Source organism: Camelus bactrianus, chromosome 7, assembly GCF_048773025.1.
Source record: "Camelus bactrianus isolate YW-2024 breed Bactrian camel chromosome 7, ASM4877302v1, whole genome shotgun sequence".
In the NCBI taxonomy this organism is placed as follows: Eukaryota; Metazoa; Chordata; class Mammalia; order Artiodactyla; family Camelidae; genus Camelus; species Camelus bactrianus.
This window is the reverse complement of record NC_133545.1, coordinates 27,223,934-27,296,022: the sequence shown is the minus strand read 5'-3', so window position 1 is coordinate 27,296,022 and position 72,089 is coordinate 27,223,934.

The window sequence follows — 72,089 nt, the reverse complement described above, 5'->3', positions numbered from 1 at the left end:
GGCAGCCCAGCCAAGAAGAGGCTCTTACCAGAACCCAGCTGTGTTTTTTGTTATGGCAGCCCAAGGAGACTAATACAGTTTCTTCTTTTAAGTAGTAGTTCTGTGGTTTTATCAATTTTACTAATCTGTTCACATAACCAATTTCAGCTTTGCCTTTCCCTAATGGTTGTCACTTTTATTTTGGATTTCGCTCTTACCGTATTTTCTACAACTTTCTTTAGGGTTAGTTTTCATTTACTAGCTTAATAGGGTGGACATTTAAACCAGTAGTTTTAAGACTTTCACCCTTGGCAATATTGATGTTTAATTTTATGCATTTTCCTCTAGTCACTGCTTTACTGGGCTCAAATTTTCTTTAGAAATAATGTATTTAAAATCATTTCAAAATTTCTTGTGATTCCTTCTTGCCTCACGTTTCTTTAGATAAGCATTATTTCCCGTGTGTATGGGAGTTTCCGTATGTGTAGGGATTATTTTTTTACATGACTTACTGTTACTGGTTTTTAATTTGTATGATTGTGTTCTGGCCAAAAACCCTTTTGAAATCTACTGAGATTTATTTTATACCCCCTGAAAATAGTCAGTTTTTGTGAACGTTCCAAGTATACTTAAAAATAACATGTATTCAACAGGCATTGAATATAGTATTTGACAGGTATTGAATATAACAATCAGTAGAAGTCAGTTCAAGGGATTGATAATGGGTTTTTAGAATTTTTGTATAGTTAATCTTTATGGACCAATTAGTGATTAAAAAAGGACTGTGAAATCTTCCATATTATTGTGAATTTGTCTTTTTTCCCTTAGTTCTATCAATTTATGCTTCATGAATTTTTATATTTTAAGAAATACTTAGTCTTCCTAGAAATCGCTCCTATTGTATAATGTTCCTCTTAAGTCTTATAATACATTTTGCTCTGAGGTCTCATATATCTGATATTAAAATAGTCTTTTATGCTTGCTTGCTTGTTTGCTAGATGTTTTATGTTCCATTCAGTTATTTTCAACATCTGTGTTTTTACTTAAAACGCTTATTGTATAAATGGCATCTAGTTATGTTTTTTTCATCTAGTTCACAGACTGTAAAATAGGATGTTCAGTCCACTTATGGTTAATTCTTGATTTGTTATTTTAGATTTAACTTTACCATCTTGCTAATTGCTTTTTAATTTTCATTCTGTTTCTGGTCTCTGCTCTTCCATTTCCTGCCTTCTTTTGGGTTATTGAAAATTTTTAGAGTTCCATTTTGTTTCCCCCACAATCTCCTTAGTTGCACTTTTTATTATTTTTAGTTGCTTAGATCTAACAATATGCATCCTTAGCTTCTCAGGTTCAATTTTTGATCAAGTCTTCAAACTTTACACTCCACATCTGGCACTCCACGCTTTTCCACTACACTCTTCCTGTTTCCCACTTCCACTGTCTGTTTCCTGCTTCCACCTTTCCACTTCACAAATTCCATAGTAATTCTGTTTCCATGTCCCACATCCTTTTAGGTATTCTTAACCTCCACATATATTGTAATACCATTTTATTGGGCTTTTACTTCAAATTCTTAATTTTCAAGAAAATTATAAGAAAGTATATTCTTATATAATTGACCAAATATTTATCATTTCTTGTGTTCATTTTTTTTTTTCACAGATGAGATTTTTCTGTATGGTGTCGTTAGTCTTTAGCCTGAAAGGCACCCTGTAGGTTTCATCATAGTGTGTTATCTGTGCTTGCAAGGAGTATTCTTACCTTGTGTTGTTTCGGTATTTGTTTACAGTCTCACTTTCTTTAAAAAGACTTAATATTGATATATTAGAATTATAGTTAATTTTTTCTTTAAGTCGTTTAAGAGTTTCACTCAGTTGATTTCCCAGGGAAGTCAGCTGTCATTGTTATCCTCCTTTCCTGGTAGATGATGTCTCTTTCATCTCTGACTGAATTTTTTTTTTCTTTACATTTGGTGTCCAGCTGTATGATTCTGATATGCCTAGATATGATTCTGTTTATACATTTATCCTGTTTAGATAGATAAATCAGTGATAGTCATAAAATTTTGGAAGTGATATGTGATAATATCTTAAAATGATTTTCTAACATTGTTCTTCTTCTGACACTCCAGTTGTATGCAGAACAGACAACTTATTTTGTCCCATGGTTTACAAAGGCACTGTTAACTAATTGGTATGCCTCCTAGTTCTTTGATTATCTTTTACTATTTTCAATCTGATGGTAAGCCCATTGAATACATTTTTCATTTCTGAGATTATATCTTTTGGGTCTAAAATGTCCTGTTGACTTTTTTTTTTTTTTTTTTTTACAATTTTTATTACTCTGCAGATATTCTCTATTTTACTCATTAAGAAGCTATTTTTGTTTTAATACATTTTATATAATCCTTAAAATAAACTTAAAAAATCTTTATCTGCTATATTCACCATCATCTGGTACATCTTATATTCAGTTTCCATTGCCTGTTTATCTTCTTGATTATGAATCATATTTTTGTTTAAATCTATTTTTCGTGAAACATTGGACATATTGGATAAGATAGAAACTGAGTTTCATTCCTTTCATCTGAAGAATCTTAGTTCTTAGAATAGCAAGCAGTTGAAATCGTGGGTGATCAGTTTGGACTTCGGTGGTTTGTTGTAGTTTGTTTCCCAAGCCCCTCTTCGCTCTTGAACCCAACACCACTGTGAGTTTTGTCAGGGCTTTGTTAGGCCTTGTTAGTGCAGGTCTAAAATTTGTTGCTTATTCTTAAGGTTCCTCAGAAGGAAGATAGAGATACTAAGAACATTTACTGTGTTTACTATGATGCCAAATTCTGATTTCTGCATCCTCAGTTCAGTGGTACAGCTGTGCTCTGCTTGGGTTCTATTTCTCTGTGCCACACTGGGAAATTGCCTCAAGCCATGGAACTGTGGTTGTGGGCCCACCTCATTAGTGTCTCTTCTTTCAGACATCACTGTCTCATGCTGCCTATTGTCCATTCTTCTGAACTAATTTCATTAATTTTGAACATTATAGCTGTTGACAGTACATATAACAGTTTTCCCTTCCTCGTTGAAAGCAGAGTTCTTGTTAATCTTGTATACTTACTTGATGAGTCAAAAAAAGTATTACTGTTTTCAGTGACATAAATAAATATTTTAAATTAGTGACAGTAATTATTAATATACTTATCATTTTGTGCCATAGCAGATAGAGAATCACAGTAAAATAGGAAAGATTTTCAAGTATCCCAGTAAGGTCATGATTTTTCTAAGTTGAGAACTGAAAATCTGCTCCCATGACCTACTTCTTAAGACTAACCCAGACCTTAGTTCAGAGAGAGTAAATTGGATTAAATGGCAATTAATTGGCAGTACATGCTGGAGTGCTGTATTGAGGTCACTGAAGAAACATCCAGTGTTATGAGAAGAGTTCATGACTCATTAGCATGAGCCCCAAAGAAAGGTGTTAATACAGAGTAGTAGCATAATTCTTGCATTGCTTATCTACATAAATTATATAGACAAGTCTCAATCATGCTAAGAATACTTAGGGCATATTTTTTTGTAGGAAGATGTGCACCGTTCTATTACTGGATACTATGAACCAATTGTAGAGTACATAATTCTCCCAGTTACAGAAAATCATCTTAAAAGACTGGGAGAATAATCCTTCTTAGAAATAAAAAGGCATCTCAAGCAACATTAAATACAAGCTAATTTCAGGACCTTGGGTTCTGACGAGCGTTATCTCTACCCAACAAAACTCACAGTGTGTTGCATGAATCTTCTTTGCTGCTTTTGTTTGAATCCCGTTAATGCGAATTTGTGTTGGCAGTTACTCATTGGTATGTACACTGATTTTGAACATTGTCAACTACCAGACATTTGATGAAATGAGACTAGGATTAGAAAATACTTAGTTTCACAGCTTGTCTAGAACATTTGGTTGACCATGAGAGCCAGCTTAACAGTAAATGTAGCAAAGAACAGAAGAGTCTGATGTTTGTACAGCTTTGTCATTTAAAAATGTATTAATACATATTAATATATTTCAGTTTACATTAATTCTGAGGATAAGTTAGTCAAGAATGATTATTTCCCTTTTACAACTGAAGAGAAGCGAAGTAATTTGCAACAGGTCTCACAGGTGGTAGAGTTCATAGTCAAGATTTCTGAATCCAAATGCAGTGCTCTTTCCTTTCTGCTATACCACCCTTTTACTCTAGCGAGTATTTCCTTGCATAGAGAGAGGAAAAAAATCCCTCTGCTATTCAGGTTTATATGGTACTTAACTTTATTTTAGCTGCCATTTTTTTTTTTCCTGTTGATTGAAATTTCTACTTGAATGACACTTATGGTCCTACCTTGGTATATTAGAAGAATGCATGATGCCTTACTTCTATTGGATGCAGTCTCTGAAAATTGCTCCAACTAAAAAGTTCAATATAAATGTAAAATATCATTACTAGTAGTATTGTGTAACTACTCAATGGTTAATAAACACTTTAAATATTTTTCTCTCTCACGAAGCAGCTCTTATTTGTAACCTATAAGATATTTAAATAGAAGCTATTCCACCTAGTTTCACATTGCAGAGGAAAGCCCTTCCTATCCAAATGTTTGTAGTGTGTTAGGAAATAAGACACTGGTTTAGGGAACAGGCAAGAGAAACGTGATTCCATTAATTATTGTTTAATGGTTGCATCTCCTTGTTGTGATCTGAAGGTTGGTATAAAATACACATTTTTCAGTACTTAAAAAAATTGCAATTAGAGTAACGGCAATTATGTTTACTAAGCTTCTTGAAAAGACAAAACTTTCCTTATGTATACTTTACAGTATTTGGAAACCACAGTATGAAATTTTTCATTATTACTTAAATTACCAAGATTCTAAATGGAAGCATTTTATTACTGTGGTTACTATGTAAATTGAAAGGGATAAAATTTCTCTTTCTTTAAAAATACTATATAGCAGACCCACCAGTATGGTACCTCCCATTAGTAAACTTCCATAGTGCCTCTCTTAGCATTCGCAGCATAATTTAACTCTCAAGAATATAAACAATTACTTGAAAGGGCAAAATTAGCCAGTTTGGGGGGCATAGGCATCTATTAAAATCTCAGCTTTGTCACTTAGTATGAGGTGAGGCAAATTATCAAGTCTCTCTGAGGCTCAGTTTCATAATTTTCATTAAAGAAAAATGAGGTTAGCATTTCAGAGTTTAAAATAATACATCACAATGTACAACATAAGCTAAGTACCTCATACAGAGGCACCCAGTTAAACCATGGACATTATAACATTTGTCACCGCTGACTAGTTGTATGACCCTTGGGAAACAAACAAGGTTATGTTTTGCTTGCATTTTCCTGACTATTCAATAAAAGTTGAAACACCACCCACCTCTTTTCTACCTTGAAAAAATGAAAAGATTAGACAAGGTTGCTGGCTTGATGCTTAAACCCTTCACTTTAGTTCACTTGGGAATTAACAACCTTGATATGAAAAGAAAAAAGAAACTATTTTTTTTTTACTCTGAAAGAAAGACACTCTAAAGCATACAACAGTATACCCTATTCTCTTTACCTGCTATCTGCAGGTAGCTTTTTAACCATGAAGAGTATGCTTTTTATGAAAGAATTTATAACATGTATGCACTACACACATGCAGAAATGCTTTCTTTATGTTACTTTCCTTGAGTTTTCAAAGCAACTACTCATGGGAAAATTAATTGAATGTAGAAATTATTTTTATCTTTTGACAAAAAAACGCACTTTGCTAGCTAAAAGTTAACAAATGCCAAGGCTGATTGAGGAATTCATGTAAAATACCTGCTCAGCTGTATTTTAAATAATATATGTTGTCTTATGTTCCCAAGCAGTGTTTTTATCCAGAGACAAAAAAGTTCTAGAATGCATTCTACAGTTATGACACACATGGGCAATCTGTGTGTTTAACGTAATCTACTCTTTTAAAAATAGTTTATATGAAATATTTTCTTTTCAGCATTCAACTCATTTTTCCCTTGGCTTTATTGATACACAATTTTTAGTCATTAATTATGTATATTTAAGGTGTGCATTTTGATGATTTAATGTATATTTTGTGAAGTAATCCCTATAATAAGGTTATTTAACACTTCCATCACCTCAGTTACCTCTTTTGTGTGTGTGTGATGAGAACCCTTAAGATCTACTCTTAGCATATTTCAAGTATACAATACAGTATTACTAAATATGGTAATCATGATATACATTAGATTCCCCAGAACTTATTAATCTTATAACTGAAATTTTGTACCCTTGGGCCAACATCTCCAATTTCCCACACCCTCCAGCCCATGACAGCTGTATTCTTCACTCTGATTCTATGAGTTCGATGTTTTAGATTCTACATACTAACTAGATCAAGCAGTATTTGTCTTTTTGTGTCTAGCTTATTTCATCGAGCATAGTATTTTCCAGGTTCACTCATGTTCTTGCAAAGGCAGGCTTTCATTTTTTATGGCCGAGTAAGATTTCATTGCATGTAAATATACCTGTACACACACACACACACACACACACACACACCACAATTTCTTTATCCATTCATCCACCTATGGACACTTAAGTTGCTTCCATGTCTTGGCTACTGTAATAAAATGTTACACTGAACATGGAGGTACAGATATCTTTTCTAGTTTATTTCCTATGGATAAATATCCAGAAATGGAATTGCTGAATCATATAGGAGTTCTGTTTTTAGATTTGTGAGGAATCTCCATACTGTTAACCATAGTGGCTGTGCCAAGTTACATTTCCACCAACAGTTCACAAGGATTCCCTATTCTCCACATCCTCCCCAACACTTGTTTGTTTTTTGATGATAGCCATTCTAACAAGTGTGGGATGATCTCTCATTGTGGTTTTGGTTTGTATTTTCCTAATGATCAGTGATGCTGAGCGACTTATGTACCTATTGCCATCTGTTCAGAAAATGGTTTACTTCTTTTGTCCATTTTAAAAATTGGATTGCTTTTTATTCTCTTGAGTTGTATGAGTTTTTAATATGTTTTGGATATTAATCCTTTACCAGATAAATAATTTAGAGGTATTTTCTCCCATTCTATAGGTTGCCTTCTCATGTTGCTGATGATTTTCTTTGGTGTTCAGGAGCTTTTTAGTTTGATGTCATCCCACTTTTTTTGGTTGTTGTTGATTTTGGGGTCAAATCCAGTATATCATCAGCAAGACTGATGTCAGGGAGCTTACTGCCTACGTTTTATTCTAGGAATTTTATTGTATCAGGTCTTAAGCCCAAGTCTTTAATTCATTTTGAGTTGATTTTTGTATATAGTGTAACATAGTGGTCCAGTTTCATTCTTCTGTATGTGGCTGTCCATTTTTCCCAACACCATTTGTTGAAGAGAATGTCTTTTCTCCATTGTATATTCTTGGCACCTTTATCATAAATTAATTGACTCTACCTGCATGGGCTAATTTATGGGCTCTTGATTTTATTCCATTGATCTATGTGTCTGTTTTTATGCCAGTATCACACTGTTTTTATTACTATAGCTTTGTAATATAGTTTGAAATCAGGAAGCATGATGCCTCCAGCTTTGTTTTTCTTTCTTAAGATTGCTTTGGATATTTGGGGTCTTTTGTGGTTCTCTACAACTGTAGGATTGTTTGTTCTATTTCTGTGAAAAATGCCATTGGAATTTTGATAGGGATTGCACTCAATCTGTAAACTGCTTTCAGTAGTGTGGAAATTTTAACAATATTCTTCCAACCCATGAACATGAAATACCTTTCCAATTATTTATGTCTGATTTTTTTCATTAATGTCACAGTTTTCATTGTACAGTTTTTCCCCTCTCTGTGGAGCTGCTTGACTTTGAATTCTTTTCCCCAAGCCAAAAGCTTTTCTGTGCTTCTAAATGCATTGTTTCTGGGGGCCTTACAAGGGATGTGCTTGTTTATAAGAGTCACTGAAAGTCATTGCACTTACATAGTCCCAGACAGTACTGTCCTCCTCAGACTTTTTATTTCATATGTGCTTCCTCCCGTTCCTGATAAAATTGACCAGTCAGGAATCATTCTTATGAAAAGCAATATCGCCTAGTAATTTTGTTCTTAATATTGCCCTTTTGATGGTAAAGAAACATATTTAACTGAAGGTCAAATTCTCACACAGAAGGGAAAAGAGACTTTACTAATCCTTGGTTTATAGATTCCCTGTAGATCATATAACAGCTGAGGAAAAAGGATTCCAAGTAGAGACAACAGGCAATGCCAAGAATCTAATTCAAAAATATGTCTGCAATGTTTGAACAGCAGCGAGAAGCCAAGAAGTCAGAACATTAATAAAAGGTGGATAGAACTATGATGATATTGTGCCTTATAGAAATTATAAGACTTTGACTTTGACTTTAGAGTGTAAGAAGATAGCAAAAAGGTTAAAAGTATGAGCTGGTATTTGCCATATTCCAAGTAAGATTGTCATGAAGGTAAAAATACAAGGAAATTTTTCTTAAAGGAAAAATGTCTGTTATTTTGCTCTCACCTTAATCATCAGGTGTTGGAATGTTTAGAATTTCTTCAAGTTCCTTCCTGGGTATCTTACTAGCTTCTTTGTTTTATTGTGGTATAATTGATTTACAGTATTATATTAGTTTCAGGTGTACAGCATACTAATTAAATATTTTTATAGATTATACTTTATTTAAAGTTGTTGTAAACTAATGGCTACATATCTCTGTGCTGTGTAATGCATCCTTGTCACTTATTTTATACATAGTTGTTTGTGCTTCTTAATCTCATATACCAATCTCTCTCCTCCCTTTCCCCATCCCCTCCAGGACCCAGTAGATTGTATTCTATATCTGAGTCTGTTTTCTTATATACATTCATTTATTTTATTTTTTAGATTACACACCTTAGTAATAGAGTTGTGATCTTTGTCTGACTTATGTAACTAAGCATAATACCCTCTAGGTTCATCCACGTTGTTGCAAATTGAAGAATTTCATCTTTTATGGCTTAGTAATATTTCATTATATAGATGTATGCCACATCTTTATCCATTGATCTGTTGATGGGCACTTGGGTTGCTTCCATATCTTGGCTATTGTAAATACTGCTATTACGAACTTGCACATTTCTTCACAAATTAGTGGTTTTGTTTTCTTCATGTACATACCCAGCAATGGAATTGCTAGATCATATGGTAGTTTATTTTTAGTTTTTGAGGAATCTCCATACTATTTTCCAGATTGGCTGCAGCAATTTACAATCCTATCAGTGTACTGAGGTTCCCTTTTCTCCACATCCTCGCCAACATTTGTTTTTAGACTTTTTGACAATAACGATTTTGATAGATGTGAGGTGATATCTCATGGTTTTGATTTGCATATCTCTGATTAGCAGTGTTGAGCATTTTTCATGTGCCTGTTGGCTAATATATATATATCTTCTTTAGGGGAAGAAAGTCTATTCAGGTTGTGTACCCATTTTTGATTGATTTTTTTGATACTGAGTTGCATGAGCTATATATTGAGTCATATGAGCTGTTTATGTAGTTTGAATATTAACCCCTTTCAGGCCGTATCATTTGCAAAATGTTTTCTCCCATTCAGTAGGTTGTCTTGGTATCTTATTAGCTTTTATTGTCACACTTACTACTTGTTCACATTTGGGCTTTGAGCACCCAAAATTGGTGATTAAGGTTTAGTCACAAACTTTTTTCTTTTTGAAAAGTGGTTTGTTTGGTAATATAGTAGAACCTAGTAACACAGCAAATGTAGTAAAAGCTTAGCAGCCTTCTGATCTATTTGCTTCTGTGAAGATCCATGTTACAATAACATTATTCTCATATCTAAATTATTTACTTGTTGACTGATACCAATTTATCTATTTTATCTTAAATATGCCTCTGTACACAAACTAAAAAAATGTAAAACTATGTAAGCTTGGTGGGGAAGCCACATTAAATTTCAGTCTTTGCCTTAGTTCACAATAACTTTGCCTAACTGAACAGTCTTCATTGGCCTTGGTTGCATAGATATTTTCAGTCTTATTTCCAGAAGTATTGGGGCCAGAAGCAAATTATCTAGAATCTGTTATTTTTGCATATCTGCTTATAACCTTGCCAAATTTTTCTTGAGCTCTTTTTTATTGTAATAATTGCCAGACTTAGTGGGGAATAGTTAACACCCATTAAATTTTTAGATTTTGCCACAAATACTATCACTGGAAGTAAATGCTCAGGAAGAATTTTAAAGTTATCACAGATGACAGTTTACCAAATACATTATGAAAGCCAACAGGGATTACCACCATTTTAGCCTTTACTACATTCTTCCAGGCTGCTTATTTAATATTGTATATTTTAGTATTAGAGGGGTATTTTTTCCAGCAGCTACCCAGAATGCATGTCAAATTCTGAATAATTAAATGTAAAATTCAGCGGATGGGCTATAATAAAATTAGAGCAGGTTAAAGCCAGCAGGAGAAAGTAACATCAAGTAAGTGAAGTAAGTGAGGACACATCATTATTAATTATCCAATCTGGAAAAAAAGAAAGCAAAGGATAAAAAATAAAGAGGATCAGTGAACTGTAGGATATTATTACATGATTCAAAATATGCATAATGGGAGTTCCAGAATAAGAAAAAAAAAAAAAAGAAGAAAATTCAGCCTACAGTTTTGAGAAGTCTGAAACCCAAGCAGGATAGATGAATGGCAGGTCCAACAGCCAAAAACATGTACAGAGAAAATATCTTAAGCATTGCTAGAGAAAAGAAATATAGATGGGTGGTGAGGGTCGGGGGGAAGACAGCACAAATAATGGATGACTTAAGAACTAAATGGAGCTGGAAGACAGTGGGATGACATGTTTAACTTGCTGAAAGGAGTAAAAATAATCTTTCAGTTCAGCTACCTATAAGCAGCCAACACAGTTCTTCAAAGAAATGAAAGTAAAATATTTTAAAATAACCAAAAGCTGTAAAAAAAAAAATTAAACAGCAGTATATTAAATCCTAAAGATAATACTTCATAGTGAAGGGAAATGATACCATAAGGAAACTGGGATCCTGCAGGAGCCGGGGGAGGGCACCAGAAATAGTAAATACGTGAGTAGTACAAAGGAAGATAGTACTTTCTTTAGTATCTTCTCCTAAACTGACTTGGTCTAGGTCTCATAATGTATATGACATCACTTGCTCTTCGGGTGCATGAAAGTAAATTAACTTGTTGAAATATTCTCATATTTTGCAGAATATAATAAAGTAAAAGAGCAATATCACTCATTGACATAAAAGCCAAATTTCTTAGCCAATATTAGCAAATTTAATCCACCAATATATAAAAATGATATAGAATGAAGGGAATTATTCCACCAATCTGAGGGTTAATTTTACGTGTTGTTTTGTTTTTTATATTTGAAAATACTTCATATGAACAGGATAAATAATAAAATCCTCAATTAATTTCAATGCATTAGTAACAGCATTTGAAAAAAATCTAACATATACCCATAATAGCTCTAAACTGTCTACCAACAGCAGGGATCTTCATTTAATAAAGAGCAATTACCAAAAGCTCAGGTAACATCATACCTAATGGTGAAATACTGAATTTTTTTCCCATAAATTGTGTTCAAGGCAAGGATGAAACCACTATTCTATTCAGCATTTTAGTCAATACGTCCATTGAAATAGTGATTCTCGTTCTAATAAGATAGAGAATAAGTCAAGGATGTCAGCTCTCATTTCTATTTAATATTTTACTTGAATTCTAGCCAGTGAAGTAATTGAAGATAAAATTAATAAAGGACAATTAATTAGGAAGGTACAAGTAAAATTGTCTCTGTGTGATGATAATGTGATTATTTCCTTAGAAATACTAGGTGGCTTTTATATATGTCTGTGTGTATGGATGTATATAATAGATAATCCCTAGAACTAATAAATTTAATTGCTTGATTCAAGGCCAGTGTACCAGTATGTATAGTATGTTTATACATAATTATGGGAGACAATTGGAAAATAAAATTATAAATCAATTCCACTGATAATATTTAAAAACCTTTAGAAATACATTTAAGGAAGGTCATGTGAATTCTGAAAAAACTTCTGAAATCCTGAAACACTGATAATCTCAAAACATTTAGTAAAATGAAAAACTAAATAAATGGATATTTGCTATGTAATAGATTCAAAAACTCAGTGATGATGATACCATTTCTTCTTTTTGTATGTTGAATGTGGATGTGGACAAAATATCTGCAGAACTCTTTGTGGAAATTAGCAAGTTCATTCTAAAAACAATTTAAACATATAGAAGATCTGGAATAGGAAGCATCAAGGCATTTCTGATAAACTGACCTTGAGTCCTGACACCAAGAGACGAGTGAACATATCCTCCAACCATTAATTTCCAGTTTTCTTTAACATGCGTGACCTAATAAGTCCTAGTAACATTCCAGTGAGGAATGCATAAACTTGATCTAAATAAGAAAAACTGACCTTCCAACTATATTTGAGGTTTCTGTTGATTATTTTAACAGAGATAAGGGACATGTCTTCATTTTCTGTCTTGGAAATTGTAGTATCACATTCCTGCACATCTTATTGGCCATAAATTAGTGTTCATATCTACCTAAAAAAAAAAAAAAACGGGAAATGTAGTCTTTACATGAGTGTAAGAATTAGTTAATGTAAAGGCTTTATTGCTATAGAAGAGAACAAGAGATATTAGGGGACAAAATCTCTGGTTTTTGTCACATGAACACACAGATAAATTAAAAAATATTAAGTAAACTTCCCAGCCTCCATACTAAAAAGGAGTATAAAAAGTAGCATATTTTTAATTAACTCTATAAAAATTGTTAGGAAATAGTACAACTGAACTTTTGATCTTAAACAAATAAAATACAATTTTATAAAATAAAATACTTAGTAGGCACATGTATTTTCTTGCCCCTAGAGAAAGAAAGTTAAAATTAGTATAATAAGGAAAATTTTCTACAAATTAGACTGGCTGTGTTCACAAAGTCTGAACCAATTTCAGGCATCAGTTTGGGTCCACCAGAAGCAGCAGTTGAGATGGAGTTTAGGGTGCAGGATATTAAATAGGGATCAACATCTCTGAAGAGAAGGGAGCAGAAGCAGAAGTGATCAGAGGATGAAGCCAAGCTATGGTGTGAGCTTGTCAGAGCTTTGACCAGTTGGGTGGAAGATTTGGGCAAGTATTGCCTCCAGAGTTGTCTTGTGTTGATCTGAAATGCCAAGCCTTTCTAGCTCACCTCTCTGTTGCTGGATGTGATCAGCCCTGAGGAAGGGATGACTTGGGCAAAGCCACTCTTGTAGTTGAGGTGCTGGTCATCACGTCTGTTGTGTTCTTCCTGTTTCTTTCTCTAGCACCCAGGTAACTGGTCCATGTGACTAATCCTGATCAGTCCTTCATGAGCTCAGTCACTGTGTGTCACTTCTAGGCTGGAGCCATGCATTATGTCAGACCCTCCAGAGCTCTTTTTCTTTCCTCTAGCATAGGATCAGCAGCTTATGAGAGAGTAGTTGCTCAGTAGTCTGGGTATCTGAAGGACCATGCCGAGCAGAGCCCTCTTGCTGATCCATGTTATTCATGCGAATGAACAAGTATACCATCCATTAGGGCTTTCTTACCCCAACAGAGCTCAGTCCATCCTCACAGATACCCTTATGTTTTCTCTGATAATAGAATTCTTACATTTAGATAGGTATATTCATATACTTTCTGGCAAAAGTTTATGTCCAGATAGAAGTCATACATGCAAGAATACATTTTATGCATCTAACAAGCAGTGTATACTCTTAAAAATCTAGTCTGATTTTTTTTTTGGATTTAAAAAAAATTGAGGTATAATTGACATAACATGTTAGTTTCAGACATACAACATAATGATTCAATATTTGTATATATTGCAAAACAGTCACTAGTTAACATCTGTAACCATACATGGTTCTAATGTTTTTTCTGTGATTCAGACTTTTAAGATTTATTATCTTACCAACTTTTAAATATGCAAAACAGTATTATTGACTATAGTCACCACACTGTATATTACATCTCTATGACTTACTTATTTTTGAATTGGAAGTTTGTAACGTTTTACCCTCTTCACGTACTCCTACCCCCACTTCTGGCAACTACCAGTCTATTTCCCATATCTATAAACTTGGTTTATGGTTTTTGGTTTAGATTCTACATATAAGTGAGATCATATAGTATTTGTCTGACTTATTTCATTTAGCATAATGCTGTAAATGGTAAAATTTTCTTTTTGTGGCTGAATAATATTCCATTGTATATAGATATATAGATGTCTGTATGTATATAAATAATCAGTTTCTTTGTCCATTCATATGTGGACACTGGTGTTTTCTATATCTTGGCTGTTGTAATTAATGCTGTAATGAACATGAGGTACATACATCCTTTGGAATTAGTGTTGATATTTTCTTTGGGTGAATACTCAGAAGTGGAATTGCTGGATCATATGGTAGTTTTACTTTTAATTTTTTGAGGAACCTCCAAACTGTTTTCCACAGTGGCTACACCAATTTATATTCCTGCCAACAATGCACAGGGATTTCCTTTTCTCCACATCTTCGCCAACACTTGCAATTTCTTGTCTTTTTGATAATGGTCGTTCTGACACATGTGAGGTGATAGATGTTTCCTTGTGGTTTTGATTTGTTTCCCTGATGATCAGTGACGCTGAGCTTCTCTTGATGTGCCTCTTGGCCGTCTGTATGTCTTCCATGAGAAAATATCTAAGTCCTTTGCCCCCTTTTAAAGTGGATTATTTGTTTGTTCTTGAGATGTATGAGTTATTTGTATATTTTGGATATTAACCCCTCATCAGATATGTCATTTGCAAATGTTTTCTCCCATTCTGTAGGTTGCCTTTTTTTTTTTTTTTTTTTTTGGTTTCCTTTTTTTTTTTAAGTTTTTCAGTTTGATTTAGTTCTACTTGTTCATTTTTGCTTCTGTTGACTTTGCTTTTGGAGTCAGATTTTTTAAAAATCATCACTAAGACTAATGTCAAGGAGCTTACCACCTATACTTCCTTCTAGGAGTTTCATGGTTTCCGGTGTTATAGTCAAATATTCAAACCATTTTGAGTTGATTTTTGTGTGTGGTGCCAGATAGTGGTCCATTCTCATTGTTTTGCATGTGACTGTCCAGTTTCCCCAATACCATTTATTGAAAAGACTATACTTTCCCTATTATAAATTCTTGCCTACTTTGCTGTAAATTATTTGACCCTGTATGCTTGGGTTTATTTCTGGACTCCTTTTTCAGTTTCATTGATGTGTCTCTTCTTAGACCAATAATACCATCCTGTGTTGATTATTATTGCTTGTAATATTGTTTGAAATCAGGGAGTGTGCTTTCAGCTTTGCTCTTCTTTCTCAAGATTGTTTTGGCTATTTGGGTTGTTTGGTTTTGCTGTGTGTGTGTGTGTGTGTGTCTGTGTGTGATTCTCCACAAATATAGGATTATTTGTACTATTTCTATGAATAGTGCTATCACTGGAATTTTGATAGGGATTGCATTGAATCTGTAGATTGCTTTGGATGGTATGGACATTTTAACAATATTAATTTGTCCAAGTCATGAGCATGGAACATCCTTCTGTTTATCTGTGTGTTCTTCAGTTTATCAAAGTCTAATAGATTTCAGTGTAAGGGTCTTTCCCCTCCTTCGTTAAATTTATCCTAGTTATCTTTTTCTTTTGAATGCAACTGTATAAAGGGTTGTTTTCTTAATTTCTGTTTCTGATAGTTTGCTTATTTTAGTGTATTAGTCTGATAAACATTTAAGCCAAGTCCTATCTGATTCAAGTGTCAAAGAGTATTAGGAAGCCAATCAGTATAATTCTGAATATATATGATAGTGCACACAGGTCAGCCAGTGACTATATTCATTGTCAGAATGTTTCTGAGAGGAAAGGGGATGGACATTGACACAGCATAGGTACAACAAAATGTACTGGATGTACTGCACAGCACATAATAGACACTGAAATCTGAAACAATTCATTTAACTTTAAAAGCAGAGGAAAAATTGTCAAAGGGAGAGGTAGAAGTTAATAGCTTATATGAGAAGTTAAACCTGGATAGGAAACTGGCGTGAGCATATCAAACCTGCCGTTCCAACTGTTAGCAGAGTTGCCAGAAGCAGGACAGACAGATTTTTCCCTCATTTAAATTCCTACCGTGTATATTGTCTACACCATTCACTTGTCACTCAATCCTGTGCTTTCTGTGAGTTTTCATACTATCTTTATATGTCATTTATAACATGCATGGCACATTTGTTTTTATTGTCCTTATCTCTTTTTCCTAAATAGGCAGCCATTTAAAAGCAGAAACTCTGTGCATAGTTTGTGTTGCCAAAATGTCCAATATAAAATAACACAGAACCTAGTGATGTATTAGAAACAGTTTACTATTGTAAGTCAGTCTTTTTTCTACATTCAGATACTGGCTCCAGTACTCACTCTCTCTGTGATCAGAAGTTACTTAGTCATGTTAACAAGCTGTGTAGACAAAAATGATTAAAATAATGTGCTTTTCCCAGTTACCTTAACAAATGGAGAAGTAGAAATTATTTATCTCATGCCCAAAATTTATCCATAAAGCATGTGTCGTCTTTATCAATATAATCAGATGGCCATTATGTCTAAATATTCATCAGTATGAGTATCTTGATTCTTATATTACCACTGACTTGGATGTACCTGGAAAAGTCACTTAAATTCTGATTCTTTTCCATGTGAAAATGACAGGAAACAATATTTTAAGTTTGTACTTTATCATGTCTCCAGTTATTCCTCAGAACAAACCAAAAAGATAAATATACTAAATTTAGTACTACTTTTATTTCTAAGATGAAAAACAAAGGCACTGAAGGTTGTCACCTGCTTATAATAAGTGAGGAAAATGGAATTTGAATTTAGGCTAAATTTTGAATGTCTTGAGTCCTTAAGTTGAATTGTTGTAATGAATGAAATCATCTATAGGCATAAACATAACAGATCAGAAAGTAGAGAAAGGGCCAACATTTAAACAATAATGCCCAAAATAAATTAATTCACTTTTCTCTTTGAAGTTGGGCTAAATCTAAACTTCCTTGTTATAATGCCACCAAGAAAATAGTTCTGTTGGGGCCTAGGGTAGGCTGCCTCAAATGTGCCTCAATGGCGCTTAATTATTTTGAATTAGAGATATGGAATTCACCCGTAGAAGTCTATTTAAACAAACCTGTTACTTCTTGAATTTACTCCCCCAAGCCCAAGCTGTTTAGATTCTTCACTAATTGGGAACCCAAAACCCAAGTTTCTTTGTCTTGTCAATTCCTCACAGATCTATTTCTTTGTCTATAAAGTATAAAAGCTGCCTACTTTGGCCACTTTTTAGGTCCCATAGGGATCTTTAGGGACCTCCATGCACATAAAATTCTTTCTTCTTTTTCTCCTGTTAACTCTTGTGTCAGTTTTGTTATTAGTTCAGCCACAAGAACTCAGGAGTACCACTCTTGAGGATATTTCCCTCTCTCCGACAGTTACCATACAAAATAAGTGTATAGCATTATCTGACTTTTTAATATGAACTATTTTGAAGAAGCTGACATAATCTAAACTAATGTAATAGAACATAAATCAATCAGTTATATGAAATGAGGTAAGTGATGAAAGATAATCAGAAAAATTCATGATTGGGACTTAAAATAAGCAGTATTATGAATATTTCTAGTTAGCATGCATTCTGTGTTCCAAAAACTTGAACTATGAGGTAATTATAATTCCAACTTGAATTTCTGTTTTGGAGAATTGCTGGTACTTGAGTGGAGAATAAGAACAGAGCTCGTGTCTTCCTTTAGATTGATCCTTATTTTTATATGTAGCTTTGACTTTTTAAAAAACAACTGCCTTTCTTCTTGAGATAAAAATCTGAAATAATGTTCCACTAATTGAAAAAAAAAATCTTTATGAATTACTTATTTGGCATAGCTAGCATATGCATATAGGTAATGTGCATAATTTACATGAAAATGCTAAGGATGGTTCATGTCCCGTAAAATATGAGCTTATCTTGGTAGTGTTTTCACCTTACTTTGCAAAGGGAAAACATGTTGTTCTTAGAAAAATGTGATAAATATATTTATTTAAAACTTGTTTTTGAACACGTTGTTTTTGAGAAAAAATTAAAAAGTGGAAAACATGTTTTTACCTGGAAAGAGTATAACGTAAATAAGATGTTTGCCTGAGAAAGAAAGCACAGGGAAGCAGTAACAAGGATCTATGCTATGCCCCGCTTTCCCCCAGACCGTTAGTGGAAGTTTTAATATTAAGGCCTGTCCTCTTATACTGCCATTGAGCTTTCAGAAGTAAACATTAACCCCACATGTCTCTCATGGAGAATGAGATATTCTGCAGATAGTGACACTAACTGTGAAGCAATCTCGATGTCCTTTACAGGACAAAAAAAAAAAAATCTTGCTAGAACAGTTCTGATTCAAAGGTCACTGTGATTCAAAGGCAATGAGAGGCTGACCATTTCTGATGATGTAGCATGTCCCTAATACCCTTCCTTCTCCTATGTTAACTACAGCTAGTTGAACAAAAATATATATAAATCTTAAACTAAACAAGTCTGTGCTTGTCATCAGTGACATCTCTGCATGTCATCTGCATTTTTGTGTCCTACGTTTAAGCCTAGAGATTCTATGCAGTGTTGAGAGACAGAAAGGTAGGGAAGAAAATGTGGTAAAATGTAAATGCTTAACTGTCTGCCAGATGATGACCCATATGATCCTAGTTCTATAGATTACCTGGTATAAAGGATGATGATGATAATGGGTCTCTGACAGCTAGAGCAGTGATTTAAAGAAAAGATTTTAAAACGGAAAGAGTAACATGAATAAATGTCGTAGAAACCAGCTCATAAGTTGGGGGGACCCACAAAATGAAAGGATTCTGCTGTGAGTCAGGAGCATCAGAAGCTCCATGGTTCCTACTTATATAAAGGAAGAAGATACTTGCTTCTAGCAGATCAAGAAGTAAAGCAAGAGATGTTAGATATTTTAAAAAATTAAAAGCAATAGTCATGCATAAAAATATTACCAAGTCTTTACTGAGGAATACAAAGAGTGGAATAAATATACTAAGTCTTTACTGAGGAATTACAAAGAATGCAAACTTCGATGGCCTGAACCTAATAAAGCTATGAAAACCCATAATAGCCTGAATTAGTAACCATATTGGAAGAATTAAATGGATACACTGATCACAACCAGAATGGTATAGAGGACTGACCTCTATATATAGAAGGAATAGAATAAACTAAAAAGATAGTATTGAGATCTGCACCACCAACAGAACAAAACTAAATTAAGTATAATTAGAGCTGCTATAGAAAAAAAAAAAATAGAAGGATTGATAGATGCTTTGAGAATGAGAGAATGTACAGTGTAAATATTATGCTTTAAAAATTAAATATAAAAAATGCATACCCATACACATGTGCACACATGTATGTTCAACCATTATCTATGAGTAAATGTAGAGGAAAAAAAACCCTGAAATTAATAATGGATAGAAACATCCCTAAAGACAAAATATGTTTATTACCTATAGATAGCATGAAAGAATAAACATTTATCACATTTTCCAATAAAAAAAATAATAATTCAGTGGCAAAGGGGGAATGAAAACAAGAAAATACCCTTAACTGAAAACATTTTATGCCAGTAATACATAAACATTAGTAGAATCCAGATAATTAGAAAAAAAACTATGAAAGCCCTGGTAGAAGAACAAAGGATCTCATATTGGAACCAAGACTTGAATTAAAAAACAAAACAAAAACACAGAGGGAAAAAGAAAAAAAAAATACTCTAGGCTTCAGAGCTGTAAGTCGCCTAAACCCTTAATTAGGAAATAAATGAGCTTTAGTTATAGTGGTCCCGGATTTTGGTCAGGTCAGTGGAATTGCCTCTACACAACCATAACCATTGCACATAAGTCCCAAAATGATAAAATCAGTGTGATGGGCAGATATGTATAGACCCACAAGTAACAATAATTGTAGGGTATGTTGGTCATTGGGAATGAAAAGAAGAGGTGACAATAAGATTTCCTGAAGAACAATAACCAAATGACAGGAAAGTGAACAATGAAGCCAGTTTTCAGGATATCTGTTAAAAAAAAAAAGTTGTAAAAGGACCAATATACCGAAGAATAATAGAAATGGATACTACTGGGAGGAAAGGCTGTGAAGATCAGTGGAAGTTACCCTTTTGTAAGAGAAATTTACATTTATTAGGGAACTCTCCATTTGTATGGGTGTCTCCCTCCCTGTACCAGGAGGAGAAGGATGACTACATCTCTAGAAACTCTTTATCAGTGGAGAAGGGGATGACTTAAGTGTCCACAACTTTATTTACCCTTTGTTTACAACGTTTTTCCTGATTGCCCCCCAATAACTTGCTCCTCTACCCCTAACATTTTCTTTTATCCTTAGCTGGAAATAATATTTAAGGTGGTGGCCTGGGCCATTTCAGCGAGTTACTCAGTCTTCCTAGGTTTCTCTCACGTATAGAGGAGGTATTTATGTTATGAAACTTGTTTGTTTTTCTGTTAATCTGTTTGTTTGTTTTTTTATTATTACACAGGGGTCTCAGCCAAGAGACCAGAAGGGTGTAGGGAAAATGATCACCTACCTTTAAATTATGACTTAAATGCTCTCTCTCTAGATTGTTTGCTACTGCCAGACTATTACATATCCTTATGTTAACCTAGTAATTGTATTTAAGTCCCCTTCCTTTGTGAAGGCAAAGTGGGCATGATTTTCTTATGCTACTATTATTGCAAAATCTGTACCGTTCAAATGTATGATTGACATGCATTTTTAGGGGCTGTTTGAAGTCTTGTCTAATAATTATATGTGATCCCTGGAAAGATGAGAGCCAGAGTAGTTATCCTCCCAGCCTTGTAAATCTCATTTCTATCTTTTTTAACAATGGAAAAATATAATTTTCTATGAGAAGATATGAAATAGTCTATATTTTCCAGACAGGTATTTTCTTTTCATTTAAACTGTATTTTCTTTTACAAGCAATAATTTGAAGTTTTATAAGAGTAGTTACAGTAAAAAAGCTTGCTGTTTTCCTAATTGTGAACAGTTGAAAAGTATAAATGATATAGTTAATGTGTAATTGCTAATTTGTTTTTTGTTCTAAAACTGGTTATTAAACAATCATGCAGAAGTAAAATACAATGGATGTTTTATTCAAATGAGGTATGTTTTCAAACAATTTTAAATATATGGTTATAGTCAGAAACCAATGTGTAAGCAATTATGAGATTTATGAATCTCCTGATGATCTTTAGCATCAGTTCATGTGTATGGTGATGAAGCTTACTAATGTCTCGGTACAAGTGATTGTGACATTACTTAACGGAAACAACTTGTTTATTACTAAACAGACATCCTGGTATTATTAATTTTTAGTCACTTTAGTGATGACTTGAAGTATTTTTAGTCTCTAAAAATGTAGCCAAATACATTACATTATTTCAGGTACTATATGGAAATGATTGCTCTCTCCCTGGATTAATTTCTGAAATACTGCCATCTTGTGGTGTTCTTCACAGAACCTCGAAGAGTCATAAGGACTTCTGGTGAAAACAAAAATTGTCTTCTAATGAGATAAATATGTAGACCCAAGTGAATAGCCTAGAAACCTGGGGAGTGAAAATAATCTTTATCTTATCAATAATGAAATATTTTAGTATTCATCTAGGTGGGGAATTCTAGTACAGTATTTCAGAAGCAGAAGAGAGAGTTTATCATATTTGCCTATGAAAGTCTTAACAGGAAATAATTCAAGGAGAAATTTAATCAAATGCTAACTAATATTCTCTTCAGAGAAAACCTTCTGTTTTTTTTCCCAGTCCCATTTACTTCAGTACAACTACTACTTACCGAGTATATATTATATAAGTTTTACCCTTTACTTGGCATACAATCGCGGGACAGTGGCTGCTTTCTGATTTCCTTTCGGCTCTGGGTGGCGCTCAGCCTTATTTGCATTGCGATTTGGACTGTCAAGTTCCAGGGGGTGTATTTTCATTTTGACGTGGTTGAACTGTTTTGTGCTCCAAGACCATTTAAATTTTCTTTACTCTGTCTAGCCACACCATATAGAAATAAAACTAATACAGAGAAGTACGTTTTAGCTTACAGTCGAATTTTCCATCTTATCAGTGAAATATAATTATTTTAGTTTAATTGTTCCCTTATTGTTTGACTCTAAACTGAAGCTCAACTGTTTCCAGAAAGCAAAGCTCAAAATTTACCTCCAGTAAAAGCAGGTAAAAAGATCCTCAACATGATTGAAGACCACTCCAAAACTTTTTCATAAGGTCTTAGCAAAATCACGATCTCCAGTGTAGTCTATAAACTCTTAACATGTTAATTCAAATGATCAATTATGTTCGTTTATAGCTTATTTTGTAAGAGTTCTTTGTTACCTAAATATTAAATAAAAATAATAAAAATATTATGAAAATTTAGCTTGAGGAAGGAGAATTTCCCTGGTCTTTTGTACCAAGAAAGTGCCTAGACCTGTAATAATGTACCAATAGCATTTGCTAAATTGAGAGCATAAGAACAATGTCTGTAAACACATTTAAGATCAGATTAGGCTTCCTCCAATAACTAAGAAGGAAGCATCTTCAGAGTAAGGCCAGAGTAAAATGCCCTTAAGTTTTGAGTATTGGGCAGTTTTCGCACAATAAAAGGAAAACTCCTTATGAGGCAACTTTGCCCTTGCTCTCAAGACACTCGTTTATTTTCTGCAGTGCAAATTAATGTGAGCACTATCAATGAACTCAACCTTGTAATAAGCTCTGCTTATGTCTTTGCCAATGTTTTGTGGATCTCTGCAGCCCGTCCGAAAAATGCAAGTGCTTTTTACTTTCCACTATGAAACATTAACTTATGGAGAAACCCCAGTATTTTCTTTCAGGATTGAACCTTTGACCCTGAAACATAATCAAGAATATTACTGCTCTTACTTTTCATGTCTTCAAATGCTCAATTTCAAAGTAATCAATTAGGAGGAGAAATCTTACTGGTTTTAAATAAGTACCACTGCCAATATGGCAAGACCAAAATAATCTATTTTCATATGAATAATGCAGCCTCCACTAATGCTCATTATTGTTAATATTTTAGTTCAAAATAACATTTAGCTATTATCCATATGAAAGAAAAGCAATGTTTATAGATAAAAATTCAAGCATGATTAGAAATGACAAAATGAATGAGAATCTTGGCAAAATGCCACTTGATAAAAACATAGAATTATTCCAGTTTTACTGAGATATGTAATTGACATACAGCACTGTAAAAGTTTAAGGTCTGCAGCATAATGATTTGATATACATACATAATGAAATGATTATCCCAGTAAGTTTAGTGAACATTTGTCATCTCATAGGTACAAAATGAAATAAATGGAAAAGTTTTGTGATCTGAATTCTTAAGATCAACTCTTACCAGCTTCCATATAAATATACAGCAGTGTTAATTGTATTTTCATGTTGTACAATTACATCCTTAGTACCTACTTATAACTGCAAGTTTGTACTTTATGACTGTCTTCATCCAGTTCCCCCATCCCTATCCTATGCCTCTGGTAACCACAGATCTGATCTTTCTCTTTGACTTAGTTTTATTTTGAAGTATAATTGACCTACAACAATATGTTAGTTCCTGCTACACAACATAGTGATTGCATATTCCTATACATTTCAAAATGATCACAATGATATGGCTAGTCATAGTTTGTCACCATTCAAAGATATTACATAGTTATTGACTATTCTTCATACTGTACATTTCATGCCTGTGACTCATTTGTTTTGCAGCTGAAAGTTTGTACCTCTTGGTCTCCCTTACCTATTTCTCCTCACCCTCTACCCCAGCCCTCTCCCCTGTGGTAGAGACCTGTTTATTCTCTAATCTATAACTGTGTTTTGTTATGTTTATTCATTTATTTTGATTTTTAGATTCCATATATAAGTGCAATCATACAGTATTTGTCTTATCTCTGACTTATTTCATTGAGCACAAGTGAAATAGGTTCATCCATGTTGTTGCAAATGGCAATATTTCATTCATGTATATGGCTGAGTAATATTCAATTGTATGTGTTTGTGTGTCTTTAGCCATTCATCTATCGATGGGCACTTAGATTGCTTCCATACCTTGGCAGTTGTAAATAATGCTGCTTTTTGGGTGCATATGTATCTTTTCTAATTAGCGTTTTTGTTTTTCTTTGGATAAATACCCAGGAGGGAAATTCTGGATCGTACGGTAGTTCTATTTCTAATTTTTTGAACAATCTCCATACTGTTTTCCATAGTGGCTGCACCAACACCATTTCCACCAGCAGTGCACAGGGGTTCCCTTTTCTCTACATCCTCTCCAATACTTATTATTATTTATTGTCTTTTTGATAACAGCCGTTCTGACAGATGATATCTCATTATTGTGATTTTGATTTGCATTTCCCTGATGATTATTGATGTTGATGATTATTGATGTTGAGCATCTTTCGTGTGCCTGTTAGTCATCCATATGCATCTCTGGAAAAATGTGTATTCAGGGACTCTGCCCATTTTTTTAATCAGGTTTTTTTTTTCATGTTGAGTTCTCTTAATTCTTTGTGTATTTTGAACATTAACCTCTTATTGGGTATATCATTTGTAATATAAAAATGTAATTATTTTTGGAATAGAAAATAATGTGGACATGATATTAAGTATGTATCTTGTGTACCTGATATGACATAAAGAAGGTGCTTTATTATAGTTTGTGTAATGTAAAGGCACATCATACCAGAAAATTGTCTATATTAATTACATTACTATAAAAATATTACAGATTAAGGATAATCAGTATTTTTAGAAAACATGAAAATTTTTAAATAATTGAAACCTCTTCAGTGCAAGTCTTTTTGTAGTAAAGAATACGTATAATTAATACATTGATATTTGAACACAGATGTTGTTATAACTTCTTTAAAAGATACATATGCATATTTTAAACAAGCATTTTGTAGAAGAGAAATCTTCTGAACATAAAACCAAAAAATGCCCCCAAATCACAGGTATTTATTTAAGTCCTTGGACTCAAATGTTCTCTGTTAAAAGATAAACTGAGGCACGTAAAATTTCAAGAGTTCAGCTGTGCGTGCATGGGCTGGAATCCCGCAGTGCCAAACCAAAGATGGTTAAGGTAGCGCCACAGAAGCTAGGAGAGTGGTTTAAACAGAGAAGATCAGGAATTAAAGCCAGGAAATTGATTGGCTGTAGCGTAAACAGTTGGCTTATTTAGTAGAGCCTAGTTGGTTGGTTGTGATTATCCTTAAGTTTTATTTTCTTGGATTCAAGTACATTAACTCTGACATAGGCTTTGTTTTGCTTGGAAAGGCAGTAGAGCCACCTCAGTCTAATGGCCTCTTTGTTTAAATACTTTAACAGAGCTTAAATAATTAGGTTGTATTTTATCTTTTCAGACAGGATGGAAAAGTTTTGCTGAAATCTGTCCTTACACTTGTTACTGTTTTGTTTTGTTTTTGGTGTTTTTGTTTTTCATCAACCGAATAGTGAGAAGGAAAATTTTAGTAATTATCCTTGTTCAGAATAAATATGAACATGACCTTCAGTTGTCCCTTCAAGCATACTTACAAAGACATGTAATGATTAATAATCATTTGCAAACAAGTCACTATAGAAAAATAATTGATTCTTTACAAATAATTAGAACTAATCTAAAATAAAATTAATTCGGATTATATAATTATGGAGAAAATATCCACAGTACAAACATAGATTTGTTCAGCCATATTATGTAGTATCAAAGGAAACATTTGAAACCAAAACAAGTTAAACTTTGAGACTGGAAAACCGTTCATTGAAGTTCTCTGTATATGGGACCTTTGTTGAGATACTTTTATTACAATATTTTCCAAGTTATTATTTACCCTTGTGAAGGTAAGTTTCAAATGCAGAAGAATTTTTGAAATTTAAGAAATTAGATCAGACTTAGTGAAACTGGCCCACTATTTTAACTTACGCAGTGTTCTAGCCCGCATTTAAGTTTTCAAGTTTCAAATCTTCAGCCTCCTCTCTGGACTGGGATATGTGGAGGTGACAACTGCTTAAAACTATGCTGAGCAGGACGACACATGTTAAATGAGCAATAAATAGTGAAAGAACAGAATTCTAGGAGTTTTTCCTCCACTTGGAATAGTTATTAAGCAAGAATTAAGGATAAAGTCCATAAGAAGAGAAAAATAGTGGTGAATTTGGCAGCGATGTGTTCAGTCAATCAACTTTTACCTAGTGTCTACTGTGTGCTATGTATTCAGCATTTAGAGAGTTTTGTATCTGGGAGTTAAACTAAATAACATTTAGAGTGTAACTGGAATATATTTTCCCCTCTCTCAAAAATGCAAACACTACATTCAGGTCATCAGTATCAATATAATCTTTGGTAAGAACCACAAGCGTGTCCCTGAAATAGAGCAGTAATAATCCTGTTTCCTCATTACGCTTGTTTCAGGGTTTAACAGGATATGAAGGTGGATACAAATGGAGACTAAATTAATTGAAAAAAGAAACATTTTTCTAAAATTCCCTCTATACTTTCCCTGATCTCTGATTTATGACGTTATTATTTGAATTTGCAAATCCTTCTTGTAAATTTAAGAAGCATAAATTAAAAGTGGGGATGGAGACAAGGGATTTAGTTTTTCATGTATTTTTTTTTCACTGTTAACCTGTGTGAAGATTGTTTTAAAGAAAAATATTAATATGCTTGGAAAATTTTCAGCTTTACAGACTATCTTACTTTATATAAATTCAGACTTGTCTAATAACAGAGTGAAGGAGAAGGAATATAACCATTAATTTCAAAAATTGGGTACTACACAGTTTTTCTAAGACCTTCTGATGTAACTATCATTTTCTTTAAAGTATATGTCCAGTCATATTTAATAAATTGTTTTGTAAAGAAAGCTTTATTTCCTAATGCTCATTTAAGTTTGTTAAACTGTTCATTTTCTTTCATTTTGCTCAAGAGACGTATTTTAGAATAATTTATTTTAATGTAATACTCACTCCCATTATTTTATATATTAGTGATTCCATCTCTTAACACTTTTTTCTCCAAGTACTACCATTAAATATAGCAGGAATATATGGGAGAAGGGAACGTTAGGAAGGCCAGGGAAGACTGCTCATGAGATACAGCTTTTGATCAATATGTTGTGTTTGTTCCTGGCTTGATTTAAATAGTGTTCAATTTTTGTTTGGTAAGGTGTTTTTAGGTGTTAACTTCCATATCTTTTTTCCCCCCACCATCCTAATCTTACCTAAAATAGTATTTTTCAAATGTTGGATTTCTCATTGCCTATAAATCTTTTTTGGACTATTTATTTTTGGCATTTTTGCTTTTTCAGCATACTGATTTTAGTATCGAACTGGGAAGCATGTTGATGTTTCAAATCACAAGTATTTTATTAAACAGATAGTTTGGCATGTGTAATTAATATGGTATATATTTAATTTAACATCATTAATGATGAATTCTAGGTTTCATAATGGTCTTCCATAAGTAAGAAAGAGTTTTTGCATGTTCTGATTATTTATAAGAAAAATGACTATTCTGTTAATGATTCAAAATGTTAACGTTTGTATAAAATTTGCTGTATAGCATAGATTATATTGCACAAAATATAAGTTCATTCACTCATGAATCTAGAAGAATTGCCATTGGAAATTCATCATTATATTGTGCATAAAGAGTGGCTATCATCAGGCATCTGATAAAATTATTTTTTCACTAATACACTTCACCGCATTTTATTACTTAACAGCAAATAGAACAACCTTGCAAACTTAGTTGAATTTTTGAAGATTTAATCAATTTGAACACATTTAATTTTTGCCTATTCTTTTATTCTAATTTGAGTTTCCTTTACTATCCCCCTCAGTTGTTTATTTTTTTCCATCTGCTTGGTGAATGGCCTAGAATATGTTGAAATTTACAATAATTCTATAAACCAATGTATATGACAAGATGTGACATTTTTATTTTAATCTGCCCCAGCAAGAATGACTCATACATGCATGTATATGTTTTTGTTTGTATTTTGTAGTTTTCTGTTTATAAGATATCTGGATGAGTTAAAATTGGCTCTCAGCATTATTCGTATAATGAGTTTCTATAAAACCAAAATATAGGAGACTTGGGATGTTATAACAAAAGAGTCTTAAATGGATTGCAAAGTACCTGAAACCTAGACCATTCTTAAAATTATCAGAAGCAAATTTAAGGTAAGAGTATAAACTAAAAAATGAGATTAAAAATTTTTTTAAATCTAAGAAGTGATCTGAAATAAAAAAGATAGATGAGACAATAAACATATGGTTTGAAATAACCCAATGCTTTTAAATAATAAATGGCAGATTTTACATTTTTGAAAACAACCACTAATATTGAAGGCAAAACTGAGAAAGTTTCCTAGAATGAAAAGGCAGAGCAAAATTTAAAAAGTTATAACAGAGATTCAACACATACCAGTACAATGAATAATTGGAACTTTATAGAATAAACATCTTTATTTTTCACCCCTTCAAACAAACTTCCTTGAATATCCATTTCCTGTCTCTTGTCGACACCTTGAGCTTATTCTGCAGCTGTCTATCCATGTTCACTAATAAGAACACTATCCCTCTGGTAATTAAGACTGACTTTGTAATTAAAATGAGTGTACTGCAGTCTAAACCATCACTTCAGTTTATACCAGCTCAGTGCTTTGTCCCTCACTTGATCAGAGACTTGATTTGTGGCCAGTGTACCAGCAATGAGGAGGAGGGTTCATTTCTTCTGTTAGTTCTTTTTTTCACTCCATTTCACACAACCTCTACCTTGTCTTGTTCTTCATTCAGCAAAGAAAAAAACAAGGTGAAAGGAGGTTAAAGAGGCTGATTCCTTTTTTCTGGCAGGCATTCCAGTATTGTCCCCTCAAGGAGCACAGATGTGTTTTTGTCCTGGAGGTTTTCCCCATTGAAGAGTGCTCTGGTATGAAAAATCTTCCCTGGCTATGACTGCTTTCTATGCACAGCCTCCGGGTGTCACTCTCCATGGTACATACCACAGCTTCTGGATACAAGGGACCTTGGCCTAGTGACCAGACTTTGGGATGGAACATTAACAAGAGAACTCAAGCCCAGCTCCTTTCTGTGGCATCCACGTGGTCTGTGGTAAGGTCACATCCATTTGAACTAGGGAGTCCACCTTTGGACCACCATTTCATCCTCTACATTACCCAGGCTCCCAGGGATGGACGTTAGGCTCTTTCCAGAAATCTCTTACCACACTTACCTCCCATGGCAGCTCCACAGGGCCCTATGGGCCAGAGTGAGATGCCTGAAGTTTTGTGGGTATCCTCAGAGCCCATGAACAATTGTTGTGGACTTCTCATGACCTTGCTTAGGAAGGTAAGACCCATTCCTTCATTTAATGATAGGGGATGGGAAGGAAAGCAGAAAAAGAAAAAAAAAAAAAAAAAAAAGAATCCTAAGTGGAATTAATATTCCTATTCCAGTGTATGAAGTAGAATCTAATTAATGAGCAAATAATGTTCTGGGGGCTTACTAATGCCTAGTACTTATTGCCAAGTATGGTATTGTGTCCGCTGTTCGCACCCCACATTTATATGCTGTTTTCAGTTGATCAAGTACAGTGAGTTATCCCTTGGTATCCACAGGGAATTGGTTCCAGGATCCCTGAGGTTACCAGAACCTGCAGATGCTTTAGTCCCTTGTATAAATTGGCATAGTATTTACATAAAACCTACACATATCCTCCTGCATACTTTAAATCATCTTTAGAATACTTATAATAGCTAATGCGATGTAAGTGCTGTGTGAATAGTCACTGACATGTTGCAAATTCCAGTTCTGTTTTGAGGAGTTTTCTGAAAATTTTTTTTATATTTTGACCCATGGTTGGCTGGATGTGGTACCTACAGCAGTAGAGCACTAATGGTATACTCACTCTCGTGGCTTCATACAAGCTTCAAATAAAACTCTCAGAAGAGGTGTGGAGGTATGGAAGAGGTTTTAAATTTCAGATTTTCAAGTGAGGAAATGGAGGATCAGAGAAGTTAAGTGATTTGCCATGGCTAAACAGCTACTGAGTCAGAAAGCAGGTCTTCTTAAATCATGTCTGCTATCAGTTCCAATTCTCTCTCAGCCCAAATTAGTTATAAATGTGGTTCATATAAAAATAAAGCAATTGGTTATTTTGATCATATTTGGTGAACTTTTGTAATGTTAAGTATTCCAACATTTATGCCATGTATTAATATATAATTTAAGGTGCAGAAGAAAACCAAAAACATTACATACCCATGCTTGATAAATAAGAGACTTGAGGAAGCTTCCTGCTTTATGCAAGCAAAGTTTCATCGCCCCAGCTAAATAGATGCGCTTGACCAAAGGGTTGGAAGCAAGTGGCTCACTTGCTCTTTGCTTGGCATGCTTATGTATATAAGCATGTTTCTCTGCGTGTGGATAGGTAATATTATATTGAAATTCATTTTATTAACATGTAAAAACACTACATTTGGAAATAGTTATTTTATGTTAATTTAAAATTCTGTCCTTTCAGACAACATTAAAAGAAAAATAATCTGTCACTAAAGACTACAGCCCACTCCTGATGTACAAATCCCATTCCATTTAATTATACTTAAGGGAATCACAAATATATTTACTAAGTTAATGTAACAAAGAGAAATTCCACTGTTTTTAAAATTCTTAAATCATTGGTAAAACTTAAGTAGAACAAAGCAGAAGTTCAGTTTTTCGTAATTCCTGAAGAATATCATCTGGAATGTGTGTTACGTGAATGTCATGTATTTGTAGATCTCAACAGGAAGCTTTATTTAACTATCTGCACATAGCCAGTTTTAAGCAGAAATATAAAATCCATTAGATATTGAATAAGTAAACCTTAGGAAGGAATAATTAGTTTGCAGTAGAGAGAAGAATTAAATATACTGCCTGCTTTGGCAATCGATGTGTCTCCCCTACCCCATAAGTTAAAGGACAGCTACAACCAAATAGCATATAGGGATTTGTCCATTCATGTAGTAAGTCTGTATGTACTTCTTATGCTTCAGAACAAATGTCCTCAAGTAGTACGTGATAATCAGTTCTTGATCTCTTGCCTGATGAGTTTCTGTATTAGTTGCCAGAGTAGGACTCTTGGTTTCTTGATACTTAATCACCTACTGCCTTGCCAGATTTTCCAGTCAACAAAAGCAACCTTGCCATGGGCTTATAACCAGTATGCAGTCTAAGGTTCACGCAGATAAAATAAAGTCCTCACAGTACATCATAAGGAGATGAGTTTTAGTAAAACTAGTAAAGTGAGAAACTTTTGTAAACAAAAGTCTGTGTGTGTGCATGTGTGTGATAGCAAATGCAGTGGAACTGCTCAAAAACCAAAAATCAAATTTGTGTTCTGCTAGCTGTTCTAGAGAAGGCAAATGAGACAAGGAAGTCATTTAAATTCCTGGACTTTCTCATCCTACAGTTCTATATTCTCTCAAACCATTTCTTATTTAGCTATAGTCCCAGGGGCTGGAAGACTGCCAAAAAGTATGGTTTTTCTTGCTCATGGACCCAGAATAATTCCCAAATTTTAGAATGTATTGCAAGTTTTTTTATTGTAAACATGAAATTTCATTCACTGTAAAACAAATGGAAATCCAATGAGTTTGAGGGTAAGCATTACTGTTTCCACAGTAGCCATTCGTCAGCTGGAGAGGACATAGTTGTAAGATGAAAGTTAATCATTTGAATATATTGAATATTCAAGTAAGCACACAATTTTCATTATGTCCCCTATGAAAATTACAGGAAAAATATATTTTGCCCTCATAGAATATTTATTCTATGTAATAAGAGGAGAACAAGACATCCTTTGTGATTTTTACAGTGTCATTAAGAATTAATATCTTAATCATATATTTTGGGGCTTTGTTATATGGTTGTGTATCGCTGGAGTGAATGGTGAGACCACAGGTAAACGAGCCTATTTCTAGATTATTGTAATTTATTGCTCTTTAGAAGTCTCAGTGACTAAAGAGATTAATCACCAAAAAAGCAAATTAAATTATATATCAAATCATTTTTCTTGCTATTTTAAATTATATTTCCCTAGTAGCTAATCCTGGACATCCAATTCACACCAGTTAGATCAATAACAGAATTCGATTTCTTCTTACCTAAGAAATGTACAGGTAATGCTGCTTCAAGTAGAGCTGAGTTCTTTGCTTAAACAATACTTGAGAACAGTTTTCTTAATCCTTTAACGTTTCTGTTCAACTGGCTGTACTCTCAGATTCTCCAAAACAGCCTCCATTTTACATCCTGCAATGCAACCAATAAAAATAAAGGACACTTTAAATAACAGAAGCAAAGAACTACTTAGTTTACACTTTTGATTAACCACATTCATATGCATATATGTATATATCAACATGTATTTCCAGAAGAACATAATAATCTCATATTATCAAAACATCCAGCTTCAAATCTAGGATTTTGAGGGGATGTTAAGCTCAACTGTAAGTCACCAACATCTGATAATTTATGGTTAAGTTGTATATTTATTCAGTCACAAATGTAATAAACACCCAAAAGAAACAGATAAGGGTAATTTTTTAATTTGAGAGGAGAGCATGGAAAACTTCGTATCACTGTTATTTATTCATAGCACGTGTATCCTAAAATACGGAAGAGGAGGGACTCCCCAAACTGGCAGTGAACTAAGTTTTGTTTTTGTTGCTGTTATTTTGTTTTCAATTTTTACATCCTCTGTACTCCCCTGTTTCTTACCCATCTTGAAAATAAATCTGAGATAAACACGCAGATGGCCTTCCATTCTGCAAAGTGTATTCCTTAGCGGCCAGCATCTTATAAGCATGGCTTAGACGGGCGGGCAGAGAGTAGACTAAGGGTTTTGCTAATACAGATATTTTGTAGATCAGGCTTCAAAATATAATTTTCCTAAACTTTTGTCAAAATATAAGTAAGCTTTTTTTTTAAATGATGTTCTTAGATTTGTGGGGTTTTTTTTTTTGAGCCTTTGAAGATTTTTTAAAGAAATTTTTATTGAAATGTAGTTGATTTACAGTGTTAGTTTCAGGTGTACAGCAAAGTGATTCAGTTATACATATACATACATATTTTTCCTGTCAAATTCTTTTCCATTATATGTTATTATAAGAAATTTAATAGAGTTCCCTGTGCTATACAGTAGGTTCTTGTTGGTTTTTTATATATAGTAATATGTGTCTATTAATCCCCAACCCCTAATTTATCCTACCCCACCCTTTTCCCTTTGGTAACCATAGTTTGTTTTCCATGTCCATGAGTCTGTTTTTGGTTTATATGTAGAATTTGTATGTTTTTTTATTCCACATATAAGTGATATCATATGATATGTGTCTATGTGGTCTATATGTATATATATATATATATATATATACAGTAGACTATTACTCAGCCATAAAAACAATGAAATAATGCCATTTGCAACAACATGGATAGATCTAGAGATTATCATATTAAGTGAAGAAAGTTAGACAGAGAAAGCTTCTTAGTTTATTTTTATTAAAATCCAGGGTCTATTAAGCAGCACTGGAGATATTGCCCACTTACACTTTCCTGTCTGGAAGGCTCTCTCTATCCAACAGGCACTTGTGCCCTGTTTATCCTGTTAGGATTTAGGTTATAGTTTCCATTTGGACCATTGGCTCCTTCTTGGCCTCTACACTCATCTTAACCTCTGACTTGGGAAATTCAAAATAATGACTGGGTGGGTAATGAGGTAATGGCTGTGCCTCTCCCACAGTGTTAGGCAGAGAGTTTATGAGAGGAGTTATATTAAATAAGTCCAGGAAAATCCAGCTTTTTTCATATTATTATCTTATTATCTTCCCAGACTTGTCTTTTAGTATTATCTTGGTGCCCAGTGTTAGTCTTCTCTAACCCTACCAGTTTCCAGGTTGAATTAAGTAATCTTGGATTGTAGGACACAAGAATAAATGCTCTCTTCTTTTATCTTCTTTATATATTCAGAAAGTTTATTTTCTTAGCTCTGGTCTTCTAAGAAGCAGAATTTGGGAAAAGAATTAAGGTGATAGTATTTCATTAGAGGGGAGTAAGTCCAAAACTATGAGTACAGTGATGAAAAATTGCTTCTCTTTTCTGATACTTTCTTATGTGCACTGTTTTTTATTCTTCAGTAGAAATTTTTTAAAAACAAATCTTTGTAAGATCATCTGATAGATTTGTTTCTTTTTTGACATATAAAGTTTATTGTTCTAATTATTACCCATTATGAGCCTATCCTTAAAGCCTGTACTTAATGCATCACTGTTTTTAATGGTTGCAGTCACAAGAAGGTATAGTCCATTTCCAAAAAGAAGAGCTAAAAGCCAAGTTATAAAGCCAAAATATGAAGTCGAGAAGATGGTTAAGAGTGGCTGTTTGTTTCTTTCTCAATTTGCTTATCAGCACTAACTTTGATGTCCGCCTTCCTTTCTATTTTGCTGCCTTAAAATACTTCAGGTCTTCTAGCCTTCATCTTCCATTGATAAGAAGAGTTGCAAAAATGTATGGTAGTTATTTTTAATCTACCATAGTCTCAAACTAAACTACTCCAAGACAAACTTAATGTGACGATAATGACTTCCCCTTAAAACAGTTTTCTGCTTAAATCTTTTATTTCTTTTGACATCAAAACTCTCATGATTATCTTTGTATTTCAGGTTTTTGCAAGGGTATTGTAATAATTTATGTTACACACGATGATTTCTTTTATTGGAGTAATGACAGTACAGATGGAAGATTTAAGACTTGTTTGGGGTTTAGAATTGATAGGGCTTTATAGTAAGTATGCTAGAGGAATAAAGTTATTAGCTTAAGCTAATTAAAGGGATGGCAGTTTTTTTATTTCCTATGGTATAATCTTATCTGCACACACAGACATCTGTTCCACCATTTCAGTTCTTGATTGTAATGTATTTAGGTTCAATTAATATAGTTGAGTATTTTTATATCAAATAATAATACCCTACATTATCACAACGATTTATTAACATTTTGAAATTTGTTAAAACCTGAGTATTTTTATAGATATTTCTTAGAATGGCATTAACTAACTTGATTAAAAAAATCGTATTAAGATACTTAGTGAATGATGCTAAACCTATAAATTAATACTTGTAAGCAAGAGATATGATTTCCATCTCTAAATTGCTAAAACATTTTTTACATTTCTCAATAATAATTATGTTTAAGTCACATACATTTTTTGTTCCTTTAAGAAAAATTGGTACCCCAAGTATTTTCTCTAGTTTATTGTTGAGATAAAGGACTTCTTAAGGAAAAGTGCTAATTTTATTCATTTATAATTTCACAATTTTTTGTACTTTATATTTTCCTCCCCAATAGATATTTTTAATCTGAATTGTCATCTAACTTTTCATGCTTCTAGAAAAATTATTAAATGATAATGATAGTGATAGTTTGTTATCTGTGTTTTTATGTTGAATGAGAATACTTCAGGTATTTCTTAAATTTTTTTGCTATAATCCTTCCTCATTTATGACTGCTCCTAGGGTAGATTTTCAGAAACAATAGAGTTCTCCAAAGGATGAGTACCATTTTGAAGAATATCATTCAAATAAATTTTGTATCATTCAAATACAAGTATTTAACTTTCTCAAATAGTCTCTAGTCTTCCCCAATCTCAGTGCCCAAGTATAGTTGGTATAGTTTGGCCACTGTTTTCAAGGTATGTACCACACCAGATTCTGCATCTGATTGTGCCAGAACCAGAGAACAATTTATCTGGCAGCTGAAACCATTTCAGGCCACACAGATACTTCAGATTACTGGCTGGGAATAAAGAAAAAATAAAGGAGGAATATGGAGTGGGGAATATAAACTACTCAAGTGTGATAATTTAAGTGATGGAGAGGAGTATGTTTACAGACTCACTGAGGTATATTTTCAGGTGTGTTGAAGGAACTCATTTTTGGCTGAGAAGGTTGAAAGAATAGCAATAGAATAGCAAAGGGAATTATTTACAAGATCCCGGAAAGCTAGTGGTTATTCATTTACAAAGCCCAGCAACCTGAAGCAAATAATACAGAATCTCAGCTACAATAGTACTGGAGCTTTTGAATAGAAAAAGAGAAATGTGTGGTGACTTTGCACAGGAATATAAGCTTGGACATTTATAAAAATCATCAGAAGTCAGTGAAATCAGTCATGTGATACCCTTAATTCTTACGGAAAAGATTGTATTTGTGAAGGAGGCCTAGATACAGAGAAGGTAGAATTGGTTCTGTGCTTCAGAGCATCATTTTTGTTGCTTAAAAATGATATGATTAAATCGATAAGGATATTTCTATATAAATCCTGAGGGAATTTCCAAAAAAGTATTGAGAAAATCCTTGTATATTTAATTTCATAAATTTGATAATTTTATTTTTCACAAACCTATGTCAAACTCGTTGTTGACTCTATAATAATAAAAAAGATCCATCTTTCATTGCTTCAAACAAGAGGATATTAAAGGACAGAAGTAACATTTTCAAGGTGAAAGGACACCAGAGACTTACCCAAGATCACAAAAAAAGATTTAGAAACAAAAGAAGATACCTTGAAATTTTCCTGGGGTTTGAAATGGAGTAGGAAGAGAGGAACTGAGTTAAGTGTGATATAGTTTTAATTGAGGCAAAATACCAAACACATAAAAACCTTGAAATTAGAATGGCTATACATTTAAAATTGCCAGTGTTTACCTGTGTTTCACATGCTGGCAGTGGTGATCCTAAGTTTTGTGGGAGCTTAAATTTAGGCAGTTTGGGAGACATCTTTAGGTAAAAAATAAATACAAAATAATTATTTTTAATCATGTATGGTAAAGAACATTTATTTCAATAGAAAAAATAGATCATAACACTATAAACTTTAAATAGCTGACACATGACACAAACATAATAAAATCCAGAAAAATATTTGTGTTAATTACATAACATACCATACATTGTTTTGTTGTCATCTTTTAGATACCAGTATTCTATAAACTACCTTTAAAAAGACTATAGAGAGCTTATTCTGTTTCCCCCCTATTTCTTTAGTTAGAATTTGTTTATTAATCATTGTTAAATTTTATTTATCTTCAAAGTTTGTTAATACACTGGTGACCTCAACTTCTGGCCATCATGGAGTAACAGACTTACTCTGTCATCTTAAACGACTAAAGGAGCAGGAAAAAACAGATGAAAAGAATTTTCAAACAGTCGAACATAGTTGGTAAAGACAGTAGTTTCTGAGAGAAAGCAAGCTAACGAGGTTAGCTGTGGATTGTCTCCAGCAGATCACCTGGAGAGAATGTTTAGGCCACAACAAAGGAAGTAGTTTACTGAGTTGTGGAAATGGTCCAGAGTTTAGGGCAACCAAGGTGGCAAGAATTCACAAGGAAGAGCACTGAAGAGAAGAAATCTACACACTCAATCTGGTTGAGTCTTTTGCCAGATACCAAACAGTGTACACTTGTGAAGAAACCGTCTAAAGCCAAGGCAAGCATTCACACCAACAGCAGGACAAGATTCCCAGAGGTCCGTAGGATTGCCAGAGTGGAGAAACCTACCAAGATGCTGCAAATCATGTAAAGTACACAGAAGCAATTTTGCTTTATCGGTGGGGCCAGCTTACCCCTGGAAAGATTATTCTACTCCCTGGGAGTTGAAACATAGCAAAAGCTAAAATCACACATTGAAAGGATCAGATCATTTTCAAGTAATGTAACTAAATGAAAGAAAAATGCTAAAAATATTTCAAAGAATATTACAATGCTCTCCAATAAATCTAGCACCCAAGTATATAAAAGTTCAAATGCATGATACTTAGTTATTAAACTTATTTGAATTTATGTTTATTTTTTCACAAGAAGCAGAAAAAATAATTGATAATTAGGAGGCAAATCAGTGAATAATTCTACTACTCTTCGTTTTTAAATGGAGGTGCTGGGGATTGAACCCTGGCTATATGATCATACAAAGTAAATTTTAAACTAAAGAATAAAGTCAGGGATTAAGAAGAAAATTTTATAGTGACACAGGAGTTGATTCATCAAAAGAGCATACTTCCATTTCCCCTTATTTTGTGCTTGTCACTGTATTTTACGTCAGTGTATGCTCACATGTCTGTTGTGTAAATACACTGAAGTATATGCCTGAATAATGAAATAGATATATGTCTTACTTTTTAGGAAACTTCTTCTGTTTTCCCAATGAATTGTACCATTTTACCTTCTCACCAGAAGCTTACGAGAATTCTAGTTGCTCCAAATCCTTACCAATTCTTGGTATGGTCACTTTTGTTGCTTAATTTTAGCTTTCCTAGTATACATATAGTAGCATACCATGATGTTAAAGTTTTGCATTTCCCAAATAAATAATAATGTTAAGCACCTTGCCATGTGATTATTGCTATCCAATATGAACTACTAGGAATGATAGTGAATTTAGCATAGTCACTGCACATAAAATTGGTATAAAAAATGCAATTGCACTTCTATGTATCAGCAAAAACACACAGGAAAAAATACCATATACAGTGGTATCAAACAAAGAAATAATATTCCATGACAAATAGCTGTAGAATAAGTGTAGGGAAATATATGCAGGGGCTCACTGAAAACTGCAAAAAGTTGACGAGTGAAATTAAAAACAGTAGTTGATTGGATATACTGTGTTCATGGATTAAAATATTGTGGATATGTTAATTATCTCAATTCAATACATTTAGTTAGCACATTCTGAAAATCTCAGCAGATTTTTTTGGGGGGGATGCAAAATTGACAATAGCCATTTGTAAAATTCATATGGAAAGGCCCCAAATTATCCAATAATTTGTCTCCTCTTTTTTCACCTCCAACTTTTCTTACCTCAGCTGAAACATAATGTATTTATGCAGTACAGAAGGAGATGTAATTTGATTCCTTACGGAGTGTTTGGAGATGAGGCACATTGTCTCGAGGTTGATCAGTTCGGTGGTAGTGGACTGTCTGTCCGTCCCTTGGGATATCAGCTGTAATTGTCTTACGTAATTCAGCCCTTTCTCAGAATCACTGCTTTGATTAGTGACTCGAGATTCAAAAATGGTTATTAGAAGGAGAGGAGCTATTTTAAAGTTCTCAGTTATTATCAGCATTTCTCAGCTGTCTGGGATTAAATCTCTTACTTTGTTAAGTGTATTTCTTCCAGGTAGTTCATTGCAAAGTAACTGTATCATAAAACAATCAAAATTATGACTGAATATGTGTCAAAATGAAGTCTAAGGCATTCAGGCACTTACCTGTCAAACAGTTATCACCATTTCTATTTTTAAATTACTGTTTTTAGAACAAATTTTAATTATCCCTGGTAATTAAAAATTATGCTATCCAGATAAAAAGATGGAAAAAAATTCTGTGGCCTCTGTTTTATGGAAAGCTCCCCCATACCTCCGTTTCATACTAGGTTTGTAGTGATGCACGCATTTCAGCATCATTCCTCGTTATTCTTTGAAGTGCTCCTGGATGTTGATTAATTTTGAGCATTCAGTAAATTTAATAAATAAAAAATATTGAGAGACATAACGCTGTGGTAAGGAAATTTCCTATTTATATACCCATTAACTTGAGTTATGGAGTAATGGACTTTAGTTGGGTTCAAAGGCAAATCAATGTCATACAGAATGGGGTAATAAAATTTTGCCCCGTAAAATCCTTCTTGAATATCATCCAAATCATGGAATATTTGGCAGAATTCCTAGAGTTTTCTTGCAGAATATAATTTTAGAATTTCTTAAAATGCTCATAAGCACATTTAATGTATATTTTGCTAGTAAACTAGAAAAATGTAATAACTTTTCATTACTTTTATACTCAGAAGCCAGTTGTTATATGTGCCAGTAGCTCAAAATGTTTAAATCAGAAAACAAGCTGAATCTCTTAAAAAACGAAATTATCCATGTCAAGTGAGTGCACTGATGACAATAGAGCCCCAGTGGCCCCTTGAGAAGTTTGAATGGAACATGGGGGTTACTCAAAGCAGTGAGTGGCTAAAACTGAAAAGAAGTGACACATGGACATTGAATGGGTATATGTTTAGAACTTGAATCCACATTTTGCAAATACATTAGACAGGGGAGTGTAGATGAATAGAAGATTCTCACAGGGCATAAAAATCAAAGACATTAAAAAAAGCTTTCAAGAATTTTGAAGAAGACTAGAACAGATACTGCATAGTTGTGCTTAGAGAAAATTACAGGTTTCAAAAATGGAGTCAGGCGGAGCAAATTTCCATGTTCGGAAATGTGGAATTTTAAATTCCACATTTTCCTAGTCAGTTGGAGATATTATCATGATACATCTAGATGTTGTGTGTCTTCATTTAGTCATGCTGCTAAGTGCTAAGCTGACCCTGTTTTTTTTTTTTTTCTTTTTACAGTTTGCCCATTTGATTTTCTGCATTCTCTTTCATTTTTAAAAATACTTCTATTTCTAAGAGTTCCTATTAGGAAAAAAAAAGGTTCAAAATTCTGTACCTCTATATCCATGCCCTGTGCCCCTGGAATGTATCTTCCTTGCCATATATTGATTGACTTTCATACTACCTGTTAGTTAGAAGCAGTCTGTTGCCAAGTGGCAAGTAATTCACTCAGTGCGTCAATCTAAAAAAGAATTTTTGAGCTCATCTAAATGGAAAGTTAAGAGTAGCTCTGACTACAAAATGGACCCGATGCAGCTTCAAAATCCCAGAATGTGTTCTCAAGTGTCTCTTATCTCAGCTAAGCTCTTCTAAGTGTGTCATCTTCCTTCTCAGAAAATATTTCTCCTTGTGATCTCAAGAGGGCAGCAGCAGCAGCTGCTCCAGACCTCCGGGAGACCCAGGAACTGAGAGTGAAGCAGAGGTAGATTTTCAAAAGCAAAGTAAGATGTTATCACAAGATCTAGAGGATACGGGTGCTGGTTTGCAAAGAACAGCCGAACAGCAATAGAAATCACACTGTAATTTGAATGAATTCTTGGGCTCGGGTTTTGCACTTCAGCTCGTGTTGCTAGGCTGCCTGCGGCAGTAACTATTCTCTGGTTTAGGAGGCTTCTCCATACTCCTGAATTTCCTCTGCCACTCGGTCCCCAGTCCCGCTTTTCCTCGAAGTCTCACACTCACTGATCCTGCTACCCCGCTCACAATTTTTAACAAAATGTTAATGTGCCTGGTGGATTCCATTCCAACACTAAACATTGATCCAGATGTTGGCTTGATGATAACTCTCGTACCCGTATCCAGTGTCTTTTGCGTTAGTCTGTTCCTGCTCCTTTGAAGTTGTGCTTTCCTTTTTTCATTCAAATCCATGTGTCTTTTCATAAAAATACACCTTTTTTTTTTTTAAACATCTTTCAGTTATTTCTAGGGATTTAGGCCAAGATAAAGAGGCTATAGTTCTATCTGCTACTCGGTTTTCACATTTTGCTTCTATCCCTAGGATTAAAATTAACACCATACTCCATTATCATCCATTTCTCCCAAACTGTAGATACTTGATTTTTTTCCCAAAATACCATGGGTTTTCCTTTGTTGAGATGAAACTTCTGTTTTCACTTTCTGGTAAGGACCAGTGTTACTAATGGTGAAACTATCTTTTCATAACATTCAGCTTATTACCTTAGCATGTGCATTTACTGTGTTTACATCTGTATTTCACTTTGGAATATGGCTTTCATTTATATTGTGGGCTAAAATTATTTCTGTGGGACATTTTAAATTATGGCAAATGTCAAGAAATGTTATTAGATTTAAATTGATATATTTACAAGTTTTCATGAAAGTAGCCATTTTTACAATAAGGAAAATAGTTATATAAATAAAATTGAATTTTTATTCTACTTCGTTATTACTTAAAATATTTCTGTATTAATTGTCATAGATAACACTGAATAATTGCATTTAAACTTTCTGGAAAAAGAGCAGTGTGCTTCCTTCAGTTCTTTTGTAGTCGGTGTTCTATATTCTTCCCATGTTTGTTCAGCTTTAGAATTCCGGAACAGTCTTTATATCTAGTATTGCGCTCGCACAGCAGGTGGGAGTTCACCCTACTCATAGGCTACATTGTATAGCATTTAAAGTCAGCTGGTATAATTTACAGTGTCCTACAGTGCAGTTTTTCTTTGTATGTGTATCGTGTATCATGCAGGAGGTACTTGCCAGAGAGACTTCATAAGCATATGAATTCTAAAAAGCATGAGCAGCTAACAATACCGGCAAGGAATTATACAGTTACCACACACTGAATAATCCACCTCTGGCAAATCACCAGAGACCCAAAAACAAATAATAAGTAAGTTAAGTAATGAATGGAGGGTCTATTGCACTATTTTCAATTCAGGTAGGAGAAAATTTAACAAGAGGTATTACATTAATGACATGTATAATCACAACCAAAATACATACTTATGTAATCTTTTTAAATTATTAAAATTGGATAAACTGTTCACCATTTTATTTACTGAAGCTATTAGTTAATTCAGAATAAAAACATTTTTAAAATATTTTCCCTAAACACTATGTGGAAAATATTAAGAGATTTACTGAACTCTAATTTCTATCTGGTGCTCAGATATCAGATTTCAGAGCAGAGTATGCCTACAGTTTATCTGCATGGTGTATGTACTTGTTACAACAGTTATAGGATCATGTCAAGTTTTCTCTCTCCTGAGTAAAATAATCACTATTTCCTGATTTTGTAAAGAGTAAGTATGTCCACAATCCATAGTCCATCTATGGTGGAACAGATACATTGTTCTGCTCTAAAAGACATGTGACAATCATAAGTGGCTCTTAATTGTCTTCTAAAACTGTACTGTATACGCCTTTAGGAAGTTTAATGTTTGTTAATAAAAATCCAATTTTCTAAGAGTGATTTTTGAGAGACTTTTGGCACCAAATCCCCATCTGCCCAATTGAGACCACCAGACTTTTATTGTATTCAGCAAGGTTGACTCAGCCCAGCAAGGGTGCTTACTTAAGGGTTAGAATAAATAGCACTCTTTTCCCTGCTGCCCTATGAGAACGGCAGTGTCAGAACAAGTGAATTGGACTATGATAGAATGAAGTGCCCCGATAAATTTTGCCTTTGTCGTGCCGTGTGTGTGTGTGTGTGTGTGTGTATGGTCCATGTAAAGTGTGAATCACATCACTATTTTGATACATGTCAGGAAACAGCTCGTTTGAATTGCTTTGATTTTCTTATTTGTGTTTTTGGAAAAGACAACTTCAGAGGAGCGACCCATTGACCTAAAATATTTTATTTTTCTGAATAGAAAAGGAAAATGGGAGGCAAGGAAATTTTAAAAACTGAACAAAAATAAAATTTTGTGACCCTTCCTAGGGAGAAAATGCAGAGCCATAGAAGGAAGTACTGGTAAAACATCATGTACAAACAGTAATTCATTTTGCTTGACAAACATCTTAGAGCAGAAGATGAAAATCTCTAAGTCTCTAAGTCCTTATATGTATTTACTCATTTTAAGTGAAAACATACTATTCCCATAGAAACCAGTAGCAGCAGAGTTACTGTCAAATATTCTGTGAATAAAGACCAAAGAAACGAAAGAACTGTCTGTACCTTTCCAGGCTACTTCCAGAGCTTTTATGGAAACGAGATGAAAGACATGATAATCTAAAACCAATTAGACCCTGTGAAAATGCATCTCTTTATTACCGGTTAATGAAAGATAGACAATTACAGCTGATTTGACTATGAAATGGAACCCCTTGCAGTCTTTTTGAAATGTTTGTCAACACTTCAGTGTGAACTCCTCCCAATAAACCATCTGCTTATAATTTACTTGAATCCCATTACCAGCAACTTGTACCAAATTGGTGCAACAAGCAAGAGGATTTATGTGATCTGCCTACTGAGCTGTTGTACCTAATATTTCTTAAACAAATCACCTCTTAATAGTCGCATACCTTGTTTTTATTAACGATATAGCTGTGTCTTTCTTATCTAGGAAATAAATAACAGCACTGTGAAATCATGATTTCCCAAATCATGTGAAAAAAAAAAGTATATTCGTTTCCTCTGTTTCACTGTGTGGTCCCCAAATGCATTGGAGCTTTGTCAGCTGGCCCATTGTAAACTAGAATGGCAATCCTTCTGCCCATCTCCTTTAAAAAAAAATTCAGTCTTCTATGTTAGTTGTCATATTCAAATACAGTGACTCACTGGGTAATGGCGTAATCATCTGATACTGAGTTTTGAAAGCAAGATACTGTTCTGGTTGTAGCTGTCCTTTTAGTCAGTGACTGCAGTGGAAATGTGTTTCTTTTGTCTTCGTGAGTCCATTGTTTCTGTAGGACTCGTATTGCTCATACCTTACAAATTGAGCATGTGGGAAAGTGATGGCAGCTGTATACAGTGATTTCAATTTGGTTGTTCTTGAACCATTAAGGATGTAGTGAACCACATAGATGAAGCAAGGAAAGCATCATTTAAGTTTTTTGATGCTAATACTTGGCCATCGATTCACACATTGACTCACACTCCTACGTAAAACAATGATAGAAGGAAATATTTGAGAGTCTTTAAGAGATCTTTTAGTCAGAGGTTCCTACGTGTGCTTATTATAATTACAACATCTGGAGAGGGTTTTCTTCATTTGTTTTGTTTTATTTTGCTTTTTTAAAGAAGAGGGATTCTAGGGTCCCAACCCTAGTGACCTAGAGATTCAGGATCACTGAACTGTGGCAGCGTCTGAATATCTACGTTTATAAAGTTCTTCATAGGATGGTTGTGACTATCTAGGTTTGGAGCCATCTTTTAAAGCCGATTCGTAACCAGTTAACCTGATACTTTAGTTCATCTAGTATATATGGATATTTAGAATATGCTAGATTTCTCTTATTTGACAGAAATTTTCCAGCAGCATGGGTTTATCATGCTGTTACTCTAACATGAGATGGGAAGATGGCTGTTTAATTTTATAAAGACACGTGGAAATAAATGTATGTGTGTTTCCATTCAGTATCTACTTTTGGAAAATGAATGTCTCAAAAATGTAAAATTTGTGACTGGAAATGGACTGGAGAAAAAGGTTGACTGTGTCTAAAATAACATATTGCTGGGCAAACTCTTTTCCTAGTAATTCATATTTAATTGATTGATTTAACAAATACTTTATATAGTATTTACTATCTGCCAGGATCTTTTCCGAGCAGTTTACAAATAGTGCTTAATTTAATTTCCAGAATAACCCTATAAATTGCTGTTTTTCATTCCTGTTCACAAATGAGTAAACTGAAGCATACAGATATGTTACCAGTGGTTTTTACAAACCACACAGCTGATAAATATTAGCACTATGAAAGATTTTTTTCTTTTTTTTTTCTTTTTATTGAAGTGTAGTCAGTTTACAATGTCATGTCAATTTCTGGGGTGCAGCATAATAATTCAGTCGTACATATACATACTCATTTAATTTCAGGTACTCTCTGGCTCCTGAATCTGAGTTTAAACTCTGTGTTCTACACTTAGATTTAGCTTCAAAACATAGATGAGGCCACTTTATAACGTTGCAGTGATTGATACAATTTTAATTAGAAATGTCTAGAACATTTCTCTTTTCAAATAAAAATTGTCACCTTGTATTTAATTAATGGAATGTAAACATACCTGATGGCCTTATCAAATGATCAAAGCTGTTCTCCTAATTCCTGTATAGAGATTCAAGATTATAGGAAGTACTGCCCAGGGGGTCAGTGCAGAAGGTAAGATCTGACCTACTGTCCTCACCTCTTTAGAGATTCTAAATGAAAGATAGATAGGTTTTCATTCCTCAGTGGTCAGTAATTGATGTCACTGAAAATGATCAACTTGATGTCAGTTAATGGAGGCTCCATGACTTTATTCCAGCATCAAAAGAAAAACAGCTTTTTATCCTCCAAAATGAGGGCATCCTTACACTGTGATTCAAAAATTTCTCAGAAACCTCTTATTTCTAGAATTCTTACTGGCTATCAAAACTTATTAGTTAAGAATATCATTATTTGAGTAAATCATGCTCATGATTTTTAGGGTCCAACTTGAAAACAGATTTTCCTTTCCCTTCCTCAGTTCAATCCAATACCCAAATACATGTATTTAGAATTTAATACATATTTTTCCACAGCTGGAATTTTTTCACATAATGATATCTTGGAACATCTTTCTCTGTCAAAATGTATGGATTTATCTTATTCTTATGAATATAATTGCATCCTTATATTCCTTTGATGAAATATACTGTAATTTGTTACCATAAGAAAGTTCTTTTTTCCTAATACAGTGATGATGTATACAGGTGGTGACAGGTTTCAAATGGCCCAGAAGAACATAGAATTCAAAATAAAAGCGTTCATCTGTGTCCCTCACAAAGGCAATCAGGACTAAAAGTTTGTTTTTCGCTCTTCTGATGTTTATACTTACCATGTATATAAAGTATAACTTTCTTGAGCCTATTTGCTTATTTGTTTATTTTAAGAATATTTGTTGATGTACTGTCATGAATTAAGACCCTTACCGTAATCATTATTCCTTACTCTACTCTTATGTATTATTAGGGATATTTTTATAATTACCTATTGTAAGTGTTGTTTTCGTGATTTAATTTTTGTATTAAAACATTATTTCTTGATTTGTGAACTGTAAGTAGGCCCTGTTCCCTATGTAAAGTATTGCTCTAGCAATTACCATATTTTTCCTCCATCCTCAGTTTTTTTCACTTTTTACTACATCATTTCCATGAACACACAATCCTAGCCCTTTTTTTTTTCTTAAAAAGCACTGCTTTTACCAGCTACTGTGGTACTTGTTTTCTCTACTTTGCAGCAAAACCCCTTTGAAGAATTTGTTGATTATAATTTCTCTCTTTCAATTCAGCTTATCCATAGTCATTTTAAAACATTTGATCTGTTTCTAAGGATTTTGTTTTAATCAAAAGGAATTAGTGCTTACCGAAAGGTTATATATTCATGTTTTTTATGATTACTGATTTCTTTGGAAATCCTTGATAGATTTTATTTTTTCTTGATCCATAAAAAAAAAATCACTGCTTTTTAAAGAAATGTTTTTGTTTAATCTATTCATATCCATTATAATTGCTGATTTATTTGAAATTACTTGAGCTGTATCATTCTGTGTTTGTATTTAACATTACTCTTCTGTGCTTCCTTCACTAACTTTCCCTGACTTGTCTTACACTGACTGGACTTTGATTTTTCTTAATTCTGTTGGTTTGGATGATATATACCTCTACACATAATTTTAGGATTTTTTTCCTTAAGTTTTAACAAAAAATACATACATGTGCATATTTTCAGTAAATTAAAAGCTTGCTGTAATTTTCTTTTCAATTTTCACATTGCTAATTTCTATTGCCAGTATCTAAACTTTTCATTTTAAATATATCAAATTGGATTATTCTAACTACTGTTTTAAAAATACAGTTACATGAGTAAGCAATATAGTGCTCTACTTGCTTACCTGTTCTTCTTGAGGCTCATTACTTTTTTCTGTGGTGATTTTTAATTTTCTTTCTGAAATATATTCATCCTCAGAGCTATGTATTCTCAGATAAATCAAAATATATTTATTTTCCTAATGAGTAACAAGCTATTATTCCCTTGTAGGTAATCTAATCCTTGAAGGTTATTTTTTCTTTTTTTCTTCTGTTTTTGAGTATTTTTGTTTGCAGATCGTTCCTTTTCTAATCCCTAAAGACTTTCCTTCCTTGTTTTCAAGATGCAATATGGCTTTATTCCAGTAGTTAATCATAAATGTTTCCCTTTTTACAGAAGTTGTCTTCTCATTTGAAGTCAGCTAAAGTATTTTAGAATATTTCAGTTAAGTATTTCAGCATACATAGTTCGGAAAATATTCAGAGAAGGTAGTATTGCATCATTTACCATGATAAAATCCTACATCATCAAACACACTCAACATACTGAATTAATTTCCCTCATAATGTACAGTTTACTGAACTGTTTCTCTTTGTACAAGAAGTGCTAGAAAATGCATTTCTTCTGAAGGAGTTAAAGTGCCAGGAGACTTTTTTTTTCAGATACCAGTGCCCTTTCTGGAAAGATAACTTCTTTGTCTTCATCCTCTAAAAAACTAGAACAGAGGAAGCTGAAATCACCTCCTCATTCCCAGTCTCATCATCAATACCACTTCTCAGTTTCCTGTGTCTGCAAAAGTCAGTCCGTTAATCACTGTCGCCTGTCTGCCTGGTTCAACAAATGCAGGACGTTGACCTTGTTGCAATCACCTGAATCACCAGTTTATCTTGTGTCTCCTGGAAATGCCTGCAACTACTATAAGACTTTTCTTGGCCTAGGGCAAGCGTGTTCCTCAGTTCTTTCCTTGCTTCTCTTATTTCATATGGTGTCTTCTACGTTCTCTTCATACTGAGTCTCACTGGGTGCACTGACATGTATGACTGAGCCTGTCAGTGTTCCACATGATCACATTTTAGAGATAACTGTGTGTGCAGAAAATATTATACATATCCTGAAAGTCCCAAGTTCTGTTCTGACTCAAAGATTAGCTTAATTTCTTCTCCTTAAGTAGAAATCGCCCCCTCAGAGAAAACATGTAAGTTGAATTATTAGTCACTGTACCTTTTTAACTTTGAAATACTGTGATTCTTTAAATTTCCTACCTCCTCCTTTTTTCCAGAACATCCTTCCTATTGTTAACTTTTTTAAATTTAAGGCATGTTTTTCTTTCTTCCGTCTTTCATAACATTAATACAGGAAACCTGTGTGCTAATCAATATCTCAACTGCACTTCAGCTCTTCTTTCTGTGGCTGGACTTACCCTTGCAGTTTTTCTATATTGGAAAAGACAGCAGCAGCCATGTGATCCTCCACATCCCTGTTTAAACTATTCTGTTTTTACTTAACATAATAAAATCATTGAAAATACTGTGGCAGCTTCTGGATTATGCAAAACTACCCAAAAAAGTGATTTATTGACATCTTCATGATGAGGGAAAAGATTAAGTATTGAAAGAAGCATTGTTTTAATTTTCACGAACAATTCTTTAGGTGAATAGAACAGATAGAATAAGTATGTTTAAATACTTGAAATACAGTGCTCAGAAAATAATTAGTACAGTAACAACTTCATTAAAAATAAAAATGAGCTCATTTAATTGAATTATTTGTAATTACTAATCAATTAGAAACACATCCAGAAATGTTATGGCATTCTCGGTCTTCAAGTTAGATAACTCTTGGGGGAGAAGGCCCGTTAAAGACTCCCTATTTAAAGATGAAATAAATTAAGACCTGGGATTGTAAAGATTTAGACAGTTTCTTAGAACATTTTAAATAAAATACTAAGAAAGGGAATGAGAACATGAAGCAAATTTCTGTAGTATCCAAGGTTGAAATACAGTTCATATCCAAATACTACATAGTTATGTAGTGTAATTCCTAATAAAATTATTTAAATTGTATGCAGTGAGGGTTTTTTCTTTCTTTTTGTCAAGTCATATCTTCTGTCAGTCATCCAGGACTGTCCTGCAGGTCAAGCTCTGCAACAAACTTAAGCCCTGTATACCACGTTAACACCTCAAATACTGTTTACCAGTTGTGTGACGCTGGTGAATTAATTTTAACACTGTATCTCTGTTTCCTGATCTGTAAAATGAGGTTCATAACAGTAACTGTTTCTTGGTTATTTTGAAAATCAAATAATACAATATATGCAAAGTCCAAATTGAAGAATATTTACTAATTTTAGTGGTTGCTGCTGTTATTATAATAATAGCTAATAGTTGTTAGCAATTATTAATAATTACTATTACCACACTTTGCTTTCTGCCCAGTTGTACATTTCCCTTTTTGGTTTATATGCAAAGGGCAGTTTGTCATCTAGAGCTCCAAGCACAACCCACGATTTCCCTCCAATTTTTAGCTTGTGCATCTCTCCTCTAATGAGGCAGCATCCTCTTGTGACTGTCCTATTTATCTGTGCCTGACATGAGGAAGATTTTTCCTCTCCACTACTTCTTTCTCACGCCTTATTTGTGGGGACTGTACAGTTGAGATTTTTAAAATGTCATCGTTAGCAACCCCCTAACACACACGCTTGCACACACGTTACCCTTCGCTTAGCTTCCATGATTTTTTCTCTCTCCTGAGATTTGCTACCTTTGAATGCAAGTGAAAAATGGTTGGTAGCTGAAAGGTCAATACTTTGTCTAAAAGAAAAAGCACCAGCAAACAGCCCACACCAGTTTGGATTGCTTAGTTTTCATGTCTCAAAAAAGCCTGATTTTTGACTCATCAGCTAGGCTATAAGAAAAATTTAAGGCATCTTCAGCTGTTTCCCAAGCAGCCTTTTGTATTATGAGAAAGAGAGAGATGGAGAGAGAAGTGGAAATAAACAAAAAACCATGCTATCTAATAAAGGGAAGCTCAGTGAATTCTTCACCATACAATGGCTGGGCCTTGGATAGGGGAGCACATGACAAGATTCTGACATTATATTCTTCTGTTGATTCTGATTTTTAGAATTGCGGATTTTCATTATTATGCGCGTACGTATAAGTATTTTAGTGGAGTGGTAGAAGATAATATATTGGAAGTTGCATGTTCTTAAATACTATTAATCCACAAGATTCAATAATTCTGCATATTTCTGGGCTCCAGGAAAATGTCTAAGCTTGAAGTGTGTGTGAGAGAGAGACTCTTAAGTTTTGAGTTCTGTGTGTGCATGTTTGAGGACTAGAAAAAAGAATGAGAAAAATTTAAACAAAATTGTAGTTTTTTTGGCTGGATCTCTGTTAGCAGGCCTTTCCCTGTTAATGCATATATTTATTTTCTCTAATATTTTTATACACCATACATCAATTCAGGACTTATGGCACTGAAGTCAAATTTTTCCTGTAAATGAAAACAACTGTGACTTATCCCAAGCAGGATGCATGATTTTATGGACTGAAAAACACCTAAGGCAAGACAACCTTTTACAGAAACATAATCTTGTTACCCAGCTTATATTATACAATTGTGCTTTCATTAACTTGTTACAGTAGCAATGTCAGGAAAGTGTCAGTGGTATACTGGTAGAAATATTCCAACTTGGAAAGGACCTGGTACTTCTAATACCACAGACTAATAATTAGACAAAAATAGTGCCAACGTATTTTGAAAAGTACCGACAACATGCAGTAATCATAAAGTGGATTTACAGATTAAGCAGCTGGATTGTTTTAGAAGAAAAGACATTTGAAGAGAATGTGTTAATGTAGCTACATGCAGTCTTGGGTTTTCCCAAACCCTAAGAAACCCGCATATGTGTTTGTGTGTCAAATACACTATGTTGTAGGGAAAATCCTTGTAAGTCTAATTCTATGCTTTAGATAAGAAAGTTTTATGATACATAAACCTTCTTAAAATTTTTCAGTGTTTTCGCCATTTACATTTTCAACATCTAAGCTTAAAGATACAGAAGAAAGTACAGTAGATACTTCATGAAGGAGAAATGCACTGAATTGTTTGTACATTATGTCTTTCTTTCAGAAAGGTTTTGTCAGTTTGTAGTCATTGATAAACTATAGCACTATAAAATATATTTAAATGTTTTATAAAATAAAATTAATTTTAGCTATATAGGATGGACTCAGGAGAACAGCTACACACAGTATCATGAAATTATAATTTCTAAAATTGGATCTTTATTTTTTAAAAAACACATTTTATGTAAGTTAAATTCTTTTAGTAAAGCATTAATGGAGAAACATTTCTCCAAATCTACAATCCAGCTATTCCCATCATTAATTTTCTTCTAAAGAGGCTTAATTGTTTAGAGCAGTTTTAGATTTACAGAAAAACTGAGATGATGTAATAGAGGTTTCCCATATCCCATACTCAGTTTCCCCTATTATTAGTATGACTCATTTCTTAAATTTAATGAATGAATTCTGATGAATCATTATTAACTAAAGTCTGTTTTATTTAGCTGTCCTGAGTTGTTACCTAACGTCTCTTTTCTGGTCCAGGACCTCATCTTGGATAACATATTATAATTAGTTTCCATGTCTCCTTAAGGTTCTCTTGACTCTGATAGTTTCTCACATTTTCTTTGCCTTTGATGATCTTAACAGTTTTGATAATTACTGATCATATGTTTCATACAATGTCCCTTTGTTGGGGCCTGTCTTGTTATTAAACTATGATTATGTCTTTTGGGAGGAAGATCACAGAGGTAAAGTACCATTTTCCTTATGTCACGTTAAGGGTGCATACTATCAATATTAATTGTAATTAATTATAATTGACATTGACCTCTGTCACCTTGCTGAGGTGTAGTGTAGATCAGGTTTCTCCACTGTTACTTATTCCCGCTTTACATATTACATTCTTAAGAAGAAAGTCACTCTAGAAATCCCACATTTAAGGAGTGGAGAATTATGCTGCAGTTCCTTAAGAATGTGGTATGGACATAAATTACTTTGAATTCTGCAGGGGGAATTTTTTTCTTCACTGTATTTTAAATTTAGTCATTCATATACATCAGTATGTACTCATTTAATTTGGCACTTTTTCTCCTTTAATTGATATGTTCATGTGGTAGATTCCATTATTTGATTTTCAAATGCTGAACCAGTGTTAGCTCACCTTCAGTAAACCTCACTTGTTTGTTACGTATAATTTTCTGTATATTGATAGAATCAACTTACTAATATTCTGTTATTTATTTTTAAAAACATCAGCCCTGGTATATTTTATGCATATACATTGATAATAGATTGACTTATATAAATTGTTACTAAAATAGTTAAAAATCCTTATGCTGTAAAGAAACTCGTTAATCTTTAACATTAAAAAATAAGCTAAAGTAAAAATAAAGAACTTGTGGACGTTTTAATTTAAAAATATTCACAACAAAACATATTGATCTCAAAAAGGTTATTCTAAGGATAAGAAAAGTAGTTATGGGGCACCTTAAGACTGGAGTCTTTTGGTAATTTTTAACTGTTTTTATTTTAAAATTCACCAACTTACTAAGTCAATGGGATTCTTAAACATCTTCTAAATAATCTTCTTTCTCATTTTTAAATTATTGTTAGTATTATTATAAAATTATTATAACATAATGTGAAGGAAAAGCTGGGCTGGTCTAACAAGATAACTCACAAATCTAAGTATTGGAATACTGATCTGAGTTCTGCTAGACTAACTTGTAAATCTAGGTTAATTAGTGTTGGTTTGCTGTTTATGTGTTTTTGCTAGCCAGCTGGATTTTCAAAGATACATACCTGGCTTTGCAATGTTGGTTTGCTGCCTCCCCACCTCCACTTTTGTGATGATAATGCTGCTAAAGCTGTTCCATGCCTATTGGCCGAATACCCCAAGCTTGTACTTTACCCTATAAAACCTCATGTGCACATCTTGAAGGTGCTCAGAGCTTCGGAGCAGAAGCCCCTCTGAGCCCGCCGGCGTAATACTCCCTCCGAGTGGTGCTTGTTTCTTGACTGGCCTGTCGTTTCCGTAACAATAACATTTTCAATCTGTTAGGTAAATATTTATATTAGTCTTATTTCAACTGGACTCATCTTCCGGGCTTTTTTCTTCTTGAATTCTTTGTTTAGACCACTTCTTAATCAGTTGGATTTTTGTCTTCAAGTAGAGATACCAAGGAAGGCTCATGCATGTTGTCATCCCTGAGTTCTTCCATAGTTGACACTGCCTACTCGTTTATATCCTGAACTTGGAAAACGTCTAAACTGAATGCAGTATTCTTAAGTTATACCTTCCATCATTCAGAGCTTTTCAGTCATCACTGCATTGTTTTTAAGCATTTCACGGTATTAAGAGATGTTTGAGGCTATGCTGACTGGTTTCCCTTTATACAAGTTTTTTGCCTCATTTGGTGACTAAGATAATCTTTTCTCAAACTTGAAGTTCTGTAATGTTTCTCTGTAATATAAAGGACCATAAAGAGCTCTACGATTATGTCGTTTCTACCTTGTGCATTCTGTTTCTTGCTGGTTTGAATTTTATTTTCTCAAATGCTGTTTTTTTCATTGATCTGACTTTTAAAGTCTGCAAAGCTACATTTATATCCCATTCTTCCCTTTACATTGTCCTAGAGGCATTTTTTTTACTAAAATATTGTTACATTATTTTAAGCATTTAAATCATTTGTAGGAAATTTTGTTCTGTTTCAGCATTATACAAACTAGTCTGTGTTGTACATAATATAATCGTGGCCTTTATTCATGAATTAGTTTGCATTGCTACCATTCCGTGTCTTTTCACATGGTCCAGATCTTTTCTTCACTCTTTGTCATGTCCACACTATGATACCACAATATCTATATTGTTTGTTTATTTTCTGCTTTTTTTTTTTTTTTTTTTTTTGCTGTGTAATACTAAGTTATTTCCTTTTTTAACCGCATCTCTGTAACATGAGAGCATGACAGATGAAGGAGAAAGCTCCAATTAGGCAGTGTGTGCAGTCCTTGTCAGAAAACGCAAGCTCTGCTTTGGTTTCTGCAACAATGTTGAATGCCGCCCATATGTATGTCAGTGCCTGCCGTGGAATCTGGCACATTGTAGATGCTCAATAAATGGTTATTAGTGAAAGAGGGAATAACTATCTTAGACCAGAATACCTGTCTTGTAACTGAATGGTTACTGCTCTTCTGCTGTGGGTTGTTTTCCCTATTCATTGTGTTTGAAATTCACACTTCAGGTAGAAATAGCAGACTCATATAATGCTACATAAAACTGGAATTGACACACTGTTGCATTCATTCATAATTTATTAGCCCAAACAGGACACACTGTTGAGCCTGATACTGGGGAAAAAATACATCTGCTATCCTCAGGGAGGCACTAAAAATACCAATGGGAAGAAGTGTATACTTCTCTTCAAGTGAAGGGAATAAATATTCAGGAACAAAAATACAATAGATCTTAAATTGTTCCACTCCTTCCATGTAGACAGCCCTTTATAGATTTCACCAATCTTAATAAACGTAAGATAAGGACACAGTCTCAGATTTTTACTCTTCATTTTTGAGGCTAATATTAAGAATTTTCTGTCCTCTGCCTATCTGTGGGCTTCAGTAATCTTGACTGCCAATACTCTTGGCAGTTTTTCCAGTTTCTAGAATCATATGTTACTTTGCCTAGCAGACATTTTAAAGGGTTTTCTTTATAATGTTCATTTATTTTAATATTTACAGAAAATGGTAATGTGATACAGTTCAGTTCTGCCGTTTTTACATCATCTGTTCAGGCTCAAATTTTGACCAAGCTCTCTAAAGCAGTTACATGTTCTCTAGTATCTTACGTATCATCTCTTAACATTACGACACTATGCGTAAGACGGTTTTATCTGTATATGCTTTCAGATATTTAATATATGATACATTCTGATGGTTAGTCTGATGTTAATGTCTCTGCTAATATCTTCTTTATTATCTGCTTATATTCATATCAGAGATTGAGAATTTTATTTAGTTAATAATTTGATTTATACCGTTCTTTTAAAGGTTCAGGAACAAAGATGCTTTCTAAAACTTGCCAGTGTTTTAAATTTTATGTTAATTTCTTCATCTAGTAAACTAGTTTTTGAAAGCTATTAAACCTTTTTTTTTTTTTTTTTTTAATGTGCCCTTCAACTTAAACACACTGAGCAATATGGTGTTCTGCACATCTTTGCGACGTTCTGTTAGGATCTGTAGGAAAACTGCTGGACAGTAGGTCAGATTTTTTTGTATCAGAGAGCAGCTGCAGAACTTGTACATAACCAGAAGCTACATCCTCACCGTCATTTGTTATCACTGGTCTTTTTGATGATAGCCTTTCTTACAGAAGCTGTGAGGTGATATCTCTTTGTGGTTTTGATTTGCGTTTGTCTAGTAATTAATGATGTTAAGTACCTCGTTGTGTATATGTCGGCCATTTGAATTTCCTCTTTGGAAAATCATCTCTTCAGATCATGCCAATTGTTTAATTAGATGATGATGATGATGATTTGCTATTGGATTGTATGAATTCCTTACATATTTTGGTTATCAACCGCTTCTCAGATGTGTGGTTTGCAAATATTTTCTCCCATTCCTCAGGCTACGCTTTCATCTCTTTTGCTCTGCAGAAGCTTTTTAGTTTGATCATCCCACTTGCTTAATTTTCATTTGATTTCTTTTGTCTTAGGTGTCAGATCATAAAATCTATTGCCAAGATCGAGGTCAAGAAACTTTGTTTTATTCCAGGAACTTTATAGTTTCAGATCTTAAGTCTTTAATCCATTTTGAGTTCATTTTGTGAATAGTATAAAATGTTTTCTTTCTTTTTAATGTTTGTTTTCATTCTTACTCTGTTTTCATTATTTTGCATGTGAGTGTCCCATTTTTTTAAATTAAAGAGACTGCCTTTTCTCCATTGGGCATTCTTAGATTTCTTGTCAAATATTTTTATAGCATTTTGCCCCCTTAGCTATCTCTCTCTCTTTCACATTACAGGATATGAATATATGTAGATACTGTTCTTTCTTTCCAGTTTAGTGTGTAATATATTTTTTCACTGTAAGGCATTTGAGTTTTATAATAGCTTACAAAAGTGTGGAGGTGTTTGATATGTGAAAATATGTCGGCATTGTTAAAGCTAATTGCCCAAAGATTTGCAAGTGAAGACACATTTAAAGGCACAATCATTACAGTAATTGCTGCAATGAATGCTGTGAAATTCCAGTATATTATTAAGCAATGCCCTGGAGAGGTGTCATTTCTAACACATTGTTTTGGATATGCAACTTAGACATTAGCCAGCAAATGCTGTATTTATTATTGAGTATATATTTCTACTATTACTTATTAAATCATCTGTAATCAATGAAAAATTATTGTTCCAACCAACAGATCGAATCTACATTCTAGTTAAAAAGTATGGAGAGTTAGATTTTAATATCTGTGACAATGAAATAGCTTAAAATAAAATCAAAGAGCTTTACTTGGTTGAAAAACAATTTTAAGGAAAAAATAGATGAAGATTATTAAAAGTACAATACACATCCACCTAGTTTTTTAAAGTAAATACAAATGACAGAGTTTGCATAGTGTTGAAAACCAAATGCCTTGAAGAAGGATAAATTATTAATTTTACAGTTTTGTACAGGATAAAAATAATTTAGGATAAATTATCTTTAGAAGGATGAATTATTTAATTTAGAAGGATAAATTATGTTTTTTTACTATTTAGTTTCACGCTCTGTGTAAGGTGAATTGTAACAAAATAAATTTTTACTCAATCCAAAAAGAACTACACTCTTCTAATTACTAAAATTTGTCAACTGAAATAAATGCACAACCTAGAAGTTGAGAGTTATGTTTTATTCAGTGGACAATTTTGAGGACTCAACCTGGGATGACAGCCTTTCAGACTGCTCCAAAGAGGTAGGGGAGGAGCTAGGGTATATAGGAGTTTTACAACAAAGATCAGGTAGCTGGAACATAAAAAGATTACTTGTTAACTAAAGCAAAGCAGGCATCTCAAGTTGGAGAATTTAGCGCTTTTCTATGTATGGGAGGAAGCAAACATTTGCATTTGGGCTCATTGAATTCATTCCTTTGACAAGCATCTAGCAATCTAGGGTGAGTATCCTGTCCTTTCTTATTCTGAGTCCCCTCTGAGTGCACCATTGTGAGTGGCTGCAGAGGCTGGGCTGCAGGCTTGTCTTCCCTAGGGGGTGGCGGCCGCTGCTGACTTGATGGTTTCAGCATTCTTTGTTTACTGATATGGCTTGCAGTATTTTTCATTCACAAATTCAATACATATATCTCTGAATGTAATGGAAACTTAAATATCACTCAAAGGGGCTTGAGTCTCATGCTCAGGTTACAAGTGGCATCATTTGAAAGATCTACATTTAGTTTGAGATTTTCAGTTTTTATTCATCAAGATGGCCTTAATGTTCCTGCCAGCTTCCCTAAGCTTTAGACAAGCTTCTTCGCAACTGCAGGCCCCTGACCTCCCTTTACTTAGAGCACTTACTTGTAATTGTAAATTTCTCTGCCCTTTTGAGATGTAAAACTTTTTAAAAGCCTCTTGGAAGTTTTACAACCTAGGAATGAATGTTCTTCTCAAGGATTTGAGAACCATTTATTTGAAAGATAATCATCAAAGGTGATAGTACAGGCGTACCTCCCTAGTTTTATTGTACTTCATTTTATTGTGCTTTGTAGATACTGCGTTTTTTATAAATCGAAGATTTGAGGCAACCCTGCATTGAGAAAGTCTGTCAGCACCATTTTTCCAGCAGTTTGCTCACTTCACCTCTCTTGTGTCGCATTTTGGTAATTCTCAAAATATTTAAAACTTTTTCATTACTGTTTGTTTTGGTGATCTGTAATCAATGATCTTTGATGCCAGTGCTGTAATTGTTTTGGGGGTGTCACGAACCACGCCATGTAAGATGGCAAACGTTATCAGTAGAAGTTGTGTGTGTTCTAACTGCTCTGGCCACCAGCTGTTCCCATCTCTCTCCTTCTCCGTGGGTCCCTCTATTCCCTGAGACACACAATATTGAAATTAGGCCAGTGAGTAACCCTACAATGTTCAAGTGAAAAAAAAAAGTGCCAGATCTCTAACTTTAAATCAGAAGCTGGAAATGATTAAGCTTTATAAGGGAGCCATATCAAAAGCACAGACAGGCTGAAAAGTAAGCCTCTGGTGCCAGTTAGCCAAGTTGTGAATGCAAAGGAAATGTTCTTGAAGGAAATTAAACATGCTACTCCAGTGAATACAGGAATGATAAGAGGGGAGGCTATAGCTCAGTGGTAGAGTATATGCCTAGCATGCACAAGGTCCTGGGTTCAATCCCCAGTACCTCCATTTTTATTTATACATACATACATACATACTTACATACGTACATACCTAATTACCTCCCTCACAATGAAATGGCCTTGTTGCTGTGATATGGAGAAAGTTTGAGTGGCCTGGATAGAAGATCAAACCAGCCATAACATTCCCTTAAGCCAAAGCCTAATCCAGAGCAAAACCCTAATTCTCTTCAGTTCTATGAAGGCTGAGAAAGGTGAGGAGGCTGCAGGAGAAAAGTTTGAAGCTAGCAGAGGTTGAAATATGAGATTTAAGGAAAGCACCTATCTCCATTATTACCTAAAAGTGCAAGTTGAAGCAGCAAGTTATCCAGAAGATTTAGCTAAGATAATGAGTGAAAGGGGCTGCACTAAACAGCGGTTTTCCAGTGTAGACGAAGCAGCCTTCTGTTGGGAGAAGATGCCATCTAGGACGTTCATAGCTGGAGAGGAGAAGTCAATGCCTGGCTCCAAAGCTTCAGAGGACAGCTGACTCTCCTGTTAGGGACTAAGGCAGCTGATGACTTTAAGTTGAAACCATTGTTCATGCACCAGTCTAAAAATCCTTGGTTCTTATAAATTATACTAAATACTCTGCCTGTTCTGTGTAAATGAAACAACAAAGCCTCAGTAAAAGCACGTCTGTTAATAACATGGTTTACTGAATATTTTAAGTGCAATGTTGAGACCTGCTCAGAAAAATAGATTCCTTTCAAAAATACTACTTCTCATTGGCAATGCACCTTGTCACCCAAGAGCTCTCATGGCAGTGCACAACAACATTCATGTTGGTTTCGTGCCTGCTAACACAGCATCCATTTTGCATGGACCAAGAAGTCATTTTAACTTTCAAGTCTTATTATTTAAGAAATATATTTCTAAGGCTGTTGCTGCCATAAATGATGATTCCTCTGAGGAATCTGGGCAGTCAATTGAAACCCTTCTGGAAAGGATTCACCATTCTAGATGTCATTAAGAACATTTGTGATTCCTGGGAAAAGGTCAAAATAGCAACATTAACAGGAATCTGGAAGAAATTGATTCCAACCCTCATAGATGACTTTGAGAGGTTAAAGGCTTCAGTGGAGGAAGTAACTGCAGATGTGGTGGAAACAGCAAGAGAATAAGAATGAGAAGTAGTGCCTGAAGTTGTGCCTGAATTGCTGCCATCTCATGAGAAACTTCAATGGATGAGGAGTTGCATCTTATGGACAAGCAGAGAAAGTGATTTCTTGATGGGAAATCTACTCTTGGTGAAGATGTTGCAATGACAACAATATTTAGAATATTACGTAAAACTAGCTATTAAAGCAGTGGCAGGTTTTGAGAGGAATGACTCCAATTTAGAAAGAAGTTTGTGGGTAAAATAATATCCCATAGCATCACATGCTACTGAGAAAGTGTTCATGAAATTAAGAATCAATCAGTGTGGCAAACTTCATTGTTGTCTTATTTTAAGAAATTGCCACAGGCACGCCACCCTTCAGCAACCACCACTCTGATCAGTCAGCAGCCATCAACATCACGGCAGGACCCTCCACCAGCAAAAAGATAACTCAATGAAGGCTAAGATGGTGGTTGATATTTTTAAGCAATAAAGAATTTTTTTAAATTAAGGTATGTACATTGTTTTTTAGACATAATATTTTGCACACTTACTAGACTGCAGCACAGTGCAAACATAAAACTTTTGTATGCACTGTAAAACAAAAAAAATTTGTATAACTTGCTTTATTTCAGTCTTCACATTATACAGTGGTTTGGAACTGAACCTGCAGTACCTCTAAGTTATGCCTGTCCTCTTACCTCTCAGTTGCTGTGGGAGAGTAGGAACCTAACTTCTGCAGGCACCTTGCTCCTGTACTTCATTGGAGTTGAGTTTAAACTTAGTTCTAGCCTCTCTCTCCTGTTCAAATATCCTTGAATAATGTCTTCATTGCCTGATTAACTTTGTCCAGTGTAATGTTTGCTTTCAAAGAATAAATATTTGAATTATTTTAGTAATGTTTGAAGAGGCCTTTAACTTATTTAATTGCACGGTGGAAAACAAAGCAAAATAAAATATCTGACCTTGGATAACAAAAATCTGGATTTGAGTTCATTTCCTCCATTTGCAAACTATTGAAGAATGTAGTTCATATTTTTCCTGTAATCACCAAGTGAACACTAGCCACACACCGAAGATGGGATACGTATTTTTTTTAGCACTTGTTATCTACTGGATATTTGTGTCCCCTCAAAAAGTCATGGGTTGAAGCCTAATCTTCACTGTGAAGGTATTTGGAGGTGAGACCTTTGGGAGGTATTTAGGTCATGAGGGTGGAGCCCTTTTGAATGAGATTAATGCCCTTATAAAAGAGACTCCATCACTTCTGCTACATAAAGACGCAGTAAGAAGACAGTGTCTGTGAACTAGGCAGTGAGCTCTCACCAGATACTGAATCTGCTGGTACAGTAATCTTGGACTTCTCAGCCACCAGAACTGTGAGAAATAAATTTCTCACTCAGTTTTAGGTGTTTTTGTGATAGCAGCCCAAATGGTCTGAACCCCTTATACTTCTGTACCATTACCAGATTCATTTTTGTTTTCCTTTTAGTATATCGACTTAGTGATGGCATAATGTATGAATAATTAACCAGGGCCATGATTAAATTTGCTATGAACATTATTTTTCAATATTTTTAAATCAGTATCTCCTAGAAAAAAGTACAGATTTTCTTAATATAGTGTGATTGTAGTTCTGGCCACCATTAGCATATCTAAAGATGAATCAATTTAAATAAGAAGGAACACAACAAGTTTTATGTAAGAAGCATATGCTTATTCTAAAATGGTAAAGTGGAGATGTTATGAGATTTGCATAGACGTATCATCAAATGACAGCCTGTGATCAGCAGTGACAACATGCCTTTGCATATCCTTCTTGGTTGTGTGATACGCCTTTGATATAATACTGATGTTACGATAATTATAATCACATTCACTAATTTACAGTTGCTTTGTAAAAAAGTATTCTCTGAGTTGAATTATTTCATCCAGAGCTCCTGCTGCTTAACTTGATTTTGGTTAGGAAAAGATGACAAGAGAAAATCAGAAGCTATCAGGAAAAAAGGCCAGCAGTTTTGCCTACACAAAATGAAGATCTTCTTTATTAAAAATATCATAAATATAGTTAATAGACAACATTTAGGGAGGAATATTCTGAACAAAGAGAGAAGGCTAATGATTAATATGTAAAGATTTCCTATAATAATTGTGGTTTTGATTTGTCTTTCCCTGATGATTAAGGATGGTGAGCATCTTTTTACGTGCCTGTTGGTCTTCTGCATTTCCTCTTTTGAAAAATGTCTATTCAGGTCTTCTCTCCATTTTTTAACTGGGTTTTTTTTGTTTTTTGTTGTTTTTTTTTTTTTGATGTTGAGTTGTGTGATCTGTTTACATATGAATTATCAATGGTAATTAACTGGTGTCCCAGGGACCCCGTGATGATTTAGTCAAAACCAGGTAAACTCACAGGTTATTTCTGATCATTTCATTCTTACCAGATAACCTTTACTTCCGACAATAACTTCTTAAGTGGAACTCGAATTACTCTTCCAAAGGATATCACATCTAAGGGAGTGGACTGTCAATGATTGCTGAGCTAACCATAATTTTCAGAGCCAGCCTAACTGGCATAGGAGTTGGACATAAGCCTTCACCTACCTTTTAGGGTTTGGCTTCTCTACTTCACAGAGACAGTGCCTTAGTTTGTCACTCATGTAACTTGTTTCTACTGATACTTATTCCTTTGTTTTCAATTAATATAATTAAATCACATACTTTTTTATTTTTTTGTTTCATAAGCACTGTCAGAAATTTTTTTATGTTTGTCCATACTCAAGTAGAGAGAAAGCACTTCTAGCGGGGGTTGCAGTCCATATTTTTTGCAAACCATATGCTAAAACCTGAGAAGCCTGCAATGAAAAGTAGCCCGTTATGTCCCCTGGTTTCTGAATAGACTGAGTGGCAATAATAGCTAATACTTGTACACTTCCTAACATGTACCAGATATGATTCTGAGTTACACTCTTCATGATTCCTCACAGCTGTATGAGGTGACTGGACTTTTATTCTCACTTTACAGATGAGGAAAGTGAGGAAGAAAGAAGAGACATAAGTTATCCAAGATCGTATGTCTGGTAAGTAGACGGGCTCTGATTTGAATTACGGTTATTAGCCTTCAAATGTTGTTTCTTCTTTCTTCCTTTTTGTTTTGTTTCTTGTGATTATTTCAGCCTTTAGACTGCATTTCAGGTAAGATACCAAATCAATTTGTTAATGAAAAAAATATTCACAGAGCTGAGATTCAAACCCAGTTTGACTTGGAAGCCAAGCTCTGAACCACTGTTCTGTACTATGTTTCTGTATCTCTGTGCCTGTGTATACCTATCCGTTTATACTTATGTGGCGTATATATGGGTGTATATGCTTAATTTGCATTGCGTGCACAAACACAGTATCGTATTTCAGGGAAAATATACATGTACCTTATAACTTAAGGTTTTCCTGAAAACTAACTCATCAAGCCTAACAGAGACCGATACGTGGAGCTCCTCTTGTTTGTGGTGCGGGAACTATGTGTGGGATTAGTCCCTTTGCTGTGAACCAGAGACCACTGACTATGGCCATCTGAGATGGAAAAGTAAGAGAGGTCCCTTGTTTCCCAAACAGAAACAGAGAATCTTTATGAAACACTGTAGTCACCCATGCACCACTTCTAGGGAGTAAAGTGAGAGTTTTGCCTCTAAGGATTAAACATAGCTCTTCTGCCTTGTCATCTGTGGCCGCTGGTCATTCACGGGTTGGGGTTTGTGGTGAAAAGAGAGGCTGTGTGGACAGTGGATGAAGTTATTCAATTTCACGAAGCTTAAATTTTCCCCTAACACACTACTGTTTGTAACAAGCTTCTGGTAAACATTAAGTCCCCAGTGAGCACAAAAATTCCCACAAAATAAAAAAAAGTGCAAACCATGTAGGTTAGGGGCATGATCTGAGGGTCGTCCTGAGGAAATATGTCCCTGGGGATGCAGAATTAAAGAATAAGAGCCCAGGAATGGAAGGGAGACCCAAGGACCCCATTCATTCTACACCTACGTTAAAAGAACCTGAAGAGAAATGCTGAAATTTAAAGAACTACCTCCATTTTTAAATTCAGCATGTTTTGGAAAGGTTCAAAGGAGTTTAACAATTCTCTAAAACTGTTTAAAAATTCTTAAAACTAGTTCTTAATTCTTTTATAAAAGAATGTTTACGTTGAAATCTGGGCATTCTCAGAAAAAAAAAAGTTTATAATTGCAAACAGATCATTATGAACCCTTATGAAGAAATCTGTTATAGCTGTAAAAAAAATCATAATATAGATATGGTATTGTTATTTAAAATTTCCTCTTGTTTCAATGCAATAAACAGGTAGAGTGGTGTCCACTCAGGGATAAGTATGAATATTAATGAGAAGTTTAATGACTTACCTTTTATAAGCTGAAAGCAATCAAGCAAAGACATCTCTTACAAGGCAGTGAGAAATACCAGATACAAAAAAAGCTGAGGATTAAAAACATCTATGCAGAAGTCCTAATGAATTTATGAGGAGTGAATTACTACTAATTTTGCCAGTGTTTATACTGACTCAAGTGCATTAGAAGATTGACATATATATGCTTTTTGTTGCATTGTTCTTAGTAGCAAAACTGGAATGAATGTAAAAATCAATAGGCGTGCTGAATTAATTGTGATAATCTGATGCAAAAGCTATCACTTACTAAAGAATAAGGTAGATCAAGGTATACAGACATGAAAAAGACAATCTAAGGTGAAATAGAGTGAGTTACAGATTTGTGTGTGTATATGTGTGAGTATCTGTGTGTATATGTGTGAGTATCTGTGTATGTGTGAGTATCTGTGTGTATGTGTCTGTACACGTACGGGTGTGTGTGTGTATAAATACATATAAAACTATTTGTATGGAAGGTGTGCATATGAAAGTGTATGCTTACATACACTTGTGTTCAGAATATTTCTGGAAATGTATAAGAAAAATGTTGTAAGTGGCTACCCATATGAATTTGGAAGGTGAGAGTGAGAAATCAGAAGATTTTAAATTTTACTATGTATCAGTTTAATAGCTTTTAAATTTTTTTGCCATGCATGCACATATTTTCTCACAATGTCCTAAGGTTATTTGAAAACTCTGTGGCTGTTATTTACTTCCTTGAGAACTTTCTATACACCTTTCCTCCCTATCACGTACAACAGTAGACTTCTCGTTTCTGATGGAGAAAAGGACTGGGTATTTCCCTCAGTCCTGTTCAGCGTAGGCCAAATAAAGTAGTGAGAACAAGGTGGGAAACAATACACAATGGAAAAGCAAACAGTTGAAATTTAAAACTTCCTGAGTCTTCTTCCTTCATGGTTTTATTTGCTGAAATCTCAAAGGACTACACTGGGGAAGACTGATAACTGTAACTATAAAAGGAAATAATAGAAATGTAAGTGGAAAAAGAGGGCAATTATCCTTAGTACCAGAAAAAGGGATTTTAAAAAGAATAAACTTGGAGGAAAAAAAAAGAAACAACTATATAATGGCTATCATGGCCATCAACGGCCAGCTCTGAGGACAGCAGCAGCGAGTGGCAAAGCCTAATACTGGTGTTCTCATCAGGTTGATGAGAAAATTCACATTTCTAGGAAGAAATGTAACCCGCAGCTCTAATGTCTACTTCCATAACTGCTCCATTTTGGACAGAATGGAAAAGAGTGGCTGTTGGACCCATTCAGATCATTCCTTCCCTGCCTAAGGGCCCTATAATGCGGGAAAGCAACGTAAAAGAAATTGTGCCTGTGTCTCCAGTAAACCACTAAACCTCTCAAAGTATTAAGTTTAAGAAGCAGGTTGCAAAGAAATTTATATGAAACAAATACAAAGCAAAACTGCATATTTCTATGCATGCATGTGAATATGAATATGTCAGTGCACACAAACGAGTCTGGAAGTTTAGCCATTAAATTCACCTGGGTTACCTCTTAACGTGGGAAAACAAGTTTGTGTATTTGACATGGAGCAATATTAATTTCTCTGGTTTTTGAGTTTTTAACGGTAAGGTTTTATTAGGATTTCGTGTATTTTAAAAGTGAATAAAAGGATAGATGAATAAGTTAATGATAGACAGATACACTACAGGAAGAAAATTATATGATCTACCAAACTTAAGAGTTTTTTCTGATGTTTTTCATCTAGATTTGAATTTTGAAGAATTCTTACCCCTTTGAGAGGCTAAATAAAATGTGTTATGTTTTTATACTCAATGCCAGTAATAGATACTTTATTCCTTAAAGACAGAGACATAGGTAAGTTTTTCTGCTCTGCAGATTCAAATTCCATCGTGCTGATCTAGAGTCTACACTTCAGGGAAAGAAATGGCAAGTAAATCATTGGGTGTGTAGTAACTTACGTCTTCCAACCCATTCTCTATTGTTAATAAAATTAGTATTTTTTCTCTATCTGCTGACTGGCTAAGTTCTCAATTAGCTCAAAGCTCAGAGAGGAAGAGGGGTGTTATTTATTAAGCCCCTTTCAAATATCTCACATTTCATAAAGTGTAAGGGTGCATGTCTACCTCCATGGGAAATAAGCCACAGTTGTTTCTATTTTGAATAACAAATATAACCTCATAGAATTCCCCAAAATAAGATATCAGTCATTCATATTCTGACTAAAATAAAATAACTCTAGAAATTAAGATCGAGTTTAAAATGAAAACCTACCAATCAAAGAGAATTTGGAATTTGGACAAATGTGTTTGTCATAGCTGAATAAAATGTGGAATGTTTGAATCAATGAATAAAAATATTTTTAAAAACAGCAAACATTATTGCCAGACCAATCCATGCATCCTGAGTATTCAGAATGAATGTTAATAAGCTTTTCAGACAATTCACGTAACAGTGTATCCTAAACTTGGCATCCTAAAGAAGAAAGCGAAGGAGGGCTTACCTTAAAGTTGTTCCTTTTAAGGTCACTTCCAAAGTTGCTCAGAATTAGCAAGGCAATAGAATATCAAACAATGATATTAAAAATTAAACTGGCTAAGCTGTTTACCTCACCAAATAGTATTCTGGTCTCTCTGTTCCTCACTGCACTTCCTTAAACCTAGTTTATATGTGTTGTACATGTGTGAAAACATTCTTCCCTCATAGTCAAGTGGATACTCCTGGGGGAAAGTTAAAATGGGAAACGGTCCTTTGAAGCTCTGTGGCAGGCACAGGGCTTGTCTTTTACTTCTCCCCATGATTTCTCTAACCTTGGATGATGTATCAGTCCCAACATGACCCTCAAATTAAGTAATTGGAGGAGAGTTTAATAAATACACTGCTTTACAGAGATGTGGGCAGGAAACCAAATGAGGAAAACACAGGGAGCCGTGGAGTATCCTCGTGCCAGCAACAGTGCATGAATTTGTGGAATGACCCAGAGAGAGAGCTGTCATTATTACCCCAAAAGTAAAGACCCCCAGTTCTTGTCATACCTGAAATATAAGTAAATAGTCAGGAGATGGTGTGTTGTGTAGCAAAAGATTTTAAAGGATTTATTTTAAAAAGGAAGAGCACCCCTCCAAGAACAGGAGGCGGGCTGATCTAGGGAGGGGAAGCGGCAGGTTTTGTCTCCCCTTCTCTCACACCCTCGCTTAGAGGTGGTTTCTTGGTTGATTGACAGCTCTTGTCCCTGGAGTGCTTAGTCATGCTCGGCCCCCTTGCGCATGTCCTTGCCCACGGTAAAACCAATGGGCGAGGGAGCCTAAACCTCAGTGTTAATTATAATACAATGAATATTGGGTTGTGTCCGATTAAGTCCTTTCTACTACTGTGCAGTCGTGGCTGTTGGGTTCCAACCAGTTTCGTCATCTTCGAGTCCATCCTCCCTCTCCTCCACTAGCTGCCCGGTGCCCCCGCTTATGTAACTACCTAACAGTGGGATGTAATCAGCCAAAGAGCCCACAGAAGAGAGCCAGGATCTATCTTACCCTCCTCCCTCTTTTGGTGCCTCAACCAGTGAGTGCTCTTCATTCTCTATTCTTAACTGGAGCACAAAGGATCACATGGGTAAATCCACAGATTTCAGTCTCCCAGGGCATAAAGCTGGTTGGAGAAGGCAGAACATGTATGTGGAGGGACAACCAAAATAAACCCGACTCAGATCTCATGAAAGAGAGATGGGGAACATGGAAAATGGCATTGGGTATCAATGCTAAGCCTCAGAACTGACAGACCTCTGGAATAGTGAAATGTTTCATCTTTGAAAGAGCAATTTCTCAGCAAGATAAAGGAATGAGGACACTGATAATATTGAACCAGAGGTAAAGTTCAAGGTTTTGCGTTGTGCTCATTTTTCTAGGTAAGCCACCCTGAGAAATATGTTAGCCTCTTAATAAAGTAGATTCACAATTGAGTCAGACAATTTAAGCATGACTGTTTCCTTACCCAAGAGAAAACCTTCAAGAAACACAGTGTGAAAACAAAACTATGACATCCCACAGAGATCTTACAGCACACTCTTCACTGGAGAGGTAGTCGTCTATTTCATGTGCCTCAGGCTAACCGCCTCCCCTACAGCTACAGGAACCACTGTGTCTGTCAGAACGGTTGCAGTATCCTCCTTTTTAAAGGAGAGTGCCACATAGACTTCATCAGTTTCGATTTGAGTATGACATTGCTTAGATTATGCAATGAGTTTGAGATACCATTGTGTAAATTGGCTTAAGGGATTAAGAAGTATTTTAATTGCTAAGTATCAGTAGATTTCTTCACTCTCAATAAGTTGAGCATTATGCCAATAGTAATATAATTTCCTGCTTCTTGGAGCATATCTGAGAAGGGCAGGAGCCAAGAGAATGACTCCCCATTCCTGATCTAAGCAGAGATGTGATCCAGTTGAAAGTTGTTCTACTTTGCCAGACAGAGTTGGAGATGTCATTAAATAGGGCTGGTGTGGTGGATGTTTTAGACAAAAATAAGGGGGAAACTGGAGAAACGGAGAACTAGGTGTGGTGTACATTTTGCTTGTTGAGGTGATATTTGAGATCCAACTGGAAATCCATAATTTTCTACAACAAACACTTGGGAATGAATATAATTAAAATGAGATGATAGTCAAGTAATAGTCCAAGAGAAGACATTAATAATAGACATCAGTATGAATAGATCAGAGCCACATCCACGTCAAGAGATAAAGCCTGGACCATAAGTATATTCTGACATGATACTATGAAGGATAAAGCAGGACCCCTCAACCCTATACCTCCACCCTTAAAGGACCTGGTGTATTTAAATGAGCTAAACTTTAATTACTCTATCTACTTTAAAACCACCTGGGTACCTTAACAGTAATATAATATAAAGATATCTTTATTCATTTTTACTTAATGGGATATTTATTGAGTGCTGTTATATGCTAGGCACTGTTTTAGGCACTGAAGATACAAAATAAACAAAAGACAGACAAGAATCTGACCTAGTGGAGTTCAGATTCTAGTTCCTTCCTTCCTTCCTTCCTTCCTTTCTTTCTAGTATATTAGTAAATTTCTTTCTTTGGATGTTTCTAGTTGAAAGCATCATCCCCAACAATCCACCAGGTTCCCAGCACAATGTTGAATGAACCAAAAATTATCCCACTGATCAGGTGGTTTTGATTTGAACTCGTAGGGAACACACAGTCGTGCTCTCTTGTTGATGCTCTGATACTATTACTTTTACAAAAGGACCAAATCATTTTTGTCCAAAGCAACCAAATTAAATCTATAGAATACAGAATAGATTCTAGTTTCTAAGACAATGAGTAAATAAAGCAAACAGATGGATAACAAAATACAAGCAATGATAAGTAAAGAAAAATAAAGCAGGATAAGCATATAGAGTCACTATAAATTCTATTTCAGATAAGGGGGCAAGAAGGTGTGACATTTGAACATAAACCTGAATGAAGTTTGAGAGCCAATTAATGCACATGTCTTGAGGAATATTCCAGATGAAGGAAACATCAAGGACTAAGATCTTTTTTAATTTTTTAAAATTAAGAAAAAATTTTATTGTTGTTATTTTTAATGGAGGTACTGGGGATTGAACCCATGACCTCAAGCATGCTAAGCATCCGGTCTACTGTTGAACCATCCCCTCCTCCCAACGGCAAGAATCTTGAAATGGATTGATAATTCACATGTTTGATAAACAGCAAGATGTCTACTGTGTTTTCAGCATGGGATAGAAACACGGGCTGAGAGAGAAATAGGAGCCAAAACATACAGAGCTATTCAGGCAAAGGGGAAGGGTTTGAATTTTATTCTAAACATGGTAAAAGACCTTGGAGGATTTGGGGTGGAATAATGAGATGACCTGAGTCAAAAAAAAAAAAAAAATGTCACTCTGTATTCCCTAGAAATAATTGTCTAAGGGAGGAAGATTTATTCAGGGAGACCAGGTAAGGAGTGATTATAGTAGTTTAGGTGAGAGATGATGATCTTATGCCTGTAGAACTTGTGACCTTTCCTTTTAATATTCCTTTCATGTATAGTTTTATGCTTGTTTTGAAATCAGAACTCTGTTCCTTTCTGTATTTCTGAAATAATCATACAGCTTTTTCACTTAGAGGTAAGAGAGTCAATGGAACTTTGGGTCTGGAAGACATACTTAACCTAAATGCAGTTTGACACCTGCAATAAGTCTCTGATGGTTTCTCTTATTACTTGCCAAAACATTCCCCAATTACTGCGTTGCATTTGCTTCGTGAGACTCAGCCTCGTCTTCTGTCATCTCTGGACCAGCTGTTCTGGTTGTGAAACTTCAGATAGTTTCTCTAATCGCCAACCTCCCATGACTGTGTTTTAAGTTCTTAAAACCTGGGATAAGTTTAGAAATCAAGAACAAAGCACATATGAGACTCTAGATTTAACAGTTTGTGGCTTTTAATGGCATCTGTCGTCGTGTCTTTGAAAAGCTGTTTATCACCACGATTCCCTCCTATATTGTTTTGAAATGGTGGCCTTTTTATCTTCTTTACCCAAACATTTCATGTGAGCAAAATCACGAAGATGAGAATAGAGTATCATATTTGATAAATAACTGGTTTCTGTGTGCTTTGGAAAAACTTAAAGGTTTCTGGCATCAGATATTCAGAAAAAAAAATGAAATATGAGATTTCCTCTAGTATTGTAAAATATTTATTTCCGGTATTACCAAGTCACATGGCATCAAGTTAGACTTTTTCAGCTTCACACAAGCAAGGACAACATGCGATACAGCAGAACAGAGTGGCAGGTGAGAGTAAGGGTTCGTATTAATGGTTTGTTCTGTGCCATTGGGCATGTGCATTGTCCATATGGGCTACAGTTACCTCCTCTGAAAAACTAGAAATTTCAATTAAATATATGTAAGTTCCATTTGGGGTATGAACATGTACATATTTTTGAGCAATCAGATCTTCCAGGTTTGGTTCCCAAACGAAATGGTAGCATGAATCACTAAGAAAAAGGATAAATTAGATCTCTAAGTTTACTTGTTCAATCCATTATCAAGATAGATTTTTACTCCTAAGGTGCTTGTTAAATTAGTAACACACGATACAGACTAATTTAGCTTGTAGTAATTTTTAGTTGCACAGTAGGATTCTCTACTATGCTTTTAGAAAAGTAAATTATTTTTACACATCTTAAGAACATAGATCTGGTAAGATTTTCTTTACAATAAATGGCAGGCTTTTTTTTTTCCCCTCTTCCATCTGTAGTAATTCATAATTAATTCATGTTTTCCTCTGCTCTTTTTTTTTTTTTTTTCTTCCTTTTATCATCTCCCTAGTATTCTTCTCTGAGAGTGTCAGAGTTAGTCTGGTAGATTATAAAACAAGCTAATGTCATCTGCATGAGGATGTCATTG